Source organism: Gymnodraco acuticeps, unplaced genomic scaffold (assembly GCF_902827175.1).
Source record: "Gymnodraco acuticeps unplaced genomic scaffold, fGymAcu1.1, whole genome shotgun sequence".
Classification (NCBI taxonomy): Eukaryota; Metazoa; Chordata; class Actinopteri; order Perciformes; family Bathydraconidae; genus Gymnodraco; species Gymnodraco acuticeps.
Genome location: NW_022990794.1, coordinates 207275 through 279363, shown reverse-complemented (window position 1 = coordinate 279363; position 72089 = coordinate 207275). Strand labels below are relative to the sequence as shown.

General features: G+C 44.1%; 2 protein-coding genes across 2 annotated transcripts; both read left to right on the top strand.

Moving 5' to 3' along the window:
* The first annotated feature begins 12249 nt into the window (after window positions 1-12249).
* LOC117557092 (synaptonemal complex protein 1-like) lies at window positions 12250-52906 on the top strand. The gene is made up of 3 exons (XM_034232776.1): window positions 12250-13584; window positions 52507-52613; window positions 52714-52906. The coding sequence occupies exons 1-3, from the start codon at window positions 12250-12252 to the stop codon at window positions 52904-52906; spliced, it is 1635 nt and encodes a 544-aa protein (XP_034088667.1).
* A 1869-nt stretch (window positions 52907-54775) lies between these two features.
* On the top strand, window positions 54776-57109 carry LOC117557091 (PHD finger protein Alfin1-like). Its single transcript, XM_034232775.1, has 6 exons — window positions 54776-54814; window positions 54906-54964; window positions 55229-55265; window positions 55699-55804; window positions 56631-56689; window positions 57017-57109. Exons 1-6 carry the CDS (start codon window positions 54776-54778, stop codon window positions 57107-57109), a joined length of 393 nt encoding a protein of 130 aa, XP_034088666.1.
* The last annotated feature ends 14980 nt before the right edge of the window (window positions 57110-72089 follow it).

Genomic DNA, 72089 nt, shown 5'->3' with positions numbered 1-72089 from the left:
AATAACGAACACGGATGCATGAACCTTTTTGATCAGACACAAGAGGTACAGATAAAAGAGTTTGTACAGCATTGGATTCTCTTCAATCTCAAGAGGTACAACCTTTAAACTCTTTGATAACTATTGGAAGGCATTTTGGTGACAATTAAAACTAAATATATAAAATTGTCAAAATTATCGCGTTAACGGCGGTAATTCATTTTTTGAATTAATTGCGTTAAAATATTTAACGCATGTGCAGAATGGCCCGCCCCATACATCCCAACAGTGGCAGCGCCAGGGTATGGCTGGGGTAGGCTACACCCATACCAAGAAATGGCTTAGCCCCAACATGAAAAATGATGTTAAAGTAAGCAAAATAAAGTCCGCCAACTCTCGCCGAGAATTGCACAGACAGCAGTTAGTAAGATTGATTTCAGTAGCCACTTGTCTGGAAATACCGAAGACCAGAAACGGTTTTGAAAACTTTTGTCACGTAGTGATCGTCTTCTCAATAGAATATCTTTGATAATGTCTTCTGGCCAATCAGAATCAAGATAACGGCGTGGTGTTGTTGCAGGAAGTCCCGACGGAGAATACTTTTGCTGTAGTACAGGCAGGGGCGTAGCTGGAAATTCTGGGCCCCATGAAAGAATCTATTTGTGGGCCCCCAATCCATGCGAGTGCGCGTTAGCGCGCACGCTAAGACAAATTTGGCCATTTATTTATTGCATTGCACTAGCTTTTTTGCTGTAGCGGCCGGGTTGCTGCCTTTCTCAGCAGAGTGCTAAAGCCCTACCTGTTACATGCGCAAGTAATTCGAGGAGGCGCGAGTGACAAGTGTTGAGCTATTGGTGGGGACAATTCAGGATTCTTGGATACTGGTGGGGTCATGACCTTGCGTCCACCCCCTAAACGACACGATGAAACCCAACCTCGAAAACCCTGTTGAAGTTAATGAACTGTAATGGACTGCAAGAAATCAACATGCACTGACTATCGACTTTATCTTCTGTCTATTTAATTGAAAATTACACCCAATACAGGAATGAACAAACAAAAATTCTCAACATTCTTTGACTTATTAAATTAAGATTTGAACAACACAAGGACAAAAGTATAAATTAACTGAAGATTTGAACACAATTATAAAACGATAAACTCTCAGGACATGAACACACTTACAGCAAACAATGAAAAATGTAGTGCTAGAGGACTATGCATCAGATAGTAATTGTTCACAATGTGGGCTGTAGCCTGTCAGCTTACTATAGGGAAACATCCCACAATCCTGTCATAGACTGGATTTGTATCCCTAAATCCCGAACGCCAATCGCCGGACCTTCTTGGTGGCAACATCTTTTACGAGCTCTTTGAAATCAAGTGACAGAGCCAGCTTGCTTTCAATCGATAACATTGCAAGGCTGTTCAACCTCTCTTGCGACATGGTAGGTCTTAAATAGCTCTTGATAAGTTTCAACTTACTAAATGATCTTTCACCACCAGCTACGGTAACTGGGAGCGTCAAGAAAATTCTGAGGGCAATGCAAACGTCTCCAAAAATGCTCTGGAGTTCCATCTTGTATATTGCATTCAGTAGATCAAGAGAGCTACAATCAGGGGGGAAAGTGGCAGAACATATTTTATTGAGATGCCTTATCTCACTCTCAAACTGATCTGTGAGATCCTGTGAGTATTTCTCCCTCAGTGGCTGACACACAGAAGCCATGACACTGTCACTCAACTTCCCAATTTTAAGTATGGCAGCAAATTCTTCAACAATATTTGCTGTTGTTTGGAACCGAGTGTCCAAGTCACTTATGATCTGGTCCATGGCAGTGAAAAACACAGTGTTACGGAATGTTGTTTCTGGCCTATCCTCCTGACCTGTTCCTTCAGCAGTTTCATCATGAAACCTCTTCCTCCTCCTCTCACGGCAAAGTTCTTTTTTGAAATGAGGTGGAACCTCCATTTCCTTAGCTACCATTGATGCCTCAGACAGAATAGCATCCCATCCGTTTCTGAGAGTCTGCATCTCATCTCTTAGTGCAGCAACATTACCTGCCTCCACCTCTATTGAGATTTTCCCTGACTGGAGTATCACATTTCTGTCATCAATAGATTGCAATACTTTCACCCAAATGGTGAGAAGGACAATGGCATCAAATGACATGAGGTAGTTCCTCAGATCAACAGCTTCAGATCTGGCCTCACCTGTGAGACTGCATGAGCTCAGTATGGTAGCAAGGGCTTCAATGACACCAGGTAGGTGCTTTGCTACAGGTTTCACAGCATCAATTCTCGCACTCCAGCGAGTGTCAGATAGCCTATGTACAGAGCAACCTGTTTTCTTTTTGTATATAGACCAACGAGATGGACTGGCACTTACAAATGTGTAGAGGCGGTTAATGTAACCAAAAAAGTTGGACACTTCAGGGCTCGATTCTGCAGCATGCACGCCTACCAGATTCAACGTGTGGGAGGCACAAGGTGAGAAAGTAGCAAGATTATTCTTTTTCAGTATTTGGGCTTGGGCTTGGTCTATCCCTAGATCCAGAAGCACACTCTCCATCATGCCTGCTATTTCACATCCTGTTTTTCCGTTGAAATCTTTGAATTCAATAAATCTTTCAGTGATCTCCCATTCGCCTGTGTCTTCATTATAATGTACATATCTTATGAGCACAACATTTTGCTCGGTGTGGGAAATGTCAGGCGTTGCATCACAAATGATTCCATAGTATATGGCATCCTCCCTTTCCGTCAGAATGGTTTTTAAAACCTTTCCCCCACACAATTCAATAAACTCGTTCTGGATGTCTGGGCTCAGATAATGAGTTAGCTGGCTTCCTTTTTTGGATGTCCTGATTTTGTCTAAGTGGTCTTTCAAGAGTGGATCATATCGTGACAAAAGTTCTAGCGTACCTACAAAATGTCCATTGTGGACATCGCCCAAAGCATGCGTTTTACCTCGGAAAGCTAAATTCCTCGTTGCCAAGTGCAGAGTGACATCAAGGAGTCTCTGCAAGATAGCTTTGTTTTTCTCAATTTCAGACTGTAGCTCTCTCTGCAACTGATGATCAACGCCACATGCCGTCATAACCGAACACTGTAGGTGTTTCCATCGCAAATAACAGTCCCTGTGATTCCTACTTGTTTCATGGCTTGGGAATTTATCATACATGCGACGCCACTCGACGTCACACATCTTGTATCCCTGGTCACTACTCAAAGTACTAAGAGAGGGTATTTTTTGCTCCTTGGAGAAAAGAACACATGGTATGCAGAACAGTGCATTTGCACTTTCACTGTGAATCAACCAGTCCCTTTTCACTTTTCCCCTACCCTTATCTGCTTTGGTGTATTTCAAGTAATCTGGAAATCTCTTTCCCTTTGAATCATGTGGAAATTCTTGATCTGTTTCTCGCATTGCTAATTTATTTACAATAGTTGCCCTGTCCTTGTCACTCATCCTAGCTGGGAACAACCCTGGGTCAAGTGATAGCAGATCTTCTACCTCAGACACCACTACAGGTGGCTCAGTATCTGTGGCATCCTGTGTCGGAGCCTCACTTTGTCCCTGACATTGACTGTCCATAGCTGCTTCCTCCTCATCTGTGCTGCTTTCATGGTCCTCGACCTCTTCTTGTACTGGTACTTCTGCCTCTTCACCTCTGCTCTCCTCGTTGGCTGCCTTGCTCGAGGGCCCTGGCTCTAGAGTATCCATAGTGTACATAATTTATAAAATGCCCTATAATAGTAATAACACAGTACAGCTCGATCTATCTCTTAATTGTTATAATAATAATAATAATAATAATCATTTGTATAGATATTTTCCAATTGCTCAAATCTAGCTATAGCTACTGTAACAACCTCAATTTAATGTGCCAGTGGTCAATGGTATTGCAATTACTGGAAGAACTAGAGTAACTAAATGTGAATATTACCTAAAGTTGTATTCAATGCATGGTAAGCATATTTAAAATCTGTTTGTTAACCCCAAGCCCTGCTGCTTTACCTCCCTCTCCTTCAACTGGGAGCTGGCCTGAGGGAAGGGGTACTGATCCTGAAGCCGCATCTGTGCATTAGAGCAGATGTGATTAGCATGTAACATTATACAGGTTAGGTTAGCTAGCCATAGCAAAAGGGCATAGCTGCTGGATACAAATTCACTGGGCTCATCTACACTCATCTAATTTTTGATAGCAACAGGTAGCTAACGTCAGCCACAAAATGTTGGCCAAGCTGTTATGGGCTTCAAAACAAGTTCTGTGAATAAATACCTTTCTTGTGAAAATACTTGGTGACTAGCTGTCGACCTCTTTTATTATTTTCCTCTTGCTGACGTTTTTTCTTTCGTTTCTGAGCTCCTGATTCATGAGCTGTAGAGGACATTTTCCTGTCAGTCTGTTGAAGCTGCAAGCTGCTGGTGCGCTGCTGTGCCGCCTAGTTATAGTTGAAAGTGGGGTTGCAAGATTAGTAACTGGCAGGCAAGGGGTGGTTTGGAGTGGGTCAGGCACGACCACCTCCATGGCAGAATTTAATGAACACCTGTACGTGCAATTTCCTGCAATATAGAGCACAGAACTGTCTCAAAATCCTATGGGATCCTAAAGGATTCCTATAGGGTTCCAAAAACGTATAGAGATTCCTATAGCATTTTTTGACTAGGGATGTTATCCTACACTTTAAGCTGTCTGATATCCCATTACCTGTAACTCTTGGGTCTCTTTCTCACTTCCTCTGCCTCCTCCCTGAGTCTGCACATTCACCACATCATTCTACATTAAGGAGAGCAATACACTTATGAGTACACTGAACTGGTTTGAATACACAATCTTTATGCTACTCTCTAAAGAAAGGGAGAGGGGGGAATATATTATTCAAGTATTTGTGTCTTAATTTGTTATGTTATCCTACACTTTAAGCTGACTGATATTTCCATTACCTGTAACTCTTGTGTCTCTTTCTCTCCCTCCTCCCTGAGTCTGCACTGTCACCACCACATCATTCTACACAGGAGAGCAATACAGTATGAATACACTGAACTGGGTTGAATACATGATTTTTTCTTTTTTCTGCCATGTTCTACCTGGTTGGCTGGCTACACACACACACACACACACACACACACACACACACACACACACACACACACACACACACACACACACACACACACACACACACACACACACACACACACACACACACACACACACACACACACACACACACACACACACACACACACACACACACACACACACACACACAGTGTGCAGGTTAGTTACAGTAGGAGATGGGCTTCTATCATATTATCTTCTATCATTCTATAATTCATTCTTCTTTTATTTTCATTTCAGGTAGTTGTACCTTAAGAGAATTGAAGGCTGGCATCTGTAAATGCAGATAGATATAAGTACTTTATTCTTATTTTATTATCATTATCATTATTTTCTTTCCAATTAAATGAAATCAGAAAATAAGTGGTATATGATGGAAAATATGAAAGTCAATGCTTGAAGGAAAATGGACTTCGGAAATCAGTTTTTTATTTACTGTTCTGTAAAAGTCTTGTCGAATGTAATGTTTTATGTTTTGTGTGGACCCCAGGAAGACTAGTTGTTGTCATGCAACAGCTACTGTAATGGGGATCCTAATAAACTCAAACTCTAATGGGCTTCGATCTACCAGGTAGCTAGCTAGTCAAACACACACACTGGTTGATGTTACTAGCTAGCTAGCAAACGTCAGCTAACCGCTAGCTAACATAAAGAATGACCTGTAATTCAATGCAGCGAAAATGAAGAGAAGGTGATGATTATAAATGTGTTTTATTGTATTGAGTGGTAGAAGTAAAGACATGTCTAACATATTCTTTGTTTGAACAACTTACTGAAAAGGTCTGCCTCTGCCACCAATGACAGACTGGTCGCGGTGATTTACACTCAGCCTACCTGCATGGACTGCTGTGGGTGGGAGGCAGTTGATCAAACCATTGTGAGCGAAATGCGGGGGGGGGGGGTCACAATCTTTGGAAACTTAAAAACTCGCTATTAAGTGTCTATAATCAGCACAAGTTCTTTCATTGCGTATTATTAATTCGATTGAAATTACATACTTATGTTTACAGTGATATATTGGGGGGGACATATCATATTTTTCATATGATCAAAAAGTGGGGGTGCAAAAGCACACGTTTGCTCCCTCAAGGTCAATTGTGGGGATGCACCTGCTCTGCTTGCTCCATTGCTCAGGCGCCCATACCATGCAATGAATGAAGGGAGGGGTGCTCATTCTGTCAAACAGAGTAACAAGCACCGGTTTGTTTCTTTTGTGACGTTTTTTTTAATACAGGGAATTATACTTTTGAGTCATCTACATTAACTTACTTTAGGATAATAATAAAACCATATTAATAAAAAGATAATAATAGTGTTCTCTGGGCCCCCCCCCCCCAGTGCTGGGCCGTTGGAATCATCCTAACCCCCCCCCCCCCCCCCCCCCCCCCCCAGCTACGCCCCTGAGTACAGGGATGCACTAACTGGTACACAGGTTATGTGCGTAATCTGAAATGCATAATCTGAAATGCGTACTGTCTGTCACTTGTGTCTCAAAGCGCATTTGCGTACGTACGTACTTGTGAAGCTTTTCCAGAAGGCGGTTAGATCACCGGACGAAAGAGTCGGTCTCCGTGTGCACAGACAGGGCTGCTGTTAACGTCGGTCTGTACAACGGAATTGTGCCAACACTACGCCAACTGGCTGCGGAGGGAGACTCCTCCCCTTCACTGGAGAACTGTGCTAAAACAGCTGATCACAACGTTCACACTCTGTGGTCACGAAGTACTCCACTAGCGCCCCCCCCGTCGACTTTCCTGAAGTACTCCCCCGTTGATAGAAATCAACACGTAATTAATTAAGACCCCACGGTTTGATGATTGATAGGTGTGTGGGCTGTCTTTCATTTTGACACACAGAAAAATGTTATAATAAACATACATACTGTACACAGTTAAATGGATATATCCGCCTTCTTTCATTTATCTTTCCATTCCCACAACAATATACATAAAGAAATGGCATATTTTGGACATAGTTCGAATGGTGATTCATCATGATTAATTAATTTTTAAACTGTGATTAATCTGATTAAAAATGTTAATCGTTTGACAGCCCTAATATATATATATATATATATATATATATATATAAAAATGCCACCCTCCAGGCCTATAAGATCAAACCCTGCAACATCTTATCTCTCTTGCTCTCAACTTTCTGGCTGTCTCCATTCAGGAGGTAAAACTTTTTTTTTCTTTGAGATGGAAAACTACTGCTCAAGGCTTTTGAAGTGCACTCAAGATTAATTTGAACTGGAACAAGACATTATATTGCTGTAGGCGGCAGTTTGTGACATAGAGCAGTTTTTCCCTGACAATAAATATTCATATATTTTCCTTACAGGCACCTTAGAGGGACACATTTCAACGTTTAATAACAGAGTTTGGTGACGCTGCTGTTTGCTGCTTGTGGGCAGTTGGACAATGATGCGATTGACTCTTAATAAATATGACATAATCATTTCAAATTTGTTCTAGCTTCTGTTTGGAATATAATATATTGACACCATTTCCAAGTGTAAATCTGTACGGCTGGCGTGGATTGGTTGTGTGTTGTGTGCTGCTGGTGTCTATGTGTAGGTGCCACTTACCTTGTACAATGAGGTAGACCTGTGAGGTCTTGGGCTGCTGCTTCGTCTGTATGGAGCAGGTGTACGACCCCTCATCATAAACATCCACCTATACACAATCACAAATACAATATTGTTTTCATTAGTTTGAAAATATCTTATCATATGCCTGGCAGAGCATCTTATCCTCATTTATCTTCCTACATGTTACTTTTTCAAGATCCTACTCTATAATTTTTATTTTGACAAACATTCACAATATTCTCGAAATAAATATTTATGATTCTTCAGTGAAACAACGTTATACAGGAAAGTAGTCGAATTATCTCAATCAACTTTACAATATAATATGTTTTGATTATTATTAATTAATTCAACTGTAAGAAGTCAAAGCTTATAGACATGAGTAATGAATGATCATCCTTACATAACAGATACGATCAGCATTTCAGCAGACCTCCCAGCATGGACAGTTTAGATGAGGTACTTAACCCTTTATGAAAACATGTATTATTTTTTAATAAGACTTGCTGAACTGATAATCAATGAAAACGATAACTTTAACATTCTGGGAGGATAATCTAATTTACTGTCTAGCAGAGGGTGCATACTGATACCAGTCTAACATTAGTTTATTTTCAAATGATTATGTATTGTTGTTAAAGCACAAAAAAGGGTTAAAATGAATAGATGAACATACAAAAAACAGATATGCTTATGAAGGTTATGTTTAATAATATTTAAATGTAATCCTAAGGAGGAGAAACAAATGGTTCTTTCCCATCTTTAAATGCAGCTGTTATTAAATCTAACGATGAAATCAAAGAATAAAAAAACCAAAACATTTTGGTCCGGTTTCTAGGTCAGTGTTACCTTCTGTATGCGCAGGCTGTACTCGAGCTGTCCTTTAGTCACCAGATCTACTCTGGGGTCCAGAGGCCACTTGTCCTGGCCGGCATAGATGATGTTGGATCGATTGAGCCAGGCCACTTTGGACACTTTGTCATCCACATAACACCTGCAGGAACAAGAAGAACAAGTAGTGTTAAGGGAAGTTAAGTGAAATAAAAGCCGGGTTTACTTAAAAAAAGAAAGAAAATTACGTGACATCCTTCATTTCATAATATGTAAACTCAAAATCAAAGAGGATGTATAATTGTGTAGGAACTTATCTGCATCACAGTTCAGCTATGTTGTGGTTTAAACTGCTGAGTGTATTCCCTCAGTTAAGGTTAGTTAAGGTTTACAGACAACTTGGCGCACCTCTCATTCAGAGGTCTCAAAACAAGAGCTATGTCTTAACCTGTGTCTCTCTTCCTTCTTTCTCTCTCTGATAAATACATCTCCTTTAACAGTCAGCATATTCCTGTGGATGAGGAAGGACACCAGTATGCTGTGGTTTACTCCTTGTTGCAGACAGTCAGAACATTACTCCAAGAAAGCTCGAGCTAAGACAACTCGCACAGGAGGCATGGTAGCCGGGCGTCTGCCTAATGAATAAATGTAAATGTGAGAAGACGTCGGAATCAATGAGAAGGGATATCAGCCGTAATGCTAGCCGACAGTGGATGCGCCTCACATGCAAATTCTGGTGACTCCGGTAGACCAGGCTGTGCACATGGCTGTGGAGTGTGTTGGGCCACAATGAAGCAGATTTGGGAGGCAGAGGAGTGAGGCTGTCTCTGGCAGGTGACCCCGGGTGATGCACACAAGTGGTGGTGCAGTCACCCCTGCCTGTTACCCAGTGGGAGCTGGATGTCAGGTTTGTTGAAGGCTTGTACTCACAGCTTGAATCCCTGTTGATGTTCCTTCCCTTTGTGTGGAGCCCAGATAACTCACTGTATTTATTGACTCGCTTTGACATCTACACTCTACTTTCTTCCCTCAGAAGTGAACAGCTTTAAAGGGATTTCCCTTTTGTTTCAGATATCTTCAAAGCTTTAATTAAAATACTTTATAGTTATATGCATCCTAATCTTATGCAGACACATTTTCCTATATTGATGGAGAGCTAGTCTTTATGAACAACAATAAAATAACGATAACAGTTTGGACTCCAATGGACACATCGGAAATACTAAAATGGAGCCTGACTTACATTTTTTAAATCTTAGATTTAACCTCTGCAAATCACCCATGAAGGGTAGGCCCCTTTAGTGTAATCCAGAATGTGTCCTTGTATTCAAGTCAAAACATCGCTGCTTTTAAAGAAACAAACAACATATTTTTACCAACATTGAAAATGAGTACAAATATACACAGAACATGATGCTAAAATTGTCCTGCTAGATTCACAGGGACCTGAAGGAGAGCGGAACTTTGCCAGGCTTCCATTTGTTAATATTTATTTTGGATTCAACACCATGTAGCCTGTCATCCTCGCCAACAAACTGGTCACTCAAACACACTGAAAACCAACACAAGCTCACTACAAGGGTGTTTTCCTATCCCTCCTCCTGTTCATGCTCTATGGTGACTGTGAAAGCATCCATCCAAACTGCCAACTCATTAAATGTGCTGACTACACAGCGCTTCTCTCAGGCTCTGAGCAGGAACACGGTTCTTCTCTATGATTTTAACGTTAAATGGTGCAACAATACAATGCTGGATTTCAATTTCACTCAGAGGTGGTTGGTGGTTGATTTCAGGATGCAGTCCAGACAAGGAGTTGGATGGTGTGAATATCTTGGAATCATCTTTGACATTTGAGCAAAACACAGAAGCCTTATCAAGAAAGCAAACCTGCATCCACATGCTTTCAAGAACTGAATTCCAAAAACCCTTCTACAGTTCTTCAGCGAGTACATTCCGTGTTTCTCCTTCACATGTTGGTTGCCATCACTCACTGTCATAACCAGAAACCGTCTCCATACCACAATTAACACCTGTTCCTAAAACTGGAGTGCACATTACGAAGCCTCATTACTAGCTACCACTGCGTGTGCCTCGCATGTTTTAATGTTGTGAGACTATGTGTGTCATCACAGCGTTAATTTGGCTCTCTGTTGAAAGATGCTGTCACCTCAACAGCGCGCAAGATTCACAGTCACGGAACTTAACAGGTTTGTAGTTCAGATCAAAATGTAGAGCCAGTGCAAAGGTGAGCATGGCAGTGGTGCATATAAGTAAACGGAAAGGTAATGAGGAAAGGACCTACAATTTATGCCATGGCCTGAATTGGTATTGCGGGTGGCCTCTAGGTCTGTGAGCAGCAGGGACCATGACATCATGTAGGATAACACCCGTAATCTCCACCCACAGATCCAGATGCCTTCTTTCGTGGTGTAGCCTACGCAGTTTCTCTAGAAATGGGCACAGAGCTCTGTTCATTCCATAAGACCTCCGCTGGACTAAGGATCTCAAGAACAATAATTAGCTCTATCTGGATCTGCCATGTAGTCTTTTCCCCTACTTATTATTTAATTTATCATTATTCTTTTTAATAACGACCTACTTACTTTTTAAATATAACTGTACTATCAGCTCAACACTGTTCCATACAGCTATTTGCTTATAATTGTCTATAATTACTCAAGCCTAAAATGGGTTTGCTTTCTTGGATTTATGACGTTTATTGGATAAGGTGAATTGGAAGAGCCAGATGACCGACATGTATTCAGTCCAGTCTATGACACTGTCCTGCAGTGTGGGACAAGGGGTCAACATTGCATTTGTATACACTTTCCCTCTAAACCAGTGTTTGCATATTTTCTTTATTGTAAGATCCCTCTTGTACTAAAAGGGTTTTAACATTACCAGATTGTTTGTTATATAATTGTACGATGGAGCTGTTTTTAATTAGATTCATAACAAATCAATTGCTCACTTTGTGTAAAAGTTGTAATGCTGGAATTGATCATTCCACAACTCATTAGTGACAAAGCCCTACATTTGTGAAACACAAAGTGACAAATTTAACAGCTTTTAGGGGATGGCAGTGAATCACTAAACTGTCCAGGCTGACTGTACGGCTGCATCTTGTTGGTTTTCAATGAGCTTGCTTCCTTTCTCCCCTTATTATCTCCTGTCTCCCACCGTGAAGTAAATGGGAGGAGGTTAAAAAACGAAAGCACGTAAGTGAAGGACAGAGAGAGGAGACGTGAACAGAATCATGACACCAGTTTCCTTTGGTTGTCTCTTTCACAAACATACATTATACTTAATAAAGCATTTTGATCGTTTACATTTCTTAATATTATGTATTAAACATAATTGCGTTGCTAGGCAACAGCATGGGTCCATTCTTACTTCCTGTCAGCTGATGCATTCGCTGACATCAGCAAATGGAACCTTCAGATTGATGACATCATCTTTGCCTTGATGCTTTAGAAGTTTGCAGGTCTCAGCTGTGACGGTGAATTCATCAGAGCATCAGTCAGAAGGCAGAAGGAACTGTTCCAGTTAGTGTCAGATCATTGCAGAAATAGGTTTTGTAGCAAGCTAACATTAGGTAGACTTGCACGTCTATTTTAACGAGATAATCTAAGTGAACTCCATTTTTGTGGCTTTAATTCAGTTGAACAATTATATTCAGTTTGCTTAACAACAGGTCATTTCATCACCGCAGTAGAGATGGAGATGAACAATAGAGATGAGATGGAAGTCAAGCTCGAGATTCTGCAAAAAGAAAATCAGGAAATCAAGTTGTTGCTGGAGCAGGAAAGGACTTTAAGGAATAAGCTTGAGATTGAAGGCACTAAGAAGAAGGAAGCGATGCTGAAAGCATATACAGAGAATGCAGCAGAGCTATCTGGGCAAAATGTGAATGTGAAAGCCCAGAAAATTGAGCACAACGTCTTGCGCGTCAACAATGAGGACCTGAACATGAAATACGGAATGCTCCAGAGGTCACACAAGAAGGTCGAAGCAGAGATGGCTGCCTTGAGAAAGGCAAACCAGGAACTCAAACAACTGAAAGAACCCTGTGTTGAAGAGAACGCTGTAGAGATAGCTTCTTTGCGTGAGAGAAACCAGGAACTCCAACAACAGAAGGAGCGTTGTCTTGAGGAGAAAACTGTCAAGATAGCTGCTTTGTGTGAGAGAAACCAGGAACTCCAACAACAGAAGGAGCGTTGTCTTGAGGAGAAATCTGTAGAGATAGCTGCTTTGTGTGAGAGAAACCAGGAACTCCATTTACAAAAGGAACGTTATGTTGAGGAGAAATCTGTAGAGATAGCTGCTTTGTGTGAGAGAAACCAGGAACTCCATTTACAAAAGGAACGTTATGTTGAGGAGAAGGATGCAGAGATAGCTGCTTTGCTGAAGGAAAACCAAACACTGAAACAAGAGAAGGAGCATTGTGTGGAGAAGGAGGCGAAGGTGGACAAGAAGGAAAATGAGGTGAAGGTGGAACCAGAAGTGAGGCACAATGTTAAAATGAATGCCCTGAAAATTGAGCAGAAAGTTTTGCGCGGAAACTATGAGGAACTGAACATGAAATATGAAAAGCTCCTCAAGATGCATCATAATGACAAAGCAGAGGATCTCAAACAACTGGAAGAACCCTGTGTTGAGGAGAAGGATGCAGAGATGGCTGCCTTGCAAAAGACAAACCAGGAACTCAAACAAGAGAAGTTGCGTTGTGTTGAGGTGAAAAATGCAGAGATAGTAGTTTTGCATGAGAGAAACCACGAACTGGAAGAACAGAAGGAACGTTTTGTTGAGGAGAAGGATGCAGAGATAGTCACTTTGCATGAGAGAAATCACGAACTGGAACAACAGAAGGAACGCTTTGTTGAGGAGAAGGATGCAGAGATAGTCACTTTGCATGAGAGAAATCACGAACTGGAACAACAGAAGGAACGTTTTGTTGAGGAGATGGATGCAGAGATAGTCTCTTTGCATGAGAGAAATCACGAACTGGAACAACAGAAGGAACGCTTTGTTGAGGAGAAGGATTCAGAGATAGTCACTTTGCATGAGATAAACCACAAACTGGAAGAACAGAAGGAACGTTTTGTTGAGGAGAAGGATGCAGAGATAGTCACTTTGCATGAGAGAAACCACGAACTGGAACAACAGAAGGAACGCTTTGTTGAGGAGAAGGATTCAGAGATAGTCACTTTGCATGAGAGAAATCACGAACTGGAACAACAGAAGGAACGCATTTTTGTTGAGAAGGATTCAGAGATAATGAATTTGCTTGAGAGAATCCGTGAACTCCAACAAGTGAAAGAACGTTGTGTTCAGGAGATAGCCGCCTTGAAAACACCATGGTGGAGAAGATTCATTAATTTCCTTTCTAGTATCGTCCCAGATGTCCCCGACGACTACCAAGAAGGCAGCCTTGACAATGAAACTTTAGAAAACATGATAAACAACAACAGATTTTAGTAAGACATAAAAACATTTCCAGAACAGACTAAAGCTCAAAATGAGTGAGCAATAACATATAATAACATTCAGTCAGGATATATATTTAAACAGTTAACATTTATTAGATCAATTTATTAAACATCAACAAAGGTTCCAGAAGATACTTAAGCGGCTAGAGTATCATTAGTATAGTATAGTAGTAGTAGTAATAGTAGTAGTAATAGTATAGTTTTTTTTAGGCTAGAGTCTAGCCTCTAGGGGCAAAACAATTACCTTCATTTTAAAATTCCTTCGCTTCTAGCACTCCTAAAAAACAGGAAAAGGGTAGCTAAATAAAGATCTGGTTAAATTTAAAAGGTCACCCAGAACATACTGTAGGCGATTTCAAGCCATTACAGTTAAAAAAAAAACCTGATCCATTACGCATACAAATAAATCCAGTAGAGACTTAAGCGGCTAGAGTATCGTTAGTATAGTATAGTAGTAGTAATAGTAGTAGTAGTAGTAGTAATAGTATAGTTTTTTTTAGGCTAGAGTCTAGCCTCTAGGGGCAAAACAATTACCTTCATTTTAAAATTCCTTCGCTTCTAGCACTCCTAAAAAACAGGAAAAGGGTAGCTAAATAAAGATCTGGTTAAATTTAAAAGGTCACCCAGAACATACTGTAGGCGATTTCAAGCCATTACAGTTAAAAAAAAAACCCTGATCCATTACGCATACAAATAAATCCAGTAGAGACTTAAGCGGCTAGAGCAGGGGTGGCCAACCCGCGGCTCTCGAGCCGCATGCGGCTCTTTGCCTAGTTTCATGCGGCTCTTCAGTTCATATCGAATTTTATATGTGTGAGTTTGGGGGAGAGACACTGACTCCTGACTAGTGTTGCACGGTGTACCAAATACAATACTTGAAAGGTACCACAATACCCTGCCGTTAAAAACGGTACGATTCCTCCGTTTCATTAGTAACGGTACTTTAAGAATGACGGAGAAAAGTACTCCGGTGAGAAAGCGCTGTTTAATAAGAGCCGTGTGTGTTCAGCGCTCTGCTTCCACTCCCTGCACTGCAGCCGTGCCTGCAGCCCCTCCCTTCTCAAGCACGCTCTAAGTCCCTCCCCTCTCTCGTGCATGCGCTAGCTGCCAGAGCATGTGAGAAAACGAGAAGCATGGCTGCAAGTGGGAGTGCAACTGCCGCTGCGCCTCGGCCTGTCTGTAAGACATGTATTAATTTTATTTAATACGAATTCTTGTCATTTATTTTATTTATTGTTCTCATTGTTTAAAAGTTTGTGTTATGGTTCTGGTGTGAAATAAAGCACAATAATTACATTTAAGACTGTTTCCCTTTTTTTAAGAAAAGTATCGAAAAAGAATCGGAATCGCAATTCTTGACTTGGTATCGAAACCAAAATGTTGGTACCGTGACAACACTACTCCTCAGAGTTAAACCTGATATTTAGTAGGTCTGTTAAGTATCGAATGCTGATAATTCTGACGTAATTTGGCCGGTCAAAGTTGTTTGGGCTCGGATAAAATCGCTCCGTTACTTTCGTCCCGTGTTACTTTCGTCCCGGCTCTCCCTACGTGTGTATGTGTGGTGTCAGGTGTCAGTATGAGAGGATGCCAGCGCGTCTAATTTGGATGTGGCCCAAGAGCCAATCACAATAATACCTGCGATGCAGTGAACCAATCACCTTTGAGGGGGGGAAAACCTATCGTTGATTAAACATTATCCAGTGTTTCCCCTACCATTGTCTTGGAGGGGCGCTGCACCCCGCCAACGGAGCCCCGCGCACCCCCTGAAATTCAAGGTGTTTAAAAAATATATATAATTTTTTTTTTTTAAATATATTATATAGCACCAAATTGCAAATAATCTATAACTACTGTCACTTTTCACATTGAACATGAGCTCTTTTATTAAATAAACTAAACGCTTTCATTTCAAGTTGTGAGTTTAGTGTTTTTGACCCTAAGAAACACTGATGCATTAATCAATAACAATAATCCACAGCTCCTCTCTCTGCTCCAGAGGATTTAAAAAATATATATCCCAATGCCCAAGCCCGCCTTAACCTGCCATCAGGCCCTGGGGCTTTTTTATTTTTTTTTGGTTTTGTAGGCCCCCTATTTAAACAACAAATCAAAGTCATTTATAGCCTCGGCAGGCTCTGTGATCGCACTTCTCCACTCTGCCACGCGCGCCTGGTCCTCTCCTCCAGATGAGTGACGTATCGGGCCTCCCTCATGTATCTGTCCGGTTGCCGTTGGCTCCCCTCCACGTAGCAAGTCCTCGTCACTCAATCACTCGCAATTTCAATAAATCACATGTGAAACATATTCTCATTCTGATTGGCTGTTAGGTGGTGCCCACTGACTGTTTCGGAGTCATCATTTTTGAGAAAAATCTCTGGAATCCATCGATCTGATTGATTAGCGGAGCAAATTATCAAAATACTACGGAGGGAAGATATTTTCGTTTGGATTACTGGTCTGGGGGAAGCTCACAAGTGTGTGTGTGTGTGTGTGTTTGTGTATTTTTGCGTTTGTGTGTATTGTGTTTGTTTCCCGGGGAAAACACTCACGAGAAACACCGGCTGTTGTCATGCCTGCTGTTAGTATTATGCCGAAGCTTCAAAGTTGTATTTATCATCTGAATTTGCCGAAACAAGTTTAATATTCTGAAAGCCAAGACTTTGTTTATTTGAAACCAGATGAAAACAAACTGTCACGGACCCTGCCGTGTTATCTAAGATTACTATACGCCTTACATTCATAATTTCAGCGGAGGGAGGGGAACAGCAGAACAGCAGAGTGGCGAGGGAGAGCTGTCTTCTTCCCTTTACAAGCTTCAAAAATGTATTTATCGTGTGATTTTGGAAATAAAAGTTTAATATTCTGAAAGCCAAGACTTTGTTTATTTAAAAAAAAATTAAAAACATCCGAAATAAAAAAAAAATTGGCTCATGATAGGCCCCTGATCTCCGTAGGCCCCTGGGCTTCAGCCCAGGTCAGCCCGTGCATTAAGGCGGCCCTGCCAATGCCACAAAAATGCATCAGTGACGTGGTTGAAATCTTGTCTCCAGAAAACAAAAAACTGAAACAAGCGGTATCAGTGTGTTTGATGTGGCTCTTTGCAGTAACATAGAAAAAATGTGGCTCTTAACCTCTGACTGGTTGGCCAACCCTGGGCTAGAGTATCGTTAGTATAGTATAGTAATAGTAGTAGTAGTAGTAATAGTATAGTTTTTTTTAGGCTAGAGTCTAGCCTCTAGGGGCAAAACAATTACCTTCATTTTAAAATTCCTTCGCTTCTAGCACTCCTAAAAAACAGGAAAAGGGTAGCAAAATAAAGATCTGGTTAAATTTAAAAGGTCACCCAAAACATACTGTAGGCGATTTCAAGCCATTACAGTTAAAAAAAAACCCTGATCCATTACGCATACACATAAATCCAGTAGAGACTTAAACTCACAGTGATTGTGCAGTATTGCCCTCTAGAGAAGAACAACATCTAGTTAGATGCAGTCTTTACATCCATTACAAAATGTCATCTGTGGAAGCCGTGGCGCTGTAAAAAGCACGACCAATCATCTGAGCCGGCCCGGCAAAAATAACTGGATGGCCTACCTGCCTGTCAGCCTTCCATCTGTGCACAAACTTATCTTGTGCCCTCATTGGTCATGTGCGCGTTCGTGTGTGTTGGAGGAGGGGCTCTGTGAGGAAGTGGCAGATTTTTTCCGGCTGTGTATTTTCAAATTCTAGCGCATTCTAGCTGGTTTCTCCAAAATTACCTACCCCACCTTTAACAGCTATTAGATCTGGTTAAAAAAAAAAAAAGATTCGTTAAATATAGAAATAGTTTCCAGAAGAGTCTCAGTGTGATGTGCAGTTTTAGCCACTAGGGGCAAAAAAATAACCTTAATTTAAAAAAAAACTAAAACAATTCCTTAGCTTCTATCACCCCTAAATAACAGGAACATTTCAGGATATATATTTAAACAGTTAACATTTATTAGATCTGTTTAAACATTAACCTGTTAAGCAACATTTTCACAAAACTGTGTCTCAGGGCTTCTTAACATTTGACAACCTATTAATGTGTCATACCCACTTAACGGGAAGACACTCAGCTAACTGACGATATGAACCATTTCTACCGAAACAAAACACAACTCTAACACCAAGCGTATGAATTAGCACTAAGCGAAAGAGTGCTAACGCACTTAACTCACGGTAGAAATATGTTATACTTCATCGAATCTGCACAAACATATCATAAGCTGAGATTCCACAGATTCCAATGATATAAGTATCATCACTGTGTATGAGAGCTTCCGGTTTTGGACATGCTGGCTGCGCATCACTCTCATTCACCAATGGTAATGTTTAGATGGATTTAGGAACTTCCTCTCGATTCTATTGGCTCTAACGGTTCAAAAGAGGTGTCAATCACCAACATCGACCAATGGGTTCCAGAGATATGGCAAATACACCCAAATGACCCCATACTGTAGGTGGGTTTTCTTTTTCTAAATCTCTCTAAAAAGGTCAAATTTCACTTGTTTTGCATCAATCTTGATACAGGGTACTTATTATATGTTATAGTCTGGATTCCTAAAGCTTTTTGTCTCCAATCCCATAATTCAAGGGTGGTTTTCACCCCCTTCTACCTCACACAATTACTGCAACTCCGCACACCCCCGAAGCACAACACCCGGTCAGCTACAAGCATCCTGTTAAGCCCCTGTCACACTGTCCCGAAATGTACACCCGATGGACACACGAATATTGAATTGTGAATTTCGCACGATGATGGCCCCGAACCACACACAAAGGCAACATTTACATTACATTTAAGACATACAACTGCAACGAAAGTAGCACAAACAATTATGTTACAGTACTATGATACTGTACTGATATCTTCAGACTTTGTTCTTTACTTTCTCCGTCTTTATATGTAGAAGATATTACGTTTTCTCCGTAATGTTGTTGTTTCCATAGCAACAACAACTTCCTGTCAACTCGCCTTCAAAATAATATATTATATCCTTTTCAGTTTCACAGAACACAAATTGGGTTATTTACATAATATATTTACATAATTTTGTTGTGCAATAAAACAACCAGATGGATACACGATAAAGGAAATGTTCAAATTCGGCTCTGATCGTAGCAACATCGGGCCATTCGTGAGGGCATCTTAAGCCTTCGTATGACCGCCGGTGGAGTTTCTCAGGCTCCGGTGTTACCGTTTAACTGGTTACACCGGGGAACTCGTTACGTTACGTTAACGGTAGGAATGGGGCGTGTACTTTGAGGAGCCATTGTCGAATAACCAGGAAATACACATTTTGATCGCTTATTTTGTTGTTTACATTTATCTTTTGGTATATTTGGCTCCATGGGAACACTTTGATGCACATTCAGTACCAGTGTGTGAGGTTGTGGTTGCGATGCCGATATCCGGACGCGTAGCTACAGCGAGGACTACAAAATGACAATGAGGTGACTGGGGATGTCTGTTCAAAACATTGCAAACGTGAATAAATCATTTCAAATATGTATTTGTCTCCGACTTTCATTTGTACATCGTTGTTAATGTGATGTTTAGTAGCTTTGATAGCTGTCCATACCTCCAGACAGCCTAAAAATAAGACACAAGTTGTTTACTCACAGCCCGAATGCAGCATCGAGATCCGTGGCCAGCTGTGATCCTCTCCGATTAACTTGTGACAGGACTTCTTTAGCTATTCTCCAGCGAGCAAGGTTTTTATTAAATACCTCCATTCCTCTCATCACAACAAGACTCTACACTGTGCAGAAAAAAAACAACATAAATGAAAATAACCATACGGAGCACGGAGCAGGAGGATGCTGGCAGGTGTGGTACAGGGTGTGGCAACGCAGGTGGTGATGGTAGGAGCACAAGGAGCTGTGCCTCGGAGGCAGAGTTGGGTGTAACGCGTTATAAAGTAACGCGTTACTGTAATAATATTACTTCTGTCGGTAACGGAGTAGTGTAACGCGTTATAATTCAGTAATCACACTACAGTTACTAACATTGCCCCGACACGCGTTACTTCGTTACTTTTATAAAATAATCACACTCACTGACAGACAAGAGGGGTTTCCGCCGCAGGTTTATATCGGTTTATATACATGTAGGCCTATGTAATCTGCGCGACTTGCGAGACCACATCTCCACGTGCAGTGCTGCATAAACATGGCTGAGTCTTTTCATCTGTAAACTCCCTCAACGGGGCCGCTCGCTCTCTTTTGTTGATAGCCCTCTCACGGGTGAACAGTTCAATGTCCCGCTTTATTGTAGGAATTCTGCCATGTCTCTACCACTTTAGTTTGACCATCTCTGTTACTAAGTTATGGAATACTAAATAAGTAATTAGGATAATGCGTCTTGAACTGGTTTCATTCATTAGTGTCTTGACGTTTCACAGACTGTTAGCTTGTTGTGTGGCTGGTAGCCTATTTTAGAGCATATAAAAAGAAAGACATGTGTTATGTCTTCCTTAATGCAATAGTAATTGGGGGTGCAAGTGGAGTCTCGCAGAGGCAAAACTGTGGCGCGTTTACACTGTAGGTGCGCCGCAGTCTGCGTGATCTGCCTGTAGGGAGGGGCGGGCCGGCCCTGCGAGTAAAGTAACGAGTAAAGTAACGAGTAAAGTAACGAGTTACTTTATGCAGAGAGTAACGAAGTAGTGTAATATTTTACTTTTTTTTAAAGTAAAATGTAATATATTACTTTTTTTTAGTAACGACCCCATCTCTGCTCGGAGGACAACGTTGGTGGCGGCCGCCTTGATGAGTCAAGGCTTGGGCTCGCTAACTCAGCCCCGGGGTTTGCCGAGGTCAAGCTTGTGACATTAAGGCGTGCTGCTGCAACGGCAGGTGCAGGGTCGCCAGCAGTACCATCGACTGCAGTTCTTTCATCGCTATTTCGTTTGAATAAATCCTTAGACCTTTTAAGCCAATTTCTGATGTCCATTTTGTAATTCAAACAGAAATGGGAGTCTACAGAATGCACAATAAACAAATCCAGAATAGGCGGCAGAGTGTGACGCTGTGATTGGTCTAAATGTGGACAAATCACAAATCACAACAGACACATGAATTTATTTCAGGGGGTCCGGGGGCTTTCCCCCCCGGTAAGATTTATTTTTTAATTTTGGAGTTAAATACATCAATCTGGTGCATTTTGAGGGGCAAATAAAGAGACTAGATTACATGTTACTTGTTCGATGCTTTTATCCAAAGCGACTTGCTCAATACTGTGGACAATCCCCACAGGAGCAATTTGGGGTGAAGTGTCTTGCCCAGGGACACAACGACAACCCGACTGCAGTCGGGTTTGAACCTGTGACCCCCTGATCCAAACACCTACGCACAACCCACTGCGCCACACACCTCCACGTAGATCTATGGAAAAACCCATATGAAACAGAACTGTTGTAGAGCCGATGAACGGGAGTCAGAGGCAGTGCATTCAGAATGGATTTCCACACTTTATTATTATTAATCCAGACAACGTGAGTACATGAGCTGCTCTGTGTAACTAGCTAGCATGAATGAACTCTCACCCCGGTACCCTCACTAACGGGTCCGGGTTGCAACACACACTATAAGCCACAGTGAATTATGTCCCGTAACTGTCACCACACAAGCCCCCCCAGAATTAACTCGTACACAAAGTCTGTGCGGCGGGGAGGAACGACAAGCTGACCACCCCGACTCCGAAGAATGGGAGCCGGGGAGGCGACCTCTGAAGGGGCGGCCGCTGGAAGAGATGGGGCCGGAGCCGCAGGCCCCAATTCTGTGACAGGCGTCGAGGCCGGGGGGCGTCTCCGTCGCGGAGGTCGAGCCAGCACCACCGGCTGGTCTAAGTCCAGGTAAGCAGCCTTCACCCGGTCCACCGAGACGTGCTCGGCTTTGCCACCCAGGTCGACCACCAGGTGCTTGTCCCCGTGCTCCAAAACCCGGAAAGGTCCATCGTAAGGGGGTTGTAGGGGGCCTCTGTGCGCGTCGTGCCTGATAAATACGTGCCCCGCGGAACCCGGCAAACTTGAGTACCGTGCTGAGTAGTAGGGACCGGAGCAAAAGACCCAGCGACGTCCTGCAGGAAAGCCCGCTGGGCCGTCGCCGACCAGGGAGCCGATGCATTAGGGAGGAAATCCCCAGGAACCCTCAGCGGCTGACCGTATACCATCTCAGCCGTAGAGCACTGCAGGTCCTCTTTAGGCGCCGTCCTCAGGCCCAGCATCACCCAGGGAAGCTTGTCGACCCAATTCCCATCCGTGAGGCCGGCCTTCATGGAGCGATAGAACCGCTCACAGAGCCTGAGGGTGATAAGCGGTAGTCCTGTGCAGCTTAACCCCCAGACCACTCGCCATGGCGTTCCAGAGCTCGGACGTGAACTAGGAGCCCCTGTCAGAGGGAAAATGTCTGACGGGGTGCCAAAACGACACACCCACGTCGCAATGAAAGACCTGGCAATGTCTGCGGCTGATGTCGACACGAGAGGAACCGCCTCCGGCCAACGGGTTGTCCTGTCCACCATGATGGACATGGTAGGAAAAACATGACATGGTAGGAAAAGCCCTGAGAGGAGGGCAATGGACCAACCAGGTCGATTTTGACGTGGTCAAACCTCCTCTCAGGCACCAGGAAACGCTCCAAAGGGGCCTTCGTGTGGCGGTGCACCTTAGCGCGCTGACAAGCACGCATAGCACCTCCAGCTGGCGGGAACGACTGGCCGCGACAGGCCCGTGGAGACGTCACACAGGAGGGTAACGCCCACTTCGCCGAACACCACGTCCTCCAAGCGCAGCCCCGCGCCCTCCACCTTCAGAGCCTGGACGTCGGGATCTGTGACCTGGTCCGCCGCCATGCGAGTATAGTCCAGGCCCAACTGGACGGCACCGATGACGACTCTGGAGAGGCAATCTGCCACCAGATTTGACTTGCCAGCCACGTGCTTAATGTCCGTAGTGAACTCTGATATGTAGGACAGCTGCTGCTGCTGACGTGCCGACCAAGGCTCCGCCACTTTTGACATGGCGAAAGGTGAGCAGCTTGTGGTCAACAAACGCCGTAAATTCACGGAAGTGCCGCACGGCCAAATAAAGTCCAAGGAGCTCTCGGTCAAAGGCGCTGTATCTGCGTTCTCTGGGCGTCAGCTGGCGGCTGAAAAAGGCGAGCGGCTGCCAAGCGCCCTCCACCCACTGCTCGTGCACCGCGCCAACCGCGTAGTCCGACGCGTCCGTTGTGATGGAGATGGGAGCCGCAGATGATGGGTGTGCCAGCAAAGCCACCTGAGCCAACGCGGTTTTGACCTAAGCAAAAGCGGCGTCCGCCTCTGCTGTCCAGTCGATCGCCTGGACGGGGGTCTTGCCTTTCAACGCTTCATACAGTGGCCGCATGATGTGTGCGGCCCGGGCGATGAAACGGTGGTAGAAGGTCACCATCCCCAGAAACTCACGGAGCGACTGGGCTGTGAGCGGGCGAGGAAAAGCCGCAACAGCCTCCACCTCTGAGGTGTGAAGAATTGAAGTAAAGTGTTATGGCAAAAAGTTTAATACAGTGTATTTCTGGTATATTCATTTTATTGTCATCTAATATATGTGTATTAAAACTTGGATGGACAAGTCCATTTTTTCCTCTTAAATATAGAGAGGTTTTTTATATTGATGTTCCTATAATGATGTCCCATTTTTAGTAGAAGTACATTTAGCGCAAATGGTCTTTTCTTCCACTTGACTTTTTAATAATCAGAAGGTGGTTTTTTGGCTATTTGTGAGTAGATAATGGTACAGGACAATCTGTGATTTCTGCTTTAAGTAAAATAATTACCCGTTGATAAGTATTTTTCAGAGAGTCATTTTGGGCTTTCGAGGGCAGAACTCAGTAGATTGTCTGTAAGAGTTTTCTGTATAATCTGGAAGCTTAAATGAATAAGAGGAGGAAATATGTCAATTATTGGATCTTCTCAAATATAACATACCTTGTAGGGGTGTAACGGTTCACAGAAGTCACGGTTCGGTTCGTACCTCGGTTTGGGGGTCACGGTTCGGTACGGGTTCGGTACAACAAGGAAAAGCAAAAAAAAGTCCCAAATGCATAATTTGTTTTGCTGTTATTTATTTTTAACAGTAGTGCAAGTTTTGGTATGAAAATATGGAACTCTAACATTTGGAATCATTAACTGTATTACACAGTTAAAAACAAACCACAAACAGTAAGACACACACACACGCACACATTATTATTGGCCATATTATTTATAATGGCTGTCAAACGAAAAGGTAAGTAAAGGTAAATAAGGTAAATAAGCTGTACAACTAAAAAGAATGTCTTGAAAATATTAAAATAAATAATAAGAAAGTGTTTCAATCACAATTAATAAAAGGCAATACAGAACTGTATAACATCTCCTGATAAAATAAATACAATGATAAATATAAAACAAAATACAATCTGTACCTTTAGGAGCAATGTCTAACATGTTAATGTTAACTTGTGAGTGTGTGAGGCTATTATGCCTAAATAAAGGTACTCAAGCTTTACTCTATTTTCAAGTTTTTCTTCAAAAATATGTGTTTGTACGTTGTCAGTAGTGAGGGCAGATCTTTTGGTGGTAACTATGTCACCTGCCGTTGAGAAAACCCTCTCGCTGGGGACTGAGACTGACTCGGATGTGATTGAGCATGTTTGACGTGTTACCACTAGCATACCGCACCGCTGTCAAACAACGCCGACACACCGTCCTCGTCCGATCCACAACTCGCACCCCATCATTGTTGTAGTCCACAGGGAACCTGAAATGTTCCCACACACCTGATTTAAAAGAAGCAGGTGGGTCTTCTAGCTCCTGTGTGTTGTGTGAACTCGCCATAGCTAACTTTTCTTCTTCATGTATTGTGTTCGTTTTGTTGTGTTTTGTTCTTGTTCTTCATTTGTTATTTACGGGCGGCTGGCTTTTAGGCGCAATACCGCCCCCTGGATTATATATAGTGTAATACTGCCCTGAGTGACAGACTTTTTTCCCACTCGTAAAAAAAGGCGTATTCGCCGTGTGACTGCATGTGCCGAACCGTGACGTCTGAACCGTGACGGTACGGGACGAATACGGATACCGTTACACCCCTAATACCTTGATTACAGTTTCCAGATACTTGAAGAAGTCATGAGATGATGTGAGTCACACAGTTAGAGACAATGGTCCTTTTGATTTATCAATAGATGCATTCATTTTAAGTAAGCTGACTTCAGAGTGGAAGGGAAGTTCAGAGATGGCCTTAGGGTATGGGAACAGTTAATCTTTGTTAGTTAACTGATCCTAAGGAGGTCATGAGATGATGACTGTTAAACCCCAACAAGTATGGCTTTCATAAAGGCAGTGGCGGCGCCAGGGTATGGCTGGGGTAGGCTACAGCCATATCAAGAAATGGCTTAGCCCTACCTTAGCCCGACCATGAAAAAGTATGTTAAAGTAAGCATGTTGAGAACACGGATTGCGAAAATCTACCGGTCGTGTCCATAACATGCAAACTGATCCTGCTATAACAAGTGCACGTTATATTTCTCACAGGCTCCGCCCTCTACTGGACTCTATGGGTACTACCTTACCCTGCGAGCATTCTCCCACTGAGACTTCTATAGACGTAGCCGGCCTTGGGCGGGCCTACCTGAATGCGCGCGCATCACACCGTATAAAAGGAGGCCTCACCTCCTGACTATCATCCTTTTCTCTTCAGCAGCGGAGGTGATTCCACGAAAGACTGAGAGACGTTTAAAAAGAGTTATCATACCTCCAGGGAGTCGCCACTGCTATATTCGAGTGTTTGGGGGACCAGGATATGGCTGAGGCGGTGCCATTCACGTTCGCCATTCCTTCCGGGTCTGGCGTCCATGGAAGTCCACCGCCCAGGGCTGTACTCTCCCTGGATGATGATCATGGCGGCGGGTGTGTGGGCTACTCACTCATTGCTAGAGATGCCCCCGCCTCACCAGGTCAGAGCGATTATTGGGCCGCAAGGCCGAATAAGTAGCTTGGTCCACGGGCCTTGCCCCAGGCCCGGTTCCCCTGGGGACCGGTGCTCGGTGGCTTCACATGATATAGGGGTCGACCCTACTTCATCACAGGCCGCCGCCGCCGCTGCCCGCCGTGTGATGTCCCTGGGATATCACGCCGCGTGGCACTTTCCAAAGAGGATTGTGTTGATCTCCTGGGAGCCCCCCGTGTTTACGGAGGGCTCTTTGGCTCAATCTCCTTGCTCACGGGATGAGGAGTAGTCGCAGCGTGGCTGCTTCTTGCCCATTCCCAGAGGAAGAAACACTGTCCTACACTCCCCGCCCCCGCTGTAAACCCCAGTATATGGAGCCAGCAGGGGGGCGTGTGCACGTGAGTGGAATAAACCGAGTGCTGTCAAAGCACTGTGCGGGTTCAAGAGACGCTATTGCCGGCGTGCTGTTGTCAGAAAACACACCTTGCCTGGTATAATAGCCCCGATTAATGCATTTCACCGTTGCAATGGGAAATACAGCATTAATACGTGGGCGCGCGGCCCTCGTGAGAGTGGCCACGGTGCGTTCAGGGACCCCCGCAGGAGAACGGTGGTTTACGTTTGTAAACTCTAGTTCTGGAGTGAGGTATGTGTGTGGGAAAAATGCATTCAGTAAAGACTATTGCATTTATCCCAGAGTAAGAGTAATTTCTCTCCACAATTCCACTTTTCCCCATAATGTCCGTTTCAAAGAGACGGCATTGTGACGGCGCGCGCGGCCCCCCTCCCCCGAGGGCGGGCCACGGTGCGTTCAAAGACCTCAGTAGAGAGGTGAGACGAAGGGAGAGGTGACGAGACGGAGATCCCGTGCCCGCGGCGCCCTCCACCTCTGCGGCCCACCCCGTGGAACCGGCGTGCCGGCACTCACGGGGACGGGCTTTCCGTCTTTACGGATCTGGCTGGCGGGGGGAGAAAATCTCTCCGCCCGGGACGAGGGGGCGAATCCCGCCTCCTCCCTGTATAGTGCACAGATCACTACGTTTTCTAAATAGAAATGAGGTTGATCTGTATCCAAGTCTAAGTGTCTTTTGTTTCCACAAGGGCCACACTTACACACAATGTTAACCGTACAAATTCCCCATTCGCTGCCCCATGCTGCAGCTCCTGTAAAGGAGGTGGCTAGTGGGCATGCGCAGATGAGAGGGATGAACCGCAGGGAGTGCTATCTAAGGGAGAGCACTATGCGGGTACAAGGACATTATGGCCGGCGTATTGCTGTCAGAGAACACACTACGCCTAGAGCAAAGACTCCAATGCAGTTTTCCGTAGTGGTAAAGGCTGCATTATGGCGGAGCCCGCACTCACACAAGAGCGCGTGGCGGTGCGTTCAGGGACCTTAGTAAAACACACTACGCCTATAAAGACTCCGATGAATGCTGTTTACCGTAGTGGTGAGAACAGCATTAGGGTGGAGCGCGCGCTCACACAAGAGCGCGCGGCGGTGCGTTCAGGGTCCTCAGTAAATAATCGGCCCTTTCTGTGTCAACCCTCCATGGGCAAATCTTCCCTTCGCGGGGAGTTTTTGCGGCGGAACGGGTCACCAGAGAGTATCACAGCTTCATAGCTGCTGCCCCACACCTGAGGGCTTGTCCATTAACACAATGTTCTGGGGAATGGAAACTCAGCTGTGTGCTTACAAGGTGGAGGGACAGGACGCTGAAACGGGGCCATTCACTCCAGTTTTGCAGCGTCCCACTGTACCACATGTCTATACACTGTACCAATGTATCACATGGACCACTGTCTTGTGGGTGTCCCACACCCACCTTCTTTATGGGCATGCAAGAGGTAAATCTTTCCTCCCAGGAGGAGATGTGTTTCCTCTCAGCAGAGATTCAGGCTCTGGTGCAGAAACAGGCTGTGTCTGTTGTGCACCCTCAGCACAGAGAAAATGATCTTTATTCCATGTACTTCCTGGTTCTCAGGAAGACAGGGGAATTTAGACCTATTCTAGATCTCAGCGGCCTGAATCGCCACATTTCCTGCAGGAAATTCCGCAGGTTAACTATGAAATAGTTACTGGGGCTTGTGCAGCCAGGCGATTGGTTCACCACCATCGACCTGAAAGACGCGTACTTTCATGTAGAAATTGCTCCAGAGCACAGAAAGTATCTGCGTTTTGCCTTCCAGGGAATAGCCTACGAGTACAACAGGCTGCCGTTCGGCTATTCCCTATCCCCACGCACATTCAGCAAATGTGTGGCCACAGCGCTTCAACCGCTGCGCGCACACGACATGAGAGTTTTATTTTACATAGACGACCTCATAGTCATGGCTGGGTCACGGGAACAGGCAATGTTTTGCACAGCACAATTGATCACACACCTGACCAAATTGGGCTTTGCGATCAATTGGAAAAAGAGCACCCCCATACCTCACCAACGGGCGCTGTATTTGGGTGTGGTGCTCGATGCAGGCGCGTCGCACGCCACCCTGTCAGAGAGCAGACGTGCGTCCCTTCTTCAGGGGGTGCGCAGGCTGCGACAGGGGGCAACAGTGACAGCTTTTACTGTCATGCAGACATTGGGTCTCATGGCGGCTGCTCACATGGTGGTCCCGTTAGGGTTACTACATATGCGCCGCCTGCAGAGGTGGTTCTCCAGCCTGCGCTTGGATCCCAAGAGGCACAGGCGGCGGCTGGTGACCACCCCCCCCCCCTCAGTGGAGGGCAACCTCCGGTTTTGGGGGTCTCCGGATCACCTCCGGAGGGGGTCTCCACTGGGACGGGTGACCTCCTACATCACAGTGTTCACGGATGCATCCAGAACAGGATGGGGAGGGACCTGCCTGAAGAGCGCTATAGGTGGTCGCTGGGCTCTAACAGAGTCTCGACACAGCAACCTCCTAGAGCTACGGGCGGTAGTGTTAGTCCTCCAGCATTTCAGGCCCCTAATTCAAGGGAGGCATGTAATGGTCAGGAGCGACAACAGCACCACAGTGGCTTACATCAACAGGCAGGGCGGAGTTCGATCTGCCGCCTTGTTGACCACAGCAGAGGAACTGTGGTTATGGGCTTCAGAGGTGGTGTTATCTCTGAGAGCCCTCCATATCCCGGGACTGGAGAACAGAGGGGCCGACCTCATGTCGAGGAGCGGCCCCCTGCCATGCGAGTGGGTGCTTCACCCGAGGGTGGTGAAGCAAATCTGGGCCCAGTTCGGGAGAGCGGAAGTGGATCTGTTCGCCAGCCGGCGAAACAGCCACTGTGCCCTGTGGTTCTCCGTGGCTCGGAGCGACGACCCACCCTTGGGGGTGGACGCGTTTGCACACGAGCCATGGCCAAGGAAGCTGCTATACGCCTTTCCACCGCTGCGTCTCATTCTCCCCCTCCTGAGGAGAGTGAGGCGAGAACGTCTGTCAGTCATCCTAGTGGCTCCGGATCGCGTTGGGGCGCCGTGGTACTCAGAGATGACACAGATGAAGGTGGGCCAGCCCTGGGCGGTTCCCCAGTTCTGGGGGCGATGTCTCAAGAGGCAGGTGCAATCGGGGCGTTACCCACTCTCGGCCGTCCTCTCCAGGTTTGGCTCCTGAGAGGGACAGGCTGAGACAGGGTGGATTGTCTGATAGTGTTATTCAGGCTATCCAGGCAGCTAGAGCTGGATCCACCACAGCCTGTTACAGGCCAAGGTGGCTAGGATTCCAGCGATGGTGTGAGGAGCGGAGAATAGAGCCCCTATCTTGTGAGTTAGGCTCTATTTTATCCTTCTTACAGTTACTGGTGGACAGAGGGCTTGCGCATTCAACAGTGAAAGTGTATGCAGCAGCCATCTCGTCCTGCCATGAGGGATTTGGCGGCAGGTCAGCCTTTAGTCAACCACTGATGTCGCGGTTTTTACAGGGGGTCAGGAGGCTGCGCCCAGTAGTGCACGCCTCCACCCCACAGTGGGACCTGCCCCTAGTGCTCGAGGCTCTGGCCTCGGGGCCGTTTGAGCCTCTGGAGCTCTCCTCTCTGAAAGCATTGTCGTGGAAAACAGCTTTGCTTCTTGCCTTAACGTCAGCCAAAAGAGTGTCCGAGTTAACTGCTCTGTCGGTGCACCCGAGCTGTTTACAGATCGGGGTGACCAGAGCGGCGCGACACTCAGACCGAACCCCTCCTTTGTGCCCAAGAGCCTAAGGAGTGCGTTCAGGTCAAGGGCTATTCAGTTAGGGGGTTTTAGTCTTCCCCCCCATGGTGGGACCAGGGAAGCTAAACTGCACCTCCTCTGCCCGGTGCGTGCGCTAGCATGTTATGTGGAGCGCACGGCTGCCCTTAGACGCACCGAACAGCTATTCGTGTGCTTCGGGGGCGGGGTGATCGGGAAAGCTCTGTCCAAGAAACGCCTGGCAGGCTGGCTCTGCGAGTGCATTGCACATGCCTACGGACAGGCAGGGAGAGCCTGCCCCACGGGGGTTCATGCACACTCCACACGGGCTGTGGCTGCGTCAACAGCCTTATTCAACGGTGTGAGTGTGGAGGATATATGCACAGCGGCGTCTTGGTCGACGCCAGGCCCCTTCATAAGGTTTTATTTCTTGGACATGTCGGGCTCTTTCTCCTCGTCTGTGCTTGCGGGGGAAACACAGGACTGGTAGGGGGGAGGGGGGTTGTGGGTCAGTTGGCATCTGACCCCCTCCCCGGACGTAATGCACCTTCGCTGTTCTCGGGCCTTCTGAGGGTCCCGGGAGGGGCGGGGGGGCGCACTGGGCCCTTACAGGGCTGGAGGACTACTCTCCTCCTGTCGAGAGGCAGGAGGGGGGTAGCCCTCCACACTTTAGTCCACACACTCTGCACGGGGTCAGTGTTTGAGTGTGGGACGTGGGCTCTGACGCTCTCCCTGTTATCCTTAGGGATTCAGGGAGGCAGGCGTGTAGTAAGCCCATTCGGGGCCGAGGGGGCTCTCCCCATCCGTCTATGGGCGGGGGGGGGTCCCCCGGCACTGTTTTTTGAGCACACTTTCTGCGAGGTAAGCGCAGCAGGGTGTGCTCTGTCAGCCACAGCCCAGATTTCTCCTCGGTTACAACCGGGTTAAAGGAGAATGTGGGGCAGCAGCTGCTGACCATAAAAGCCGGTCAGGGGCAGTAGGGTGGAATATTGTTGTTGGACGACAGTGCGCGTATACATCGCAGCTCCACCCACTGTACCCATAGAGTCCAGTAGAGGGCGGAGCCTGTGAGAGATATAACGTCGGGTTACGTATGGTAACCCTTGTTATATTAGCACAGGCGGAGCCCTCTACCCAGGGCACTGTCTGTCCTGTTCCGCTCGCTGAAGAGAGGTGTAGGATGATAGTCAGGAGGTGAGGCCTCCTTTTATACGGTGTGATGCGCGCGCATTCAGGTAGGCCCGCCCAAGGCCGGCTACGTCTATAGAAGTCTCAGTGGGAGAATGCTCGCAGGGTAAGGTAGTACCCATAGAGTCCAGTAGAGGGCTCCGCCTGTGCTAATATAACAAGGGTTACCATACGTAACCCGACGTTACTGACGCAATAAGGTTGAGACCATTTGGGCTTATGCTAGAGGAGTGCAAGGAATAGTCTAAGTAGTGGGGGAGTTTTATACACTAAAGGTGTGAAAATTCTCTGGCGTTATAATATCAGCGCGGCCGCGGTCAGATCAAAATGCCTCCGAATGCAATTTGAATAGACCTACAGCCAATCAGAGCAAAGAAACGTTGGGTCTGCTGCGTCATGCATTACTGATACGTAGATAAGTCACGTTCACAGTGAAAAGTCCCAAACTCGCGCAGAGTAAATTGCAGACAGACAGCAGAACTTCTAGGATTAATTGTATATTTCGGATGGATAGATTTGTTCTTAAACGCCCTCGCATTGAGGTACAAGTCGAACAGGTGCCAGAGTCACACGACCCACCTGAAGAGTGAATAGTCAGTTTTGAATATATTTTGTAATAGTCATTTGAAAAAGTGTTTTGTATGACAATAGAGACACAGGCCACCTGTTGTGTGCTGTGTCAGTCTCTCTCTGTTTACCTGTGTCTGTCTGTCTGTCTCTCTCTCTGTCTCTCTCCCTCACTCTCCCTCTCTCTCTCTCCCTCTCCGTGTCAATTCTATATGCCAACTTTTCTTGTTTCTTCCGCTGCGTAGCATGTTGTAACAACGTGGAATTAGCAGAATAGGCTATTGTATTGTTTAACTCACACCTGTTGCTCTCGATGTAATTTAGCTGATAAAAGGAGACTAATAAAAGCCTCACGCTTGGCGTTTCACTGTCAAGGGGGGCGATATAGCGTGTATGTAATTACATTGCAAATACTGACTTGAGCCCCACCACTGTATGGGTTAGCCCTACCATAGATTACCCAACAAAAATACTCTGGCGCCGCCACTGCATAAAGGAAAACATGTGACATTGGTGTGGTGAGCTGGAGGATAGGATGTGTGTGCGTCAAACATGCATAGGGAGGATATGTGTGTTTATTGTCGTAGCTATGTATAATTAATTACTGCTCAACCATACCTGTGTTTGTGTTATATTGATTTCTCTCTGTTTTATTCTTTCATGTTATAAGTACTAAATTGCCACCACATTTTGGAATAGTTGGTTTAAACAGATGTGTGTGTTAAAGATGTTTTAGGGGGAATGTGTGTGCGTTCTGTTAAAGAGTCCTCTGTCTGTGAAATGATATGACTCCAAAGCATGACTGTGGGACTGCCTGAGGGTAGACAAACACACACACACACACACACACACACACACACACACACAAACACACACACACACACACACACACACATACACACACACACACACTGTAAGGAGATGGAATCAACAAACTGCTGAGTCACTGTCTTGGGCTCGCCCAGAAGTGAAACTGGCCAATGGAGAACTACCAGCTCACTGTCTTGGGCTCGCCCAGAAGTGAAACTGGCCAATGGAGAACTGCCAACTCACTGGCTAGCTCGCCCAGAAGTGAACTCGCCAATAACAAACAGCTAGGGAGGATGAACCAACACAACTCCTCCCCGCTTATGTGTATACATACTGTAACATTCTTATGCTCTGTGCTGTCTTCTGACTGACTGTCGTGGGACGTATCTCACACGGTGGTAGAATTCAGCCCGGAGCACTCTGTATTTGGTACTGTTGCAGAGTGTTCTGTATTGTGTGTTGTTATTTTCTACCAGTAAAACAGATTATTGTTTAAACTTCTATCCTGGTGCTTTGAGTTCCTTCTTTTGTAATTTGACTAGCGCATCATCATCATCATCATCATCATCATCATCATCATCATCATCATCATCAGTCATCAAGGGACGCACGGAGCAGAGGTGAACCTTCCACCACCGCCATTGGGTGGTGCTCCAACAGGTGGGACAGGTGCTCCAGCACTGAAGCGCTGGCGACGAGTATGTCGTCGAGGTAGACAAACACAAACGGCAGGTCCCGTAGCACCGAATCCATCAGGCGCTGGAACGTCTGAGCGGCATTCTTGAGTCCAAAAGGCATCCGCAGGAACTCAAAAAGTCCAAAAGGCGTTATCACTGCTGTCTTGGGAATGTCCAGGGGGTGCATGGGCACCTGGTGGTATCCACGCACCAGGTCCACCTTGCGGCACCGGATAGCGGTCAGGCGTAGTGGCGTCGTTGAGTCGTCGGTAATCCCCGCACGGGCGGAACCCGCCGTTCTGTTTGGGGACGACGTGCAGGGGGGAAGCCCAAGGACTGTCGGAGCGGCGGACAATTCCCAGGCGCTCCATAGTTGCGAACTCCGCCCTCGCTACAGCCAGTTTAGAAGGGTTCAACTGCCGGGCCCTGGCGTAGACAGGAGGCCCCTCGGTAGTGACGTGGTGCTCCACGCCATGCTTAGTGGTAAGCGCAGAGAAGGTGGGCAGCAACAGGTCTGGAAACTCGGCCAACAGTCTGAAAAACGTGTCTGCCCCCGACAGCGAGCCCGACAGCCCGTCGTACGCTGCGCTGCCAAGTGTGCACACGAGGGAAGAAAACGTTAAGGCATCAACCAAACGCCTATTCTTAACGTCCACTAAGAGTCCCATGGGCACACAAAAAATCCGCTCCGAGGAGGGGAAAAGAAATGTCCGCTGTCCTCCGATGCACAAACACATAGGCCTCACGCCGTACATGCGAATGGGACCGCCGTTAGCCGTCGTCAATCGCGGTCCGTGCCCACCACGGGTGACGTCTTCACTCAACGCTGGAACTACGCTCCGTTGAGCGCCCATGTCACACAGAAAGAGGAGCCTGCACGTGCCGCCGACGCTCAGGGCCACTACTGAGCGCCGGCCCCTTTGTTTCCCGGGGGTTTGTAGCTGCACGGAGCGATGCATTTCTTCGCCATTGTCCCGAAACGTGCGTGGTAAAAGCACTCTCCGGCGTCTCCACGCCGGCTCGATACAGCCGTGTCCTGCCTCCGCCACGCTTTCTTGACTGCAGATGGGCCGCTGAGCGTTGCGGCTAATGTCTCTGCACCAGGCTGTTGTGTAGCCAGGAAAAAACGATCCGCTTCCTCAGCCAAGGCACGGGGCTCCGTGACAGGCGTGTTGGCCAGCGCCGTCTGGACCCGGGGAGGCAAGTGACGCAGGAAAATCTCCGTGAATAAAATCCGGGGATCTTCCCCCCCTAGCAGATTTAGCATTTTCTCCATTAGCTGAGATGGCTTGCTGTCTCCTAGGCCTTGAATGTCAAGTATCTGGCGGGCCCTCTCCTTAGCAGATAAGCTAAATGTCTTTAGCTTATCTAGAAAGTCTGGAAACAATAGCTGGTTTAAATGATTTATTCGAGCAACTCGTTTGTCTTGTTGTAGTCCTCGCTGTTCGCGTCCGGATATCGCCATCGTAATCACAACCTCACACACTGGTACTGGATGTGCATCAACGTCTTCCTAAGAAGCCAAATATACCAAAATATGTATGTAAACGACAGAAGAAAGTGATCGAAATGTGTATTTCAGTCGAAAGCCACGCACCCCATGGAAACGAGTTGATTGGGAAACAAGTTGATCGGGAAACAAGTTAATCCGGAACACCGGCCCTGCACTCACCCCTCAAATGGAAATTATGTGTTTACATGAATGGTGACCAAACCGTTTGAGACCCACTGAGATAACTTAGACTAATGGCGCTTTTCCACTGCAGGGCCTCACTCGGCTTAGTACGGTATGGCTAGGCCTCGTTAGGCCAGGCTCACTTTATGCTACTGCGACCGGAGGTTTTCTCCCTCCGTACCGCTGCACGGCACTGTGCCATGCGCCTCCGCATTTGTCACTACTGGGCGCGCCGGAAGTATAAATACAGGGGTGTGGCGTAGCTCGTGACTTACCTGTAAACCCCTTCGCTGGTGGCTGGAGCACGGCGTGGCCCGAATGAATTGTTTGTCGTGGCAGCCGTTTCGCAACACTTGCATCTGGACAGCACATCTGACTGCCGGTGCAGTGGCGGAGAAATTGCTCCGCTGAGGACTCCCCTGGGCGCAGTGTTGTTATCACCTGGTGAGTTGCCGTTGTCTGCCTCCCTTTATCATCTGACACTTGGCTCCTGGATTATTTTATATTATTTATTGCGGCAGCAGGATTTTGCCATGGCCTGTGAGCCCCTCTCCCCTGACGGCTTGGGTGCTATTATGGAGTCAGATTTGGGTCAATATTCTAGCGCGCAAAACAAGCTACTCACGAGCGGAAAATGTGCTTTTACACGCGCATGAAATGACCCTCGCGCACAGATTAAACCCTTGCGCGCAGATTAAACCCCCGCGAGCGGCTATGCGCTCGCTCGCGAGAGAGACAGCCCTCTAGCTCGCTCGCGGGAGTGTCAGCCTCACTCGCTCGCGGAGTCTGTCTATGCGCGCGTGAAAAGTTTCTGGCACTTTGGGGCGGAGCCACTGGACTTTGATTGACAGCTGCCAGGAAGCCCGGAGTTGCCAGGTTTGATAAATGCCTGAACTACCAAGAGCCGAGGAGTGACAGCTGCAAGATCAGTTGGACGAGATTGAATGGTAAAGTTGCCCATAAAAAACTATTATATTCGTAAAGTGTACAGCTAATATATATATATATCTTAATGCATTTTATATAAAACAATATATTTTTGAGTGGGCTGTATCTGTCGAAAACTGCTGTATGCACCTCCCTTACGAGATGAACTATAAATGAATTATAGTATTACTATAGTATACTATAAGAGTTGTATAGTGTCCTTTAGTAAGTTTGTATTTTTCACCAGCTATTGTATTACTATAGTTTTTTATGTAGTGCCATTTTATTAGCTATAGTAGCCCTATAATATTTCAATAGTAATACTATGTATTGTATCTAGATCTTTGTAGTATTCCTATATTATTTTAAATAGTATAACTATAGTATAATATAGTGTTTCTGTAGTTGTTTTTTGAACACACTATAGAACACTACTATAGTAATAGTATGATGTTGTCATAATGAATGCATATTATTACTACAGTGTTTGTAAAAGTATTGCACTCCTAGAATTAATGTGTAATTTTTTTTATATCAAATTAATTTATATATATATATATATATATAGCTGTGTAGCTGTACACTTTACGAATATAAATTACGAATATAATAGTTTTTTATGGACACATTTACCATTCAATCTCGTCCAACTGATCTTGCAGCTGTAACTCCTCGGCTCTTGGTAGTTCAGACATTTATCAAACCTGGCAACTCCGGGCTTCCTGGCAGCTGTCAATCAAAGTCTAGTGGCTCCGCCCCAAAGTGTCAGAAACTTTTCATGCGCGCGTAGACAGACTCCGCGAGCAAGTGAGGCTGACACTCCCGCGAGCAAGCAAGAGAGCTGTCTCTTGGCCGCTCGCGGGGGTTTAATCTGCGCGCGGGGGTCATTTTATGCGCGTGTAAAAGCACATTTTCCACTCGTGAGTAGCTTGGTTGCGCGCTAGAATGTTGACCCAAATCTGACTCCATAGCTATGCTGTGGCTGAATGGATTGTATGTATGGGAACCTGTAATTTCAGTTATTGATATCCATGTGTTTAATTGGCCTCTAAATAATATTATATGTACCTGTGCCCTTTTCAGGGGTGCTATTAATTGCTAGGCCCACCTTCGGACAACTGGTCCTGCTGTTTTGGCTCTTTGCAGTGACTCACTACTGAAATAACTTGCCGTTGCGTAGCGAGCCCCGGGGTCTGGTGACGTGCCCCCCCTTCGGGACTCTGGAGCGGTTCGGGCTCTCAGGGAACTCGCCAACCAAGTCTCCCTGATACAACTCACTGTTTACTTTGAGAAACTGTTATTTTGGTTTTGTTATTTTCTTTTGTTAATTTAGTTTATATACTAGTGTTTTTCTTATTTTATATTAACCATGGTGCACCGACTTTATTTGGATACCTTCATTCATTTGGTTTTGTTTGTTTGGTTATTTATTTAGTTGTTTATTTGAGTATAATACTGTGTGGAGGTTTTAACCGTCTTCATCTTGTCAGACAGGTGCTGTGGGCCTGAGGCGGCAACCCCAGTCCCTGGTGGTGGTGGTCTTCACAAGTCCTATTGTTTGGTGAGCGGTGTCACGGGTGGTTTTGAGTTGGACCCTTCCCCCCTATTTATTTATTGCCGCCTGGTATGCCCCAGCCCTGTCTTGTACCTCCTATGCCCCAGTATGAACTTTTAGCTGATTGTATTATGTGGATCTGGTGTTTTTAGAATAGTTAATTGATTGTTATAAAATAAAGTAAATGTGTTAACTGTAACTGAAATTGTCTCTGGGCCGTTATGTAAAACGAACCTGTGTTCCTTGTGTGGTAAATCTTTTATAATCACTAGTTAGTTCCTAGGGGTGAAACTCCCTTAGGTGGCGTTGTTGGCAACACAAACCCTTAACAAGCTCTGCTGTACTTTCACTTGAGGAAGTAGTGACAACCTGTCGTTGAGGACTTGTGGGAGCAGGCACTGGGTTACTTACCAGATCCCTCTCTAGCACGTCTTTCCATTATTCTCTAATGGACTCTTCTTGGTCATACACTTGCATTCTTGCTCGTGCTGCATTGAAATCTTTTACTGCTTCCAACTGCTGTATTTTTCTCCGTTTGTCATCCAGAGTCTGTTGTAGAGCTACATGCTCTTCTTCTAGACGAGCTTTAATTTTAGCTTCCTCTTCCTCTCTTTCTGAACGACGTCTTCTGGCTGCAGTCTCTTGATCAGCTATCTTTCTTTTAGCTTCTGCTTCCCAGGCGCTGTATCTCCAAATGTTCTCTTTCTTGTTTTTGTAACACTTTCAGAACAGCTTGGCTTGCAGCAGCCTCAGCAGCAGCTTCTTGTCGTTTTACAGAAGACTGGTTCGATTGCTTGGAGTTGCTTTTCGAAGAAGAAGTGTAGGTGCTTGAGTTAAAGAGAGAACCTGCTTCAGGCCAATCTTTCTTTTCTCCTTCTGGAACCTTTCCATCCAGGAGACTTGAGGCTCTGATGATGACAAACTTAGAAATCTCTGCACACAGATCCACTCTTCGACGCGTGTCCTGGTCTGGAGTTGAGATTGTACGCAGATCCTCATAAACATGTCGGACATCTTCTGACAAACTTGTGACATCATGAATTATGTCATTAAGCAAATCTTCAGATAAAGACTCTGTTGTTTGAGATAATGGCCGCTTAGCTGTTTTCACTTGTGTTCTCCATTTCTCATAATTGTAGTTGAACTTTTGTAGGAGCGTTTTCATTTGTTCTTCTTGCATTTCTTTACCCTTTTCTGTAGGAGTTTTAGTTATTTGACCTCTTCTTAGCTGCTGTGCTTCAGTGTTATCCACAGCTTCGTATTGGGACTCTGCACTTTCCCTAACCTGAATTGTAGGCTCACTAGACTTAGACATTAGTAATCACTACTTTAAAGTGACTCACTTTTATAAAACAGCAAAATGCAGTTAAACCTTTTAATGAACTTTCAACACTTACTCAAATGTAAGTGTGACTTAAATGTACCCTATAAGACTTCAATAGAGGTAGAAATGCACTTAAAATAGAAAATGTGCAAAAAACAGCTTAATTTAACTTTACACCTTTCAAAAATATATTCAAAAATAAGACTTCAGAACTTCAATGAAATAACTTTCACTTATTATTCCCAAAAACACACTTTGAATTAGAAATAAAATCACTTATGTTCCCTTTAACTTTACGCCTTAATTAACAAGCCTTAATAAAATGACATGAACAAATAAGTCAAACCACACACACTAATGAAAGCTTTAGCGCAAGTTCAATAAGGAAGACCTAACACGAGTCACTTACACGTCACTCTATGGCTCCCTTCCCCCCTCATTAAATACGAGGGCGTCACCCCTCAGCAGCCAATCGCTGCACATGCTAAATTCCTTAAATGCCTGCTCTTCCTCCCTGTCAGTTGTCATTGCAGATGATCACACGCAATGGTAGTTGCAATACAATACTCCTTCTCGTGAGAAAAACCGTAAGAAACAACTAGCTCAAGATGTCCAACTCGGACAATTCGGAACACGAACCTTCTCTGGAAGTCTCCGATCCCGGTTCGGCTCCCCACAGCGGCTTATCAACAGAGGCAGACTTCCTCATTGCCCGGCTCCTGCAGCAGGGCTTTCCCACAGCCTCAGGCCTCACTCTCTCTCAGCTGCGAGAGCTCTCGGACCAGGTCTCCAGCGTAGCTCCCCAGTCCGGGGCAGCAGCTCCAGTCAGCTCCCCAGAGAGCAGGACGAGGCCGCAGCCGCGGAGGTAAAAAAGGGCAGGAAGTCGAGCCCTCCAGGATCCCGTCCCCCTCCAAAAAATCCACCCCTTCTCAGGCTCGCCAGTCCGGGAGCGTCACTAACACACCCCTTATGGAGAGTAGCGCGGCCGGCTCCCTGCAATCCCTGGCTAGCTCCATGATAGCTATCGATGCTCGCCTCCAGGCTCTGGAAGACTCCGCCACAGGAGCTTCAACTTCCGTTGCACTCAGGTACTAGTTTTAACGAAAATGTTTGCACTCACCCTTACACAGGGTTGGGTTGTAACGGAATACATGTAACCAGTGCTGGAATTGGGCCGGTACTCACCGGTACGCAGTACCGGCACTTCTGGTTCTGACCCATGGAGTACCGGCACTTCTTGCTCAGTACCGGCATGCTGGCGGTACTCCGGTACTCATGCACCGTGCCAGTACTCAACACTCTCCCGCCGTTCTTATTATACATCCATATATATATATACAGCCGCCCGGTACTCAGTAGATGCGTCATGAGGTGCCGAACGGACATTCTCATCGCTCTAACCGCTGGAGTTTCACAGCGGCTGTCAGCTGTTTACTCCTGTCATTCAAACAGAACGTGCTGGAGAGGGGGCGGGGCTTATCTTCTCCATGTAAATACTGTGGTGGAAACGACTATGTCAAAATTAACCTATTTGACCGTGATTTAATAGTAATACACGTTTCAAAATAATAATAATAATAATAATGCCGAAGTAACAACATACTGAAAACTGTTAGTAAAACCATGTTTTAATGCTTTACAATTTACATACCTAGATGCACGTGTGTTGTGTTTATGCAGTGCAACTCCCACCCAGTGGGTGGCTATGTAGAGTGATAGAACAGAGCAGGCACGCCCCCCGAGAGAAGGAAAGCAAGTCACGTCACAAATTAGCATTTCTAAAATGTTAGCGTGGATTAATAAAAGTGCAAAAAGACAGCGGTTGTCGCCGGAAGAAACTTCAAATACAGAGAATGCTGTGCCTGTGTTGGAAATTGTGTCTGATGGGGAGCTTTCTTTGGTTGATCCTCCTGCTCCAAGTTCTAGTGCATTAGCATTAGCACTAGCTCCGCCGCCTCCTCCAGAGCCTCTAACGTTAGCTGCTGCTGGCGCAACTGCCACCACCAACACCGGGCAAAGCGATGCACCTGACTGCTGGACAACGGACCAGGTGCAATATTTTTGCAAAACCAATGCATGGCTCCTTCTTAAAGATAAGAAGCTAGGATGTCGGATATGCAGAGATGTCAAATCTTTGGGAATACACACTGGACAAGGACTGAAACTGTCAACTGAATGGGGTGAGTGTGCAGTGTCTCATTTCGGTGTTGACAAGGGCAAACAACAAGCTAGCCTGAGAAAAAAAAATCAAAGAACATAAAGAATCACAAGCCCATGTAAAAGCTGCTGACATCCTTACATCTGCTTCACGTGAAACTATTCAACATCAAGTGCAGTCTATGCATAAATCTGAATTAGACACCACTATCAGAGTTTTTCGAACGCATATAAAATTGGCAAACATAGCCGGCCATTCACAGACATGCCAATTGATTTGAATGTACAGAAACTGAATGGGCTGAACGTGGGCAGGGTTTTGCACTCCAATAAAACCTGTGGCGAAATCATCGACCACATAGCTCATGAGCTGAAGAAAAAAAATGGCAAAAGACATTACAGAAAACCAAAGAAAACTCTGTGTTTTGGTCGATGAATCTACCACTATTAGTGGTAAAACGGTGCTTGTTGTGTGTCTACGCTCAGCATTAGCTGATGCTGAGCCCGAAACGTTTTTTTGGGAGCTGATCGAGTTGGATGGAACAACGGCTGATGACATCACAAAGGCGTTAATGGAGTGTCTTGGAAGAGATTTTAACGAGGACTTTTTAGGTCAGTGTTTCGTTTCTTTTGCATGTGATGGGGCTTCAGTCATGCTAGGGAAGAGAACAGGCGTTGCTACCCAGTTGTGTAGTAAATTCCCAAGCCTGTTTGTGTGGCACTGCTCCAATCATCGTCTAGAGCTGGCAGTTGGGGATGTGGTCAAGGAGGTCTCAGGGCTCAATCATTTCCAGATCTTTTTTGACAAACTCTATTCCTTGTTCCATGCCTCCCCCAAAATCAGAGGCAGTTAGCGCAGTGTGCGCAAGCAGTCGGACAGCGTCTCCTGGTGATAGGGCGTGTTTTGTCCATCCGCTGGGTGGCTTCAAGTGAAAGGAGCGTCAGAGCAGTCTGGGAAAACTACCGAGTGCTTCATGATCACTTCATAAATGCTGCAAACGACACGAGCAGGGATTCCAGAGACAGAGCAAAGTACAAGGGCCTGGATGATGTGCTCACATCTGCAACGTTTGTCAGCAATCTGGGACTGATGTACGATGCGCTCACAGAGCTCAGCGACCTCTCTCGGCAACTCCAAAAAAGAGAGATGACACTGCCTACAGCAGATAGGCTCTTAACTCGAGAAATACGAGTTTTTTAATCCATGGTCACCATGCCTGGCCCACACATGACTACAGTTCATACAGCTCTAGCTGAGAAGTCCTTCAAGGGTGTTGCCCTGCGTGAGAATGGCAGGCTTGTACAGATTCATGCAGGTCAGTTTTTCCGCAGTATGGTAGAGAATCTGAGACACAGAATGACTTCCACAACCTCCTCTCATGTCAGCACAAGAGAAATCCCATTACATGGCCGGGAGGCCCGGGACAATCAGCTAATCCAGGACATGAAGGTTATCCATCCTGGAAGTTGGCCTGAAGAGGAGTTAGACGTACAGTATGGGGACGTAGAGGTGCTACGTTTGTGCGAAGTGCTGAAAGTGGACAGAAGAGAGACTGTTCAGGGCTTTCGTGAATACAAGGAAACCAGGGCATCCCGTACACCTGCTGCCATGGAGCCTCTACTGAAAGCAGTCCGAACCATCGCTGTCTCCACTAGTGAGTGTGAGCGGGCATTCAGCTGCATGAACGATATCCTTACTGCAAAAAGGAATGCTCTCTCTGTCAGCCGACTGTCCAGCCTGGTTTTCATTAAATGTAATGGACCATCACTAGGACAGTTCAATCCGGAACAGTATGTGAGGTCCTGGCTGGCAAAGGGAAGGAGAAGTGCTGATGAAAGAGCCTGTCCAGCTCCAGCCCCTGATACTGATGTCCCCAAGGCCTTCTGGAGCCTTTTCTAACAATGTGAAGTATATTGCAAAGCAGCTCACCCAGTGAGAAGACTTTTGGCATAATGTGCCGATTTGTACAGATCCTGGAGATAGAAGGACTTCAGACCAACCAGGGAGTTATCTGATCAGCTTGGTGTTCAATGTAACTCTTTACCATGGCTCAGACTTTGTTACTTGCAGTTACAGTTTCTCATTTTAGATTGTGCAAATGTTGCATTTGTTTTTACATGTTCTTTGTTCATGCTCTTTATCATTTTTCTGAGTTGGAAAGTTAGATTGCATCATAGTTTACTTTATACATATTTGTATTCTTCAGTGGTGAAGTATATTGCAAAGCAGCTCAGCCATGTGAGAAGACTTTTGGCACTTTTTCGTTTTTCGTTTTCTGAGTTGGAAAGTTAGATTGCATTCAAAATGTACAGAAATACTTAATTTTGTTAAAGCTTTTTATAAAAAATGCTTCTGACCAGAGCTTTGTTTCCTTGTCATTAATGTTGAACACCACCAGAGGGGCTCTCACCTGAAAGGTCTCTGCTTCATGTGTCTTCAGCAGAAGATCTAGACTTTGATTGCTATATTTTCAGTTAATATTGACCTTACTGAGCTTTAGCCATATCCGCTGCCTATCATAAAAAATGTTAAGTACAGTGAACCTTTCTAAAATATACAGTAGTAAAGAGACAAACCCACCAGCATTATAGTAGCCAAATTCTTGTTTGTGGGCTGTATATATAAAATTGACTTGAAAAAGTTGCTGATTTTAGAGTACTGGCACCTTTTTCATTCCAATTCAAGCACTGCATGTAACGGTGTTACGTAATCAGAAAAAAAATAAAATAAAAATCAGTATATTCAGCTGGTGTTACATTTGAAAAACGAGTAATCTGAGTGCAGTTACTTTCGTAAACCTGAAGTGAATACTTATTGGAATTATTGGTGGAAAGTTTCCTCACAATATGTAATATTCATTACCGGCAGAACCGTGTGCACACTGCACAGCGCTGCAGCGTATCTGCGAGCGAGAGATGCAGCATGTCCGTGAGGCCCCGCCCCGCACGCAGATGAGAGAGAGAGAGAGTTCTCTTTCAAAACATATTGGAAGGTAGAAACGGAGATGTTTAGATAAAACGTGGAAGATAACGTTTATGTAGCATTTATTTATTGTCGAAATGATGACATTTATAACGGGATCAAATCTAACTGAATGGCCTGCTGCTGCTGAATGCATGGGGCAAGTAACTGGGAAAAGTTTTAAAAGTTATTACATCGTTTCAGATAATAAATAATAATGATAATGCATTCTATTTAGGGGCGCATTTCAAAGCACCCAAGGACACCTTACAATGCATAAACTTTTCCAAGGAAAGGTTTTAAGACCGTACAAAGAATGCAGTCTGGGTGAGTTTTTCTTTTTATGTGCGGTGCAGATGAGAGAGCTGTCCAGAATGACACTAAAATGTTGTGTTTGTGCTCTTCATAAGCCATTAAAACAGTCAAATACGTGTCTCCCGTTCACCAAAACATACCCATCTGTTATGGAAAAGAAAGTATTCTAAAGAGAAAGAAGAAAGAAAAGATAAAAAGAAGAGGAAAGAAGAAAAAGAAAAGATAAAAAGAAGAGGAGGAAAGAAGAAAAAGATAAAAAGAAGAGGAAAGAGAAGAAAGGAAGTATTCTAAAAATAATCTGCCACCGGTACCGGCGGGATTGTGGTTAGTTTCTGATGCGCAGAAGAAAAATCTGGCCCACCCTATATTTTTACAGGCCCACCCTAAAGTACATTTCTGCCTACGCTACTGGTCCGCACAGCAGCAACAACCAATCACATGAATCTCTTGCCCCCGACACACAAAGCAATAGCAATGTTAAAACTAAGTAAACTGGAAGAAAAAAAAAGAAAAAAATCCCCAACAGGCGAAAACCTACCAGTTTCACCCACTGTCTCTGCCTCCTCCCTCCATGCCTCGCTCCTCTGGTTTGTATCCCGGTAGATGAACAGAGACTGATCATACAGCACCGGGTGATTCACTACCGCTATAATGAATTTTCCCTCAAATTTTTGGAATATGAGGAATTACCTGCGTAGTCTCTCCCAACATACACGCGGTCTGATTGGCTAGCGCTTGTATTGGCAGATTTGCATAAACGGGATTTCATTGGCTGACGCTTCTGCCGAGGCGTTAAAAGTTGAACATTGCTCAACTTTTTGAAGCGAGCAACGCCAACAAACGCTCCACGTTGCTTCCCAAAATACAGTTCTGCTAAAAGTGACGTCACCCCATTCAAAGTGAATGGGCAGAAGCGTTTGGAAGCTGTAACGCACGCCACCGTGTGGACGGGCAGTCACAGTGGCTCTGCGCCAGAAACATCAAAAAATAAATAAATAACTAAAAACATTCAGGAATATCACCCCTCCACTCCCATTAACATCCCTCAGCTAGCAGCTGCGCTATCTACAGATTCCGTGTTTGTTGACTATCTCCTGTCAGGGCTCTCCCAAGGCTTCAGGGTAGGGGTCCTCCCATCTCCCACAGTGACTTTCGTAGCAAGAAACTTACAGTCAGCCGCTAAAGAACCCAACATAGTTTCCCAGCTCATCGACAAAGAATTTCTCAAAGGATATATAATCGGTCCTTTTAGCTCCTCCCCCTTCTCAGTGTTCCGTTCAAATCCCATCGGAATAGCCACACGTAAATAAAAGGCTGATTTTCGATCTGTCCGCTCCCTGCTCCGGCCCATTCTGCAGCGTCAATAGCATCATCCCTCCAGATCAGTTCTCCCTTCACCATGCCTCAGTGGATAATGCAATAAAGATGATCAAGTTCACAGGGCACGGAGCTCGGCTCTCCAAAGCGGACATTACCGATGCCTTCAAATCATCCCCATTCATCCGTCTCAGTGGAACTTGTTCGGTATTAAGTGGGAGTCCAAACTCTATCTTCGCCATTCGCCTGACCTTCGGGTGCAGAAGCAGCCCCCGCATCTTCAATTCCTTCTCGGAAGCGCTCTATTGGATCCTGCTGAACATCGTCAGAATCCCCTCCGTCCTTCACCTACCGGACGACTTCCTCACTATAGACCTGCCACAGGACAGCTCAGGGATCTCACTGGCCAAGCTTAAACACTGCTTCAGGAGTGAGGTGTCCCTCTCTCCAAAGAGAAAACGTTAGGTCCCGACACACGCTTAGAGTTCTTAGGCATCATCCTCGACTCCATAGACATGAAGGCGTCTCTCCCCTCTGACAAATTGCAGCGCATCCGGGACATCACCAAGTCATACTGCGAGCAACAAGTTATCACAAAACAACAGTTGCTCTCCCTTCTCGGACACCTCAATTTCGTCATGCACGTCATCCCCCAGGGGCGCTCGTTCATCTCCCGCCTCCTGGACGCAGCATCAGCGGTCGACAACCTCCATGACTGCGTTTTCTTAGACGAAGGCTGCCGCTCAGACCTTCGGTTCTGGTCCCTCCTGCTCGCCCACTGGAACGGAGTTACTTTCTTTTACGATGGCCTCGTGCGTTCCTCTGACTCAATGAGGTTCTTCACGGATGCCGCCCATCCATGGGTTTTGGGGGTTTCTTCCAGGGAGAGTGGTTCGCAGGGTCATGGCCCCGTCAATTTCTACCTCAAGCAAGTTCTCACTAAATCCAGCCTATCACCTATATCATACCCGGGGCATTCCTTCAGGATAGGTGCAGCCACCTCTGCTGCTAATCAAGGTCTCTCTACCTCATCCCTACAACAACTAGGACGGTGGTCCTCCTCCGCCTTCACAACCTTCATTCGTCCGGACATCAGCGCCGTACAGGCTTCCCAAAGATCTCTCAGACCCTAACTATGGTATCTATGCATATAACTGGTGGTGGCTCATAAACACATTCATAAGTATACATGTCTCACTAAGGTACCTGATATTCAAACTGCATTCCCGTCCTAGTCCGCGGGCCCCGCCAACAGGGAATAACGTCTCGTCTCACAAGCACCTACACGTAACGGGCTTTATCTCCTGGACACAGGTATCCAAATCCCAGGCCCTTGCTCAAATGTGTCAGTGTAAAATGTATATCCTGCAAAGTCAGGTACGGACTCGGGCCACCGCACACTTCGGTGTCAGTTACAAAATAAAGAAAGAGGAAAAAGTAAAGAAGAAAAAGATATATCCTGCGAAGTCAGGCGTGGACTCGGGCCACCGTACACTTCGGTGTCGTGGCTCCGGGCCGCCGTACACTTCGGTGTCAGTTACAAAACAAAGGAAATAAAGAAAGAGGAAAAAGTAAAGAAGGAAAAGAAAAAGATATATCCTGCGAAGTCAGGCGTGGACTCGGGCCACCGTACACTTCGGTGTCGTGGCTTCGGGCCACCGTACACTTCGGTGTCAGTTACAAAACAAAGGAAATAAAGAAAGAGGAAAAGAGTAAAGAAGGAAAAGATAAAGATATATCCTGCGAAGTCAGGCGTGGCTGAAGGCCACCGTACACTTCGGTGTCATTATGTTTAGGAATTAACCAAAGAGTCCAATGGAGTCGTTTCCGGCTCTGGAGGGAACTTAGAGACGTTAGCCTTTGCAGACCATTTACATGCACAAAACCTACATAACACACACAGCCCCACCTAGTGTCAGCAGAAATTCAAATAATAATTCCCCAAAAAAAAAAAAATGCAAAAAAAAGACATCTTAAGTGGCCTGCTGGCCTAAGGATTTTTTTTTTTATGTATGTATTGTGAACGCAACGCTGCGCAAATGTGGGTCTGACTCTGCCTCACAGAGGGTGACTGGCTGTCTACATGATGTGGCCTGCCGACATGGCCACTTTCATACAGATCATACTAATGCCCTCGATTGGTCTCTGTGTGTCATTCAAGCTCGGGAAGGTGTGTGTTAGTTAGTGTATGTGTGGCGCGAGCCAGTGAGATAAAGCGCGCGCGCCGGCTACGTGTATTGTTGTTGTTAGCATCTGGTGCTAGCTAGCTGCGCTAACGGATATAAGGAGCTTTTTCAACAACAAGGTGGAGGAGAGTCCTCTGCTGTCAGACTGAGAGACTGATAACTACAGCTCAGGTGAGGTAAATTACTCTCTGAGTGCTTAGATAGTTAACTTAGTCTAAGTTATCTCAGTGGGTCTCAAACGGTTTGGACACCATTTATGTAAACACATATTTCCATTTGAGGGGGGAGTGATTAGTAAAAAAAACGTTAACTAGGTGAAAAAAGTTAAGATAAACTATTAAAACTTGTTGAGAGCTAAAACTAGTCTTTGCTTCTGCCTCAAAGAGGAGAAGGGAGGAGAGGGGGGAGACAGGAGAGGCTGGTTCAGGAGCACAGACACACTCACAACTATAAATGAACCAAAAACAAATAAATAAACAAGTTTCAATGTTTTTTCATATTGGATATGGTATGTTATTGGTTATGGCCATGTTCTCATGATTTTATGATTATTTAAATGTATACAGTTATGTTTCATATGGGTGTAGTCTCTTTATTTCCCCCTCAAAGTGCACCAGATTGATGCATTTAAGTCCAACATTTAAAAATAAATCTTACCGGGGGAGCATGCCCCCGGACCCCCGTATAGGATTTGAGGTACACCCCCACTTAAAATATGTTCAAAGTGCAGTTTCAGTGCAAGTCAGTTGAAACGATCTTAAGTTGGCGTGACGTTGAAGTCATGCGACCCTGCTGCTGTACTGGCTTGTAGTTCGTTTATAGCATAACGTTAGCATTTCGCTTTTGGCGACTAGATTTATGATTCAAAAATTATAAAAGTAGGATAGACATGTGGAGATTATCCGGCTGAACAAAACGTGATCCCTCTCTTAAATGTGTGTCAACCACAGACCTTATTTCGAGCTATTTTCCAAAATCCTATGGAGAAATTGCATTGGTTTTTCACGAAGGAACCGGAAGAAGTTTACTTCCGGGTTTCAGGACGCGTCACTGCGGTTCTCTATTATACATCCATGGAAATGTAGCGTTGTACCTACACTTCCTACAGCGTAACCATATTCGCCTAGGGCGCCAGATCTGTGGAGGCGCTGCGCTGACAGCTCTGGGAGGGAAAAAAAATGTTTTGACCGTTAAGGCTCATCCTAATTTTCGGCCTTGATGTAACAACATTCATAATTAAGTAAATGTAACACCCTTTTCATCCCAGTTACACTTTTCATTTGCCCTGTACGATGGGCGCTGTAAGTGATGAAAATGGGGGATGTTGGCTTATCTGGCACCCGCAGCTCACTGCCAAAGTGCGAGTGAGCGAGGGAGAGAGGGAGGGCGCTGTTGTTATTCTTTCACACACACATACGGGTATTGGGCCGAGGGCGACACCGTAATTCCGGTATCCGCCGTTTTACGCGAGGTGCAAGCAGGCCAAGGGTTTAGCCGTACACCTTCTAGGTGTTGCTAAGCTTCCTGTACTGAATATCATAGTCTATTGCCTTAACAGGCCAGGCCATCGGGAAACCTCCCGGTGTTGTGTCACATTATGCCTCCCCGTCATGAAATGCCCCCCTTGTCACGGGAACGCGCATTTCTCAATGACACGTTTACACCTCTAAATGACACGTTTACACCATAGGTTTACACCATAGGTTTACACCTTAAAACGATGTTTAAAACGAAAAGTAAACGTTCAGGGTTTTTATTAATGGTAATTTTCAGACGGTGAGTTGTTTAGTGGTAGCTCATAGTCTTGATTCTTCTGGTTTAACTTTTCGCTCCTTATTTGAAGTGTCGAAATTCATTCGTCACTTCCTTTTCAGTTTTTGTTTTTTTAATCTTTTTTTTTTATCATTATTGTTACGTCCTGTCTGTATAAACGTGCTTTAAAATGTATTGTTTAATTTTACACAGTTGTCATCTAATAATCAAAATATATGTTTACAAATGTTACATAGTCTGTCAGCATATTATTATATACGCTATCGCTATGTGTACAAAATAAAAGGGTGACATTCATGGAACTTGCTCCATTTATTGGTACCAGTCCTAGAACCATACCCTGAAAAATGCTTGAGGGTGGGATTCATAGAAACCTCTTTTGGGGAGGGGGGGCATTTTATGACAGGCCTGGCCATCACAATATGCCCCCCCTTGCTATCTTACAAAATAAAAGTGTCACATTCATGAAACTTGCTCCATTTATTTGTACCAGTCCTAGAACCATACCCTGAAAAATGCTTGAGGGTGGGATTCATAGAAACCTCTTTTGGGGGGGGCCTGGTTTATCATCCGAGTCAGAAATAAAACCAATATGGAGTGAGTGCTAGTCCTGCAATTGTCCAATACATTTACATACACACAGTAATTCATAATACATGCTGAATGAAATAAAGAAATAAAGTGACATATTATCCATACTAAAATTGTGTACATTATCCAATTGGGGTTGTTTGCGTGGTGCAGACACGTGAATGTAACAAAGTTAGTGACTCCACCACGCAATGCGGTGTTAAGGAGTCGTGGTGGAGTCACGCATTCTGGTGAGATCAGGTTGACATTATCACACATAAAATAAACATTTATTTTGAAGATTTATTAGATTTTTATAGGCAAAGTTTAATATAAGAAACCTTGCAGTCTCCCTGTAGCGGCCAAAATCATATAGAAATAAAACAGATATTTAACTTAAAATAATACAGCCGCTGAGGCACTAGTTAGCGGATCTTACGCAGGGCAATGATCATCCAAATCCAGACAAGAACCTCCATTTGTGCATTTTATTCCATTAACAAAGTACAATGAACAGGTTTCCTATATATCTCTTCCTTAAGCCTTTCCTCTGGCTTTCCTTTGTGTGGCTTGAAACACCCTGCTAAAAAACCGTTTGCCTACTAGTGCTCTGGCTCCCACCACCCACCTGTCTCCAATATATACAATTACACCAGGTGCTCTAATCACCCAGTGCCCAAAACATGCCTTCAAAATAAAAGCATATAAACTACTTATGAGACTAACTAAGAATACATTTACAATAAACACTATAAACAGCAAGAAAATAAATGTTAAACTATTAAATAATATTAAGAGATATATAGCTACAAAACACTGGTAATTGCTCCTGTGGGGATTGTCCTGAATGTATGTAAGTTGCTTTGGATAAAAGCGTCTATGACATGTAATGTAATGTAATAATTATCTTATATATGCGCACGTGTCTGTCTACTGGATTAATTTTGCGCATTACCAACACAAGCAACTTGCACACGCGCACCCCACTCGTTCCCGCGTCCCACAGTCATTAGTGACGGCGCGAAAACCAATTTGCGGTACAGCCGACAGTTACACAGTGAAGCTTGCTCTGTTAAAATGGATAACAATGTGTACCAAACCATTGTCGATTACAAGTGTAAAGGCCAGTATCCGCTAGACAGCACAAAGACATTTAAAAAGGAAATAAGAAGAAAGGCTTCCACTTATGTCCTGGATGGTGAGTTTTTGATTGATTGTTTAAGTAGCCTATTCATAGACACCCCACACACTTTTGTAAGTCAATATGCAGATTGTATAACTGTCATTTATTTGATGTCAACGAATATTACAATTTATGTTAAAGATGGAGCCCTGTATTACATGAAGGGTCCTGGTAACGCCACCAAGACCAAAGTGGTCAGAGGCGCGGAGGAGGCAAACGCGATCTTTCGAGATTTCCACGATAGCGTCACAGGTGCTCATACAGGCCAACAAAGGACCAGAGACGCCATGTCGAAAAGATTATTTTGGCCTGGGATGTCTTCGGACATACATAAATGGGTAAGCACTGCAACTGCTGATAAGCAAGCTGTTCACTTTTTATAGCTTCAGCTTATCGCAGATAAAGTTAAATACCCTGCCTACTTGCATTTAAGTTTATGTATTATTTCCTTAAATTACAAAAATGTAAGAACCTGTTCTATTTGGTCTGGTCCTGATGTGAACTGACAGAAAAAGGTATTCAGATAGTTAACCTGTGCTGTGTATGTGTTTTGAACAGGTGTCGGAATGTGCAGTGTGCCAGGCAGCTGCTCATCCTATAAAACAGGAGGTGGAATATACCCCAATAAAGGCAATAGTTTTGACCACATTCTCAAAATCAATGTCTGTTGTTGTATCACAAAACACATTTACCTCACATATATCACATCCATCTCAGCAGATCATGTAGAAAGGAAGAAAGCTCTGATTGATTTGAGCAGAATTATTTTCCCTACACAACATGCTCACAAACATTATATCCAGAATAAAATGTATAATTATTATTTGTCCTTTTTTTCAAGGTTGAACATCCATTTGAGCTCATTGGCATGGACTTGATTGGCAGGTTAAAAACTACCAATAGTGGGAATGTATACATTTGCGTTATGGTAGACTACCTCACCAAATGGCTGCAAGCATATCCTCTGAAAACCAAAACAGCAACTGAGGTGACAGAATGCATAGTAAAGTGTTTCCATCAGTTTGAGGTGCCAAAGAGAATCCTGACTGACCAAGGAAGAGAGTTTGTCAATGCGGTCATTTTGAAAATGGTTTAAACATTTTTTGCAAAAATATTTTAGTCGTGTTTTCATCTATATAAAACGTTATACAATGTTCTTTATATTTACAGATCAACAAGAATGTATGTGCCAAGATGGGGATTCAGAGAAGTCTCTGTTCGCCCTATCACCCTCAAACCAATGGGCTGGTAGAGAGGATGAACGGCACCATACAAAGGTGAGGCAAATGCCAGTCGGACCATATATATATATATACAGTATATATAATGCCTATTATCAGTACTATTATCAGTACACATTCAGTTTTGTTTTTTTAGAGCTCTCAGGAAGTTGGTGGCAGACAAACCAGAAGACTGGGATGAGTACCTAGATGCAGTCATGTTTGGCTTGAGAACAAAAAAGCAGATGACAACTAAGTTCTCACCATACTTTTTAATGTTTGGCCGAGAGGCTCGGTATCCAACCGAGGTGCCAGGACACTTCATGGTTGGTAAACACGTCTCAATATAACTTAAGGTACATCAAGTTAATGTTGAAAACATTTACTGAAGGAATATCAAAACATTTATTCACAGGTAGACAGCAGTGTTGAGGATGTTGTGGCTGAGGAAAAGGTTTCCCAGGGCGTTAAAAACCTTGAGGAAATCAAGGACATTCTCCATGGCAATATTTCCAAGCAGGAAAAAAGCACCAGGGAGCGCTTGACAAAGGGCATTCCTAAATGTCACTTCAGAGTAGGTGACCAGGTGTGGCGACAGAATGTGCGGAGCCAACAAAGAAAAGGTGGCAAGCTTGAGGCAAACTTCCTTGGCCCTTTCCAAATGACAGCACTAGAGGGGAAAAGTGCTGATCTGCTATCGGAGGATGGTAACGTTTTAAAAAAAATCAATGTGGATCACTTGAAAATATCCAAAGCACAGGTGCCCCGAATCCCTCACCAAATTAAAAAAACAACAACAACAGCAGCACCCTCCACATCACCAACCTACATGGAAGCTCCATCAGCGCCAGCCTCACCTGCTGCTCCATCAGTCCCACCTGCTGCTCCATCAGTCCCACCTGCTGCTCCATCAGTCCCACCTGCTGCTCCATCAGTCCCACCTGCTGCTCCATCAGCCTCACCTGCTGCTCCATCAGTCCCACCTGCTGCTCCATCAGTCCCACCTGCTGCTCCATCAGCCTCACCTGCTGCTCCATCAGTCCCCACCTGCTGCTCATCAGTCCCACCTGCTGCTCCATCAGTCCCACCTGCTGCTCCATCAGTCCCACCTGCTGCTCCATCAGTCCCACCTGCTGCTCCATCAGTCCCACCTGCTGCTCCATCAGCCTCACCTGCTGCTCCATCAGCCTCACCTGCTGCTCCATCAGTCCCACCTGCTGCTCCATCAGCCTCACCTGCTGCTCCATCAGTTCCACCTGCTGCTCCATCAGCCTCACCTGCTGCTCCATCAGTCCCACCCGCTGCTCCATCAGCCTCACCTGCTGCTCCATCAGCCTCACCTGCTGCTCCATCAGTTCCACCTGCTGCTCCATCAGTCCCACCCGCTGCTCCATCAGCCTCACCTGCTGCTCCATCAGTCCCACCTGCTGCTCCATCAGCCTCACCTGCTGCTCCATCAGTTCCACCTGCTGCTCCATCAGCCTCACCTGCTGCTCCATCAGCCTCACCTGCTGCTCCATCAGTCCCACCCGCTGCTCCATCAGCCTCACCTGCTGCTCCATCAGTCCCACCTGCTGCTCCATCAGCCTCACCCGCTGCTCCATCAGTCCCACCCGCTGCTCCATCAGCCTCACCTGCTGCTCCATCAGCGTCAGCCTCATCTGCTCCAATAAATACTGTCACTCTAACTGACACATGTAGGTGTTTTGATATTGAGTGTTACATTTGAATAGTAATTATGTAAACATGAACTAATTCTTTAACTATATCATGGTTGGGGCATTAATGTATTTTTTTCAGATGTGCAGGAGGCATGGGCTGGGAAGGATGTACATGTCCTCCTTTCAAAAATAGGGCCATACAAACTTTATTTTTGGGACATCACAAACACTGGTCCAAACAAGGAGCTGGAGAGTGAGGTATTGCTTTGTCACATTCTAATTTATATTTTTATATTTTATATAATTCCATTCCCTAATGGGCAATATTTGTTTTAATGAAAGTCACAAAACATTGTATTACAGTTTTATTGACTTAAATCATAAAAGGAAATTCAGTGGCGTTACAACAATGTAGTTGATAGCATTACAGTAAACATGCCTCTTTTTAATACATGGTGATCATTTTTCTCAAAGGTGATCAATGCCTACCTTACACTCATTGTAAGAAGATTCAACCAGCGCAATGACGGTCAAGCAGCTGTTATTGACAGCTACGCTATGACCGCCATCTGGAAACACAAATTTGGAAGAATCCGGGTATGTACATGATTGGAATGACTTTGCTTTTGTAAATGTTGCAAATGTGCATTTTTCAACAGGAATGTAATACTTTTGCAACTACTCTCAGGTTGATCCAATGGCACAGACAGTCATCGTGGGAATTGTGAACGAGAACCATCACTGGATGTTGGTGTTGAGAATAGGAGCATATTTTAAGCTCCAATCTGTATCTATAGTGCTGTATACACCATATATAATTAGTGATTTGCAAGATAACCGGGCCACACATACATGCCGTCACTTATTATTGATAACATCTAAACAATACCCTACATCGTACCTGCGTAATGTATGGTTCCTGCCTAATGCATGTTGTGTTTCCATGTGAATAATAAAAGGTAATGTACCCCCATGAGAAGAAAACCCTCTTTTTGGATCCACTTGGAGAAGGGAAAGGCAACATGAGGGTGTGCCTACAGTCTACAAGGTACATTTGATACAGTGTACTAGTTCCGGTGTTGTATGAGTTTTTTGACAATGATGTGCTGCATCTTGACACATGTACTATCTACATACTGTAGAGCCTTTATGAGTTTGAAAGGCTGCAAGGTGTCAAGGTGGACATGCAGCACCCTCCCCCATAATCGCCAACAAGACAGCACATCCTGTGGTGTCCTGGCCTTAAAAGTGAGTGTGAAATGCATTTAGCCAAACATTACTCTCAAACTCAAATTCAGTAGCAATTAGACTGAATATATTGACTTGCTTTTATACATCTTGATCAAAGATGTATTGAATTGTGTCAAACTACACATATACAACATGTCATTCTTTAAATCTGTTGGGTCATTTGTCTGTATTCCATTTGAGGGTAAAATCATAGACCATGCAGTCCAGATACTAATCAAGGTTCTCTTCAGTTTGCAGAGAAGATTTTACTGGGGGAGGCAATTGAGTTTGAAACCTCACAGAAGGCAGTGCACGAGCTGAGGCTGGACATTGCTACTTCTCTCCTCAGAGAATCTGGTTTGTTACCTTTTCTCAACATTGTCAATGACTTCATGTAGTTACTTTTATTAATTGTATCTCATAAGTATGCATCAATAACCTAGTATATTAATAATGTGCCATGCAAATTGTTGTATTGTATCACTGCTTGGACCATTGGTACTGTTGACCAGGGACATTATCAGGGTTTTAAAAGCAACACAGTGGCTTAAGTATAGATTAGGGTAAATAGTCACTACATACAGTATATTGTGTATCTCAACTCCAAACAGATAACATATGAAGCATCGCAGGCAGGCATCTTCAACTGCAATTTCATATAGGCTACACACGTCACACTCTAACACACCCTTTCAATTCTGCGGTTTATTTAAGATGTGAGATTTCCCCATCTTCCTCCTTTCAATGTGCTCATTGGTGTTTATTACTTTTAACTGATATCCTCAGTTAATTTTTACCTTGAACTTATTATAATCAAAGCTGTAAAGCTAATACATGTGATGAACAACAAAAGAACCATGAGAACCAAACTTAAATTGATGCGTACAGTGCGAAATAAGTTTTTGGATGTTTTGTAATGACATTGTGCAGGTTCCCATTCTACAGAGGGTAAGGAGAGTGTGAAAGAAGGAGCAGATGGCTCCTCTGTGCTCAGATTTAATAATTTAGAAAATCTATGTGTTTGTGTGTGTTTCGCCTTTTCTTCACACAAAATAATAAAAGACCACAACAAATGTGTCCTTATATAATTGACCTTTTTAGTCAAAAATTGGAATGGGTCACCTTGACCCCAAATATGCTATGTGGTTTATCTGAATATATTGATTACGTTTTGTCTCAACAGATGATCTAAGCAGGCTTTGCTTTTACTGCGGGATGGAGGAGCAGGATGAAGAACATTGGGTAATTTCCTATTGCACATTACAAATGAATACAATTAGCAGAAATATGTTTCCAGACTTTATCAACATAACATTTGCGTTGGTAATTGCTACTATATTTGGCATCTTCAGCATTCACTGATAAAGGATTAATGTTTTGCTTGTTTTTCCATACATTTTTGTTGAAAATGTATTTCTTTCTCATAACACAACATTTATGTTTTTGAAATATTTCGATAATTGAAGGAATGGTTAGAATGTTAGTGGGAAATACATTAGAGATATTCTATTATCATAAAAAAATCCCATAATGCATACCTTACATAACAAGTATTTATTGTTTTCTCAGATTTGCTGTGACATTTGTCAGCGGTGGTACCACCACCAATGTGTACAAAGGCCTCCAGTGGATAAACCGTACTTGTGCCCTGGATGCACATAATGGCCCGAAGGAACCATCATTAAAAAAATGCACCCCACCACAAAAGATGTTTCTATGAATCCCACCCTCAAGCATTTTTCAGGGTATGGTTCTAGGACTGGTACCAATAAATGGAGCAAGTTTCATGAATGTGACACTTTTATTTTGTAAGATAGCAAGGGGGGGGCATATTGTGATGGCCAGGCCTGTCATAAAATGCCCCCTCCCCAAAAGAGGTTTCTATGAATCCCACCCTCAAGCATTTTTCAGGGTATGGTTCTAGGACTGGTACCAATAAATGGAGCAAGTTTCATGAATGTCACACTTTTACTTTGTAAGATAGCAAGGGGGGGGCATATTGTGATGGCCAGGCCTGTCATAAAATGCCCCCCCCCCGCCAAAAGAGGTTTCTATGAATCCCACCCTCAAGCATTTTTCAGGGTATGGTTCTAGGACTGGTACCAATAAATGGAGCAAGTTTCATGAATGTCACACTTTTATTTTGTAAGATAGCAAGGGGGGGCATATTGTGATGGACAGGCCTGTCATAAAATGACCCCCCCCAAAAAAAAGAGGTTTCTATGAATCCCACCCTCAAGCATTTTTCAGGGTATGGTTCTAGGACTGGTACCAATAAATGGAGCAAGTTTCATGAATGTGACACTTTTATTTTGTAAGATAGCAAGGGGGGGCATATTGTGATGGCCAGGCCTGTCATAAAATGCCCCCCCCCCCAAAAAAAAGAGGTTTCTATTAATCCCACCCTCAAGCATTTTTCAGGGTATGGTTCTAGGACTGGTACCAATAAATGGAGCAAGTTCCATGAATGTCACCCTTTTATTTTGTACGCATAGCGATAGCCTATATAATAATATGCTGACAAAGACTATGTAACATTTGTAAACATATATTTTGATTATTAGATGACAACTATGTAAAATTAAACAATACATTTTAAAGCACGTTTATACAGACAGGACGTAACAATAATGATAAAAAAAAGATTTAAAAAAACAAAAACTGAAAAGGAAGTGACGAATGAATTTCGACACTTCAAATACGGAGCGAAAAGTTAAACCAGAAGAATCAAGACTATGAGCTACCACTAAACAACTCACAGTCTGAAAATTACCATTAATAAAAACCCTGAATGTTTGCTTTTCGTTTTAAACATCGTTTTAAGGTGTAAACCTATGGTGTAAACGTGTCATTTAGAGGTGTAAACGTGTCATTTAGAGGTGTAAACGTGTCATTTAGAGGTGTAAACGTGTCATTGAGAAATGCGCGTTCCCGTGACAAGGGGGGCATTTCATGACGGGGAGGCATAATGTGACACAACACCGGTCCTCCCGATGGCCAGTCCGGGCCTGGGAGAGAACCACTACAAGTCAGGACACGTAAAACAGTGCAGCCTAGATGAAGGTGTGCTTACCGGTGTTGTCAGGGCTAGCATGAGGGACAAGGTTTATAGAGTGTCGGTGAGTAGTGATAGCAAGAGTACCGTTAACCTAGAGTTAATGTATTCACATTAATTCCCATCAACAAATCCATTTTATGTGTCACATGAAATCTTTATTAGGCAAGGCAAGTTTATTTATATAGCACTTTTCAACACAAGGCAATTCAAAGTGCTTTACAAAAAATGAAAGACATTAAGAAAATGGCATTTAAAATCAGTCATTAAAAAGAAAAGATAATAAAAATAAACATTAAAAGAAAAAGTATATGGATAAAAGTTACAGTGCAGTCTAAGATATGAATAGTTCAATTAAAAGCAGCGACAAAAAGAAAAGTCTTCAGCCTGGATTTAAAAGTATTCAGAGTTGCAGCGGACCTGCAGGTTTCTGGGAGTTTGTTCCAGATATTTGGAGCATAATAACTGAACGCTGCTTCTCCATGTTTAGTTCTGACTCTGGGGACAGAAAGCTGACCAGTCCCTGAAGACCTGAGAGATCTGGATGGTTCATAGCAGGAGTTCAGAAATGTATTTTGGGCCTAAACCATTCAAAGCTTTATAAACCAGCAGCAGTATTTTGAAATCTATTCTTTGACACACAGGAAGCCAGTGTAAAGACTTCAGAACAGGAGTGATGTGATCCACTTTCTTAGTGTTAGTGAGGACTCGAGCAGCAGCGTTCTGAATCAGCTGCAGCTTCCTAATAGATTTTTTAGTGAGACCTGTGAAGACACCATTGCAGTAGTCGAGTCTACTGAAGATAAAAGCATGGACACGTTTTTCCAAATCCTGCTGTGACATTAGTCTTTTAATCCTAGATATGTTCTTTAGGTGATAGTAGGCTGATTTAGTAACTGTTTTAATGTGACTGTTGAAACTCAGGTCAGAGTCCATGACTACACCTAGATTTCTGGCTTTATCTGTTGTTTTGAACATTGCAGACTGAAGCTCAGCGCTAACTTTTATACGTTCTGCCTTGGCTCCAAAAACCATTACCTCAGTTTTATCTTTGTTTAATTGGAGAAAGTTCTGACACATCCAGTCATTGATTTGTTCAATGCACTTACTCAGTGTTTGAATTGGAGCATAGTCTCCTGGTGAAATTGTTACGTAGATTTGTGAATCTGCATAGCTATGGTAACTTATTTTGTTGTTCTTCATTATCTGAGCCAGTGGTAGCATGTAGACGTTAAAGAGAAGAGGCCCCAAGATTACAAATATTACACACCAGAAAATACAGAAATATCCATGAAATAAACATACAGTAGGCTATAAACAATTAAAGGGATAATTGGGAAGGCAATACAAATGTAAATATATTTTAAATAATAAAACAATCCCACCACCACAGGTATCTACAGGAGAAGAGGGAATTCTCTCCACAAAATGTGAATGCCCATGTGGAGAATGGAAATGCAGTCATGCGGCTGCATTAGCCATCTTTGCCATCCACAATTTCAGCTGCACTGACACCCCCTGTCAGTGGAAGAAGCCAAAGGCAGCTAAACGTACGCATTCAGTGGAGGAGCTATTTCCTCCAACCAATAACTCATTCAACCCGCTGACAAGAGAGCCCACCTCCGAAGATCGTGACTGGCTGAGGGATAGACTCGGGGCAGGTTCTCAGGAATTTCTTGGCTTCTCTCCCCCGAGCCAGAAGAGGAACACTACAGCTTGGAAACACTTACTGTTCCTGACATTCTTAAATCTGTTGGGCATCAGTGACCTGAGGCAATTGTGGCAAGCATGGCATTGTCTGAGGAGCAACAGAGGGCAATTCAGGTGGCTACCACTGGTCAGCGAACCAACCCAAACTGGCATTTGTTCAGGAAAGGAAGGTTGACTGCCAGCAACTTTGGAGCTGTCCTGAGGTCAAAGCGTGTGACTGCTTCCCTTATTGCCAGGGTGCTAGGGAAACAACAGGCCCTTGATGGTGTTTTGTCTGTACAGTGGGGGACTATGAATGAATGTGAGGGCGTCAGGGCATTCACCACTGCAACCCAGATGCAGGTCCATGAGTCAGGTTTGTGGCTCTCCCAATCAGGAGTGTTGGGGGCATCTCCAGATGGTCTGGAGGTAAAGTGTCCCTACGGAGCCAGGGAAATGACAATTAGTGAAGCATTGCAAATCAAGGGCTTCTGTGTCAGTAAGGAGGGAGAAACATTCAGCCTGCGTGAGGAGCATCCTTACTGGCACCAAGTGCAAGGTCAGCTTCACCTCACTGCAAGAAAGAAGAAGAAATAAAAAAATTGTGAATAGTTTTTAATTTACATTTACTCGCCTTTGCAATGTTGTGGTTGTTAGAATGTTAGGCTTCCTGTCAGCTCGTCTGTTGGGAAGATATAAAATATTAGTTTCATGGAAGTCACACCGTCACATATAAGAGCATTAAGACATACAGTACATAGGCTAAAACAAAACATCTAAAGATATAACCTTGCACTTTGTCTCGTGAACATTTTCACTATTTTGACATTTTTATAGATGAAAATTGAACTAAAGAAATAAAGGTAGATTAATCCATATTGAAAATAGGTGTCAGCTGCTACACTAATTATAATAGTTATATTTCTTAATTAATTAAGATAAGATATTACTGTATTGATCCCAATTTGGGAAATGTTTGTGTTGCAGCAGCATAACAAGAAAAACAAAATCTAAGTTATTATATATACAAAAGTATGTGAGGGATGGAATATTAAATTGAATATAAATGTAAAATGTACATGTGATTTGACGTCCAAGAGAAGCTATGGAGCAGAGAGTTCTCTGCCAGCCAGAGGTGATTTGTTATTAGTTCAATATGTCAAACTGATTTCCCTGACTACAATCTTTAGTTACATGGTGAAACGTTATGCTGCTTGTACTAATTAGACTTATCATATAAGCCACACAGGTTTGAATAGGATTTATTCATTATCTTTACTTATGTTGCGGTCTTTTCAGCAGCGCCATCTCTAAAACGGCGATACAGTCACTACCCATCATTTACATTTCACCGTGACATGGACAAAAATGTAACGTCAGCTTACCTCATGGCACGAATCCAGACTCTCCTTTGGAAAACATTGGCCGGGAAACGATAGAACGAGCACGTTTCATGCGAAGACCTGTGGCCAGGGTCGGCTCTAGAACAACTTGAATGGGGGGGCAATCATTTACCAAGGGGGGGCACACACTGCCGTCAACAACCAACACACAAACACCAACGCAACTTCAATTTAAAAAAACATGCTGTAAAGTCTATTGTCTTTCCCACACATTGCAGGGGTGTAGTGCTATTGTATAGTGCACCTATGACTTGTGCATACATGCACGGTTGTGGCACGACCACCAAAACAGAAGCATATAAGGACAGAGGGTGTCGTTTTCTCATACTGATATTCTGCACAAACTGTGCTGTTGTATTTGCTGTAAAGTGTCTTTACTGTAGGTTATTTTTGTATTATACTGTATATACAGCACTTTGGCTCGACCAAAAATCGTTGAAAAATGTGCTATATAAATAAAACTTGATTTGATTTGATATGGACATAGGCCACCATATAAAAAGTGTGCAAATGTATTTAGTATCCTATCCATGTGAACATGTTTTAGGTGGGGGTGGACCTAACCTCCTCTAGGAGGGTCTGGGGGCATGCTCCCCCGGGAAGATTATTTTTAAAATATTGAAGTTAAAAGCATCAATCTGGTGCACTTTGAGAGCAAAGTGAAGAGATCTATGGATAGCCTACATCTCTCAGCATCCATGTGAAACAGAACTGTACACAGATTTACTTTTTCTTTATGGATATTTCACTAATAATTCCCCTTTTAAACTGTATTCTTGTGTTACTGTCCTATAGTATTTCATACCCGTTTTTCATTTATTCTCTCTTTAATAACTATAATGATCATATAAAGGTATTCCTCGAAAATACTTACATAAATGGTGACCAAACCGTTTGAGACCCACTGAGATAACTTACACTAAAGTGAACTATCTAAACACTGAGAGAGTCCTTACCTCACTGAGCTGACGTTATAAGATCCTCTCAGTCTGACAGGAGAGGACTCTCCTCCACCTTGGTGTAGAAACAGCCCTTTATATCCGTTAGCATAGCTAGCTAACCAGATGCTAACCACAACATTCCACGTTACCGCTCGCGCACTCACAAAATGCGCTCGTGCCACACACACACAGAGCTTGAATGAAACACAGAGACCCATGTACTTGTACTGTACTGTATATCATATTATTTTTGATGGCTTTACTGTATAATCAGTGTAACAGATTAACAGATCGCCACTGGGCTTTCATCTAAACACTCAGCCACGTAATGGAGAGGCGAAGTCCCTCCCCTTCCGAAAGCCTCCATGGGACCCCGGAAGCGGAAAATTATACATTGAAGTCAATGGAGAGAGAAAGGTTACCTTTTGATCCCGTTTGAATTGTGCCACGAATGACACATATGATGTTTGTCAATTTAAAAGAACATTTTGCAAGTCAAAACAATAAAAATGTGTCGTAAAACTGTGAAGTTACATATTTTTTTCGTGTGAAACCGCTCAGTGAACTACAGGTCTCTCGTCTCGCACAATACGCGTCACCAACATAAGGATGGCCGTCACGTTAGCACATTTCACCACATTCTTTCAGAATGAGAATACAAGTATTTTACGAGGTGAAAATCACTACAAGTCTGGGCACGTTGAGAACTGTACCTATATGAAAGGGGAGTTAGTCGGTTCTGTAAGAGCCAGCATGCGGGACCGGCTTTACAAGGTTTCGGTGAGTAATATGAGTGCAATGTGTAACGTTAATGTCAGCTAGCTAACATTAGCTAACAAGGTACACTAACGTGTTTTGTTTTAGCAACTAGTTTTCTCCTTAAGAACTTCGTGGTCTCTGTGTATGCTGTGGATAACATTAGTGTTTACAAGAACATGGTACACTCCCGTGTTTTGTTTTAGTTGCTCTTCAGATTGAAGCGGACAGTTTTATATCGACTATACTGTATGTGTGATCTCCTTTGTGTCATTTGAGTTTATTTGCTGTGTGTAGATTCAAGGATTTTGGTTATCTTGTCAATTTGTTTGGTTATCTAGGCACAGCTGTGTGTGACTCCCTTTCTTACGTGTTTTCCTAATCTAGAGAGCATTGATTAATTAATAAACTACACACTGAGTCTAGATCCTGATCAAATCCTTTTTTTTTGTTGATCAAATGTTTTTCAAAATGTATTCATACACATTTAAAAAAATTAGGGCTGTCAGTCGATTAAAAATATTTAATCGCGATTAATCGCATGATTGTCCATAGTTAATCTCGATTAATCGGAAATTAATCGCACATTTTGTATCTGTTCTAAATGTACCTTAGAGGAATATTTGTCACGTTTTTAATACTCTTATCAACATATGAGTGGACAAATATGCTTTATGCAAATGTTTATTATCATTTGAACAATGACAAATATTCTCATGAATATTAAACACAACAACCTCATAGGTAATACAGAAAAATCAAACAATAACAACAATCAGACAAATATATGGAAAAATAAACCCTCCCACCCCCAGATCCTGACCATCCTTGTATTGCTCATTCAATCTATTATAGCCTGCTAACAAATGGTACTTACTTTATTTTTACAGATCTGCATGGGAGACGATGGCGCGATGCAGAGCGCTGTCTGTGATTGTGCACGGGGGATGTACAAATGCAGCCACGCTGCAGCATTGGCAATATTTGCCATGTGGCAGATCAGCTCCACAGATGTTGAGTGCCAGTGGAGGAAGCCTGGCACTTAAAAAGTAGTCCAGCCGGTGTCTCAACTCTATCAACAGCAAGAGGAGACATACAACCCACTGGCCAGAGACATCGCCACTCAGGATGTAGACTGGTTCAGGTCTGCACTGAGGGGCACACAGTGTGGCATGGCATGGCTTTTATCACCTGAGCCAGAGCCGCAGCCTCAACATCAGGCCATTGTCACCGTGCCGGAGCTGGTGAAGGAGCATGGGGGTCGGGGGCTTGAGGCAATTCTTGCCTCAATGCGACTGACAAGAGACCGTAGGACAGCGGACAAATCCCCAGTGGCAGTTACACAGACAGGACAGGTTGACAGCCAGCAATTTTGGTGCTGTGCTGAGGTCGGGACTTTCATCCACTCCATGCGCGTCCCTCATGAAGAGGGTGCTTGGGGGTTACAATTTAGACGGAGTCATGGCTGTCAACTGGGGAGTTGTAAATGAGGCCGAAGGGGTGAAGGCTTTTGTGCAGGCCTATCGGGTGACAGTGATCGACGCTGGTCTCTTTGTGAGTGAATCGGGTGTTTTGGGAGCATCACCCGATGGACTTGTGCAGCCATCTGCCCTGCTGGAGGTGAAGTGTCCACACAGCCAGAGGAACATGACCATCGCGGAGGCAGTCCAGTTACCATCCTTCTGTCTCCGTGAGGAGGGTGGGTCTTATGTTCTCAAGGAGAATCACCCATACTGGCACCAGTCCAAGGGCAGCTGCACATCACAGACCGGAGTATCTGCTATTTTGTTGTGTGGACCACGAAGGAGGCGATCATCATCCCCATCAACAAAGACCCTGCATGGCATGGAAATCGCCTCCTCCTGGAGAACACTACACTCAGCATATGCTCCCTGTGTTGGCCAGTAGAGAGGAGGACATATAAATAAACACACACACACACACACACACACACACACACACACACGATATGTAACTAATAAACAATAAATCCCATGTTGTTGAAAAAGTAATAATGCTGCATGTGTACGTTTTTGTTCAAATATAGCAAGTGTTATCGTGTTATGTGTTCCTGATATCGTGCAGCCCTAATATTAAGGCCTTATTGTCACATGCACAATAACTACAGTGCAGTTTTGGGCAATAAACATGTTAAGTCTCAGGCCCCTCTAAAATAAAGGATATTTAAGACATATAAATAAAGAATTACTTTTACTGAACTACTACATAACTGTATTACATGGTTATATAAATAGTTTGAATGATTCATGACTGACAGAAGCTTGTTTTTACACTGACCTGTTATACTCATATCTTTGTAACTTCAGTAAACCTCAACAATTCCCCTTCTGGTTTCATGCATCACAGTTCAGTAAACTGAGTAAAATATGAACCAGTGTAATCATTATAATAACTTAGGATTGTAACTCTTTAGAAAAGGTGTAGGTGGCTCTTAAAAGAGCCGTTGTGTGACTTTGGGCTGGTCTCAGCGGATGCAGCGGGCCAGCTGGATGTTCCCCCCGGGGATCGCAGGCTGAAAGGTTTGGGAACCCCTGGCTTAGTCAACGGTGAGGGTGCTGGCTACTTCCTTTATCAGGGGATTTTGCAGGTTCACCAAGGCACAGCAAAGCTGTACCAGCACATCTGCAGTGTTCCTGAGGTGGCAAGGAATCAGGTCCAGAATCCTGAACTCCTTTATTCTGGCATTTGCCCTCTCCACATGGACCCTGTTCTTGGCTATTTCCCTGGTAGCTCTCACCTCACTCTCTGTGAACTTACCCTTGTTCAGGAAAGGGGGGAATGTTCACAATCACACCCGCAGGCACAATATCAGATATTAAGAAGCCCTTGTCTGCCAGGATAAGGTCGCCAGCCACTAAATGTTCCAGAATGCCTGAATGCTGCATAATGGCCTTATCAGACACAGAGCCCGGGAAGAGTTGGCTGCAGAAGTTGATGACTCCATTTGGGGCCACAGAGATGAGCACTTTGAAGGAGTGCATCCCTCTGTAGGTGGAGTATGTCAGCTTGGCTTGGTCCATCTGACTTGGGGCGGCCACGTGGATGTCGGTGCAGTCGACAATCATTCTGCAGTTGAAGGCAGAGGACTGGAAGCAGCAGGCATGCTGTTTTGTTTTTTTTGCCTACTGGGCACAGTGGACATCATTTTTTTGAACAGCAACCTGTGGAGCAGATGGACCATGGTGTTCACCACATTACCCACTGTTGCGGTACTGCAGTGGAACAGCTGTGCAAGGTGCAGGTGAGGATAATTCTGCCGGATCTTCATCATGGCCATGAAGACCTGGTCTGCCAGCAGGATGCCCTCCACTTTCCATCCAGCGAAATAGACAATGGAGCCCTCAAAGCGCTCCACCAACCCCGCCACCCTTTTAAACATGGCCTGATCAGGAAGCCCTGTTTCCATACGGATTACATCATCAGGTAAGCCTGCTGCTGAATATTTGGCCATTCGCATCCAAGTATCCCCTGCCAGGTCTGCGGAACAACTGGACTGCACACTGGAGGGTCCAGGTTCGGTGTCTGCGGACTGCACGTTGGATAATTTGGGGTCAGTTTCTGCAGACTCTGGCCCTTTGCTGTAGCTGTGGTCGCTGGACTGATTAACCGCTAAGCTCCCTTTCTCTTTGGTCCACTCAAATACAGTTGGCCCTTTCTCTTTTCCATGAGGAAAATGGCAGCTGCATATTCGGCTTTTCTCATCTGGCTCCCTGTCTGCTCGTCTACAATGAGAAAATTATATAATTCATTACTAACAATCATTTAAACCTGCCAAATAGCCCCCCTACCCATAGTTTAAACAGTCTGCACTCTTGTATTTATATTGTGAAGCACTTGTAATATTCAGCTTGTATGTGTTTTAGTTGAACCCTAAGTAAGACAGAGCTCTTAAGGCCAAACAGTGTGTTTGGCCTTTTAAGTGTGACACATATGTAGACACATATAAATGCTTCACCTGACCACTGTTACTAAATAAAAAAGGTTTTCTGCATCGTCCGTCATTTTTTCCAAATAATTACCAATATTTCACAAATTCTTCATGTCAATTTAAGAGCACAGCTGTATGTTGACTATGTCAACTTTGCTTGGTTCATCTTACTGGGGGGCAGCTACATGGATGTCGGTGCAGTCCACAATCATTTTGCAGTTGAAGGCAGAATTAATTTATTATTGACTCAGAATGAAGCACAACTTCATGTCATACAATACATTGACTTCATTTGTAATTGTGTAAAAAAATAAAGCATTGATTAGCAAGCAGGACCTGCAGGAACAGAGAAAGGTGATGGGTGGAGCTGGGAAGAGAGAAGAATAAAGAAAACAGATCAACTTTATTATCGGATATTAAAAATTCAATTTTCAAAACAAGTTGCCGCTCCTACAGTTTTCTAGTATGTAAAGATGATTTCACTTGACCTATGCAAAATATCACACTCAATACATGTGTGTCTCTGGGGGGTGCAATGTGCCTTTGATATATATAAATAATATACCATAACCAAATACGTACAGTGGAAATCAGGTTGCCAGGTCAGTCCAGTGTGCATGTTCCTCAACGTCTCAGCAGTTACAGGTGAGGTAAATAAAATAAAAGAGAAAAAGGTCAGTAACAACACTTGAAAGTAACAACACTTTGAATAATTATCTCTTCTAATAATGTTCTCTCAGTAAGCACACAACGACTGTCTTTCCAACAAACAGATTGACTCACCCTTACTGTCATCACAATGAAACACGTCCAGAAGAATGTCATGCAAAGCTCCCTGCCTGCCTTCGACTCTCCCTGACTGCTTCCTTAGCACCCGGTGGAGGGCGCAGTAGGCTACGCTTCAAATGTTTCACGAAATACTTACCATCATGACTACTCTTACTGTTTAACATTTTGGTTTACTTCATGTAATAAAATAATAACTTCATGGTAAGGCTACTAAAAATGACAAGGCTAAGTAAAGTAATGCTAACTAACGTGCTCGCTACTCGTCGCTACTAGCTAGGTAGCTAACTTGACTATGCACATGAACATGCACAACATGTATATTACCTATGATATTACCTGATATGTCTGATCCAGCGACTCCTGGTCCTTTCATCAGACGGGAATCGATAGAAGGAGCAAGTGGTATGATCACTTTTATGACTACAACCTGGTACAAAGCACACAGGCATCTTGTAAAAGTGAATTTATTTTTAGCGATCTATAATTTATTGGAGGGAATAAATCAGTTATGAGATCTTCTTCTTCTTCGCTTTAATTACGAGTCTTATTATAAATCACCGAGCATGCCTGTGACATCACTTACGCGACCCAGAATGGGATTTGGGATTTGTAGTCTTTGTAGTAGCGTATTTTTCATAGTCTTATATTTCAGCAGTTTTACGACAAAATGTGACTTTTTTGACATGGAAATGATTGTTTAAGATTGACAAACATCATATGTGTAGTTCGTGGCACAATTCAAACGGGATCAAAAGATACGTTTTCTCTCTCCATTGAATTCAATGTATAATTTTTCGCTTCCGGGGTCCCATGGTCCGGAAGTAGATGGGCGTGACTTCGCCTCTCCATGATAACAAAAAAAAGGTCGGGGGTCATTGGTCAAGCAACACACCAATCAGAGAGCAGCAGTGAGCACACCTCAGGCTGTGTTTTATATTTGTATTATTTATTTCTGATGTATTTCACACAAAAAACCTTTAGTGGAAACGTTTTCACTTAGCCTATATGATAAAAAAAAAGAAAAAATCGACAAAGTGACAAGGCTTGCCCACCCTGCGTTGGGGGGGCACAGTGACTCATTTGGGGGGGCATGGCCCGCGAATGACCCCCCATGACGCCGACCCTGCCTGTGGCTGCAACCCGGAGCAAAGCAACAAACCATTGCGTAGCTAACTAGCAGCGCTAGCTTTAGCTAACGTTAGCTAACGAAACGAACTGCAGAGTAAACTTGGAAAACACTGGTAATTAATTATTCTATAATTTGTAAAACTACGGTGTTAAAAACGACAATTTCAAAAATACAGATTCTAATGGTCAGATATAGATATACAGATACTAAAGATAGGCAGGTACTTGCTTTCAAGCAGAACACAGGGGAAAACAAACTTAGCGGGAGTGTTTACGTGTTCGGCGTAATGACGTACAACGGCCTCGACAATGTCTGTAGTCCTATTCAGCCACTCGGTAACAACCATCGTTTTTCAGACACGTAAACTCTTCAAAAATCACCAGTGGGGTCACTGCCAGTGGCGACTGGTCATTAGGGGGCACAGCCCCACCTAGTGTCAGTAGAAAGTATTACAAATAATGATTACAACATTGTACATTGCTGTTTTAGTCTGTGTTCTTCTAATTAGTGTCTACAGTGTGTGCCTATTGAGCTGTTTGAGCCATGTGGGACAAAACCCGATCCTGCCCCTCCCTCTCTATGCCTAAGTGAACGGTGACTGTAAAAACTACACTGCGTATGCTCCGAATATTTTCCTATTTAATGTGTGTGGCAAAAACATAATGACCATAGGGGCATAGAGCTGCCATCCCCACCATACATCATCTCACATCATTCAGAGCTGATTGGCTGTAAGTACGTGTGCCGCGAAAAGTGTGGTGTGTGTGAAGAGGAGACGAGAGAGCTGCAGTGAGGCGTCCTAAAACCCGGAAGTAAGCTGCGCATGGCTTCCCTCGACAAAAAAGCAATGAGATTTCTCCATAGGATTTTAGAAAATAGCTCCAAATAAGGTCTGTGGGAAACGTAGCTGTTAGATAAATGCACGTTTTGTTCAGCCGGATAATATCCACATGTCTACCCTACTTTTATAATTTTCGAATCATAAATCTATTGATTAGATTAGATTTATGATAGACTTTTGAAACTACAAGAACACAAGGAGGACTTTTACAAAAAAGTAATATAGATTTTTGTCCAGAAGGATAGGCAAATGGACTTCATCTTCAAGTCAAGGTAAGACTGCAATTTTATTGAAAATGGGATCTTACTAAGAGAGAACAATTCAATATTTAAATGATAAAATTACATTTTTTGGGTATCCTTTTGTTGAACTGTCTGTTTAAAATGAATTGAAGCATCAGACAAAAAAAGCTTTTGAAAATAATATTATATTTTGATTTAGGTCAAAATATAATATTTGTAAACCTGAAGAGTCAGTGCCAGTGCCTCACCAGACATGAACCTCACTGCAGAAACTTATAGACATCTACGTTTTTTGTGCCCCACCACTTTTGTACATATAAAAACGCCACTGGTCACTGCTGATGTATTAAATGTCGTAGAACAAAACGTGATTTATCTCTTAAATTTGTGTCAACCACAGACCTTATTTCGAGCTATTTTCCAAAACCCTATGGAGAAAATGCATTACTTTTTGATGAAGGAACCGGAAGTGCTAAAAATGCTATCTTACTTCCGGGTTTTACGACGCGTCACTGCGGTTCTCTATAAGAACTGGATACAGCGTGGGAGACGGGGCCTCATGATGATAAAATGGCCCAACTTTTGAGAGAGCGAAACGTCACAGATTACCCAGCATGCCTGAGAAGTACCCGTGTGTGCGCTCTTAGAGCATGCGCAACTTTAACCAAAATGCTCGTTCACATCAAGCACATCAATTTGCGTACACGTAACAGCACCGCACGTTCATGACAGCATGGCACTGGATTTATATTAACGAGGCGGCAGTTAGCAGTTAGCAGCTAGCGGCTAGCTAGTAATTATGCTAAATTACACATCAATCGTTATTTACTTTTATATTACGCTGTAACAGGGTCTAGTGATATCCAAGCAACAGAGCTTCATTTAGCATGATACTTGTGTGGGTTGTACATGAGTAGTAGTACTCATACTGTTTCAATGACATTAGTATGCATAAAAAGTGACAGGTGGACACGCCCCCAAATATGCAAATGAGCTAAGTCCCGCCTCCCATTGTTCGTGATCCTTTGATGTGGGGGTGAGGGGTCATCACCCGTAGGGGTGAAATGCCCCCCTGTGTAGCGCCTTTGTTCGAGATCCTTTTGATGTGTGTTATGTGAAAAGCCCCCTGGCTAGCGCCTTTGTTGTCTAATTCTTTGATGTGTTGATTAAGTCTCTTTGAAGTTGTATTGTATGGCCCCCCTCAGAGCTCTTTTTTTGTCTAATCTAATTATGACGTCTAATCTAATTATGATGTCTAATCTAATTAGCCTTTGGTGTTTGCCCTTTGATGTGAAGTGTTATAACAGGCCGGTGTGACTTCACACTGGTGTGCTATAAACCTTTGATGTTAATCTAGGTGTCTCTTTGAAGTTATGTGTGAGACTGTCTATAGTCTAGTGACTCGTGTTAGGTCTTCCTTATTGAACTTGTGCTAAAGCTTTCATTTGTCCTCTCTAAATTAGATGTAAGGTTTTTTTAAATGATTAGTGTTAATTAAGGGCTATTGTTATTTTGTTTTATAAGGGGATAGGACTTCAACTTTTAAAAATTGCACAGGATCATTCTAAGAAGAGTGAGAGGGCTAATGAGCCAGCACCATACCTCCTCTATGCATTTTCTTGACCTGTATCTGATATTGAAAAACTTGACTCTTTTAAAAAAAGTTATTTTTCATCTATCATTTTTCAACCATGCAGCAAGAGATCAAATTTAAGAATAAGTAATAGTTTGTCACGATGTTACGGGAAATAGTCAGTGCGCGATGTCACATCTTAAAGACAGCTTGAACTGGATAAATGGTTAGTCTTTTTTCAAACATACCGTACGTTCTGCATGTTAGTATATCTG

Excerpts from the sequence above, each read along its gene's own strand:
- LOC117557091 (XM_034232775.1), top strand. The coding sequence starts at position 54,776 with ATGACCGCCATCTGGAAACACAAATTTGGAAGAATCCGG. Across the intron at positions 55,266-55,698 it reads GTGTGCCTACAGTCTACAAG|TTTGCAGAGAAGATTTTACT; the intron begins GTACATTTGATA and ends GGTTCTCTTCAG. Across the intron at positions 55,805-56,630 it reads TTCTCTCCTCAGAGAATCTG|ATGATCTAAGCAGGCTTTGC; the intron begins GTTTGTTACCTT and ends TTGTCTCAACAG.
- LOC117557092 (XM_034232776.1), top strand. The coding sequence starts at position 12,250 with ATGGAGATGAACAATAGAGATGAGATGGAAGTCAAGCTCGAGATTCTG. Across the intron at positions 13,585-52,506 it reads AGGAGAAGGATTCAGAGATA|ATCAACAAGAATGTATGTGC; the intron begins GTCACTTTGCAT and ends TTATATTTACAG. Across the intron at positions 52,614-52,713 it reads ATGAACGGCACCATACAAAG|AGCTCTCAGGAAGTTGGTGG; the intron begins GTGAGGCAAATG and ends TTGTTTTTTTAG.